The sequence below is a fragment of the Lolium rigidum genome, chromosome 4 (genome assembly GCF_022539505.1).
Source record: "Lolium rigidum isolate FL_2022 chromosome 4, APGP_CSIRO_Lrig_0.1, whole genome shotgun sequence".
NCBI classification, from domain to species: Eukaryota; Viridiplantae; Streptophyta; class Magnoliopsida; order Poales; family Poaceae; genus Lolium; species Lolium rigidum.
The window spans coordinates 150,535,480-150,598,594 of record NC_061511.1 but is presented as its reverse complement, the minus strand read 5'-3'; the positions used below and the strand labels follow the sequence as shown (position 1 = coordinate 150,598,594).

Below are 63,115 nucleotides of genomic sequence, written 5' to 3'. Positions count from 1 at the left end.
CGCGAGATCGGACCACACACGGGGTCTTAGACCTCATCAATGGCGGTGAAGAGTCCTCCGGGAGATGATTCCCCTCTCCGGCAGGGTGCCGGAGGCGATCTCCTGAATCCCCCGAGATGGGATTGGCGGCGGCGGCGTCTCTAGAAGGTTTTCCATATCGTGGTTCTCGGTACTGGGTGTTTCGCGACGAAGACTATATGTAGGCGGAAGGGCAGCCTCGGAGGGGTCACGGGGGCCCCACACGCTAGGGCCGCGCGGCCCCCCCTGGGCCGCGCCGCCCTAGTGTGGCGGCGCCCCGTGGCCCCACTTCGTCTTCTCTTCGGTCTTCGGAAGCTTCGTGGCAAAATAGGCCCACGGGCGTTGATTTCGTCCAATTCCGAGAATATTTCCTTACTAGGATTTCTGAAACCAAACACAGCAGAAAACAACAACTGGCTCTTCGGCATCTCGTTAATAGGTTAGTGCCGGAAAATGCATAAATACGACATAAAGTATGCATAAAACATGTAGATATCATCAATAATGTGGCATGAAACATAAGAAATTATCGATACGTCGGAGACGTATCAGTGGGAAGGGGGACTGTCGGGGGCTCCATGTGGCTAATCAAGCTCTGGTGTCCTTGCTTCCCAAGCGGGCGGATGCGGTGGAAGTGAAGGATTTGCGACCGATTCCATAATGATATCCGTTGTGAGTGACCCTTGCCTACTAATAAGAATAGGGTGGGAGTCTTTGCAAGCAATATGCTTGTTCTTTTCTTTTCTATCAGTAGAAGGAGTTACCAATCCGTGTCGATAATAAGTAATTTCGATCTAATCGCGTATATCTTTTAATCAGTACGGGATGGAGACAAACTCGAAGGGCGGGGCCCTATCAACCAAGCAATTCCCTTCTTTCTCGCTGACTTGAATCAACTTACGATTGAAGTGAGGATTGACAAGATGATTCGATTCTAAGGCTACTTTCTAAAGGTGATAATTTCTGATAGGCACCCTTAACGATAGATTACACGTCAGGCCTTCACCCAATTTAATAAATGATAAATTAGTAGTCTTTGGCTGAAAAGAGCATTCCTCGTTTCTTCGTGATCCGATCCGGTATCAGCGGATACTTGATTCCCTTCCGGCGAACAGAAAAGAGAGATACGAAAGAGTAATGATGAAAGGTTGATTGTTCGTATGTTCAGTGATAGCGAGCCTGGAACCAATCAAAAAACCTGAAAGAAGATGCGTAGGCCTTCAATCATGGGGCAATGAATATCGTAGATAGAGTGATTTTGATCTCATATAGCTAGCTGGAGTCTTTCCTTTCAAAGTGAAACGTTTTTCCTTTTACGTTGAGATATTTGAATTGGATTTTCTTTCACCACTACTATCGTAACGCACAGAAAACACTGACGTTTCCGCTCGCTTTCAACCACTGCCACAGTGTGGCTAAGCTCATGGCCAAGGTGCTGTCCTCTCGCCTTGCTCCCAGGATGGAGGAGTTGGTTGGTCCCCAGCAGAGCGCTTTCATACGTGGGAGATGCCTTCATGACAATTTCCAGTTGGTGCATCATAGGCCCGAAAGCTGCATGCGCTTAAGCGTGATGCCATCCTTTTGAAGCTTGACATCACCAAAGCTTTCGACACTGTGGATTGGGCTTTCCTCTTCGAGGTGATCTCCCGGTTAGGCTTCGGCCGTAAGTGGACCTCCATGGTGGGCGGGCTGCTTAGCTCGGCTTCTATCCACGTGTTGGTCAACGGTCAGGCCGAGGCGCTCACCTTAAACCGCCGTGGACTCCGCCAGGGTGACCCCCTCTCCCCTTTGCTCTTTGACACGGTGATGGATGTTCTCCATCTCATGTTTGAGAGGGAGGCGGATGTGGGCTTGCTCACGGAGCTTTCCCATAGTGGTTTCTGGCATCGCACTGATAACGCGTGAAGCACACGTCCGTTGGGAACCCCAAGAGGAAGGTGTGATGCGTACAGCAGCAAGTTTTCCCTCAGTAAGAAACCAAGGTTATCGAACCAGTAGGAGATGAAGGCCACGTGAAGGTTGTTGGTGGAGGAGTGTAGTGCGGCGCAACACCGGGGATTCCGGCGCCAACGTGGAACCTGCACAACACAACCAAAATACTTTGCCCCAACTTAACGAAGTGAGGTTGTCAATCTCACCGGCTTGCTGTAAACAAAGGATTAAACGTATGGTGTGGAGAATGATGTTTGCTTGTGAAGAACAACGAGAGAACGAGATTGCAGTTGATTGTATTTCAGATGTAAAAGAATGGACCGGGGTCCACAGTTTACTAGTGGTGTCTCTCCAATAAGATAAATAGCATGTTGGGTGAACAAATTACAGTTGGGCAATTGACAAATAGACAGGGCATAACAATGCACATACATATCATGATGACTACTATGAGATTTACTTAGGGCATTACGACAAAGTACATAGACCGCTATCCAGCATGCATCTATGCCTAAAAAGTCCACCTTCGGGTTAGCATCCGCACCCCTTCCAGTATTAAGTTGCAAACAACAGACAATTGCATTAAGTATGGTGCGTAATGTAATTAACACAAATATCCTTAGAGAAAGCATTGATGTTTTATCCCTAGTGGCAACTACACATCCACAACGTTAGAACTTTCGTCACATCGTCCTGCATTCAATGGAGGCATGAACCCACTATCGAGCATAAATACTCCCTCTTGGAGTTACAAGTATCAACTTGACCAGAGCCTCTACTAGCAACGGAGAGCATGCAAGATCATAAACAACACATATATGATAGATCAATAATCAACTTGACATAGTATTCCATATTCATCGGATCCCAACAAACACAACATGTAGCATTACAAATAGACGATATTGATCATGATAGGCAGCTCACAAGATCTAAACATGATAGCACAAGAGGAGAAGACAACCATCTAGCTACTGCTATGGACCCATAGTCCAAAGATGAACTAATCACGCATCAATCCGGAGGCGGGCATGATGATGTAGAGTCCTCCGGTGATGAATCCCCTCTCCGGCAGGGTGCCGGAGGTGATCTCCTGAATCCCCCGAGATGGGATTGGCGGCGACGGCGTCTCTGGAACTTTTTCCGTATCGTTGCTCTCGGTACTAGGGTTTTCGCGACGGAGTGAATAAAGAGGCGAAAGGGCAGAGTCAGGAGGCGGTCGAGGGGCCCACCCCACAGGCTGGCGCGCCCCCCTCCTTGGTCGCGCCGCCCTAGGGTGTGGGGCCATCTTGGCCCCTCTCCGTCTCTCCTTCGGTGTTCTAGAAAGATCCGTGGAAAATTAGACCCTGGGCTTTTGTTTCATCCAATTCCGAGAATATTTCCTGTGTAAGATTTCTGAAACCAAAAACAGCAGAAAACAGGAACTGGCGCTTCGGCATCTTGTTAATAGGTTAGTGCCGGAAAATGCATCAAAATGATGTAAAGTGTATGTAAAACATGTGAGTATTGTCATAAAACTAGCATAGAACATAAGAAATTATAGATACTTTTGAGACGTATCACGCACCTCGATGTATGCCGACGATGTGGTCACCTTCATCAGACCCACCAGGTTGGATCTCCTAACCTGCGCTCAGATCGTGGAGGACTTTGGGGTGGCATCGGACCTGCGCACGAACATGGCCAAGTGCTTGCTTCACCCCATTCGCTGCTCTCAGGAGCAAGTGGACCTGGCCAGCTCTATCCTAGGCTGAGAGGTGGCCTCTTTCCCTTTCAAGTACTTGGGACTCCCCCTTGGGCTTAGAAAGGTGACTACGGCACAGCTACAGCCCGTGGTGGATAGTGCGGCCAATAGGCTGCAGCCGTGGTGCGCCAACCGTCTCACCCGCGGAGGCAGGACCATTCTGGTCTACTCTCTCGGCGATCCCGGTTCACACCATGATGTCGCTGGACATCCCTCCGAAGGTCATTGAGGCGTTGTTGAAGATTTGTCGCGCCTTCCTTTCGAAAGGGCGTCGGGAGATCTCAGGCGGTCACTGCTTGGTCGCGTGGGACAAAGTGGCTTCCCCAAAGCAACTTGGGGGCCTAGGTATTCCAAACCTCCGCCTCCTCAACCTTGCTCTTTGTTGTCGGTGGGCGTGGCTTCAAAAGGTGGACCCGTCAAAGGCTTGGGCGGAGTTCAACATTCAACTCCCCAGCCTCTGCATGGCGATCTCGGATGCTGCTATCTGTTACACGGTGGGCAATGGTGACCGGGCGAGATTCTGGACGGATCGCTGGATTGATGGTGCCAAAGTGGCATGCTCGGTGAAGGAGGGCCTATCGGGCTAGTGGCTTCGCGATTGTGGCCCCGATATGAGCGCCGAGGCTCTCCCAGAGTTTTTCTTACTCTGGCAAAGGCTGGCCAACTTCCATTTGGACCCTGAGCGAGAGGATCTGCCCCCGTGGAGATGGTCGCCTGACGGTTGCTACACCACCAAGTCGGCCTACGGAGCCTTCTTTGCGGGACAGGTGAGGGCTCCTATCTCCGATGAGATCTGGCTTTCCCGGGCCCCCTACAGTTGCAAGTTCTTTGCGTGGCTCGCCGCGAAGAACCGTTGTTGGACGGCTGATAAACTTCAGAGACGTGGCCTGCCTCGCCCGCCGGCCTGTCCTCTGTGCGACCAGGAGCCGGAGTCCCTGCAGCATCTGCTCCTTGGTTGTGTGGTGTCGCGTCAGGTCTGGCTTTGGGCCCTTCGTTGTTGGGGCAAGGAAGACTGGCTCCCTACGGCGGACTCTGACCTTCTGGAGTGGTGGTCCTCGCGTACCTGCCCGGCAGCCCATAGGGGGGACATGTGGACCGCGATCATCCTAGTGTTCTGGTGTATTTGGAGACACCGAAACGATGTGGTCTTCAACGGAGTGGCGGCGGCGCACCTCACCATTAGAGACATGATTAGTACGGAGTTTGATAGGTGGCGGCTTGCCAAACTCTTCCGTGACACTCTTTTCGTTTTTCTTGATCCTAGTCTTCTCCCGTGGCAGCTAGGAGAGTAGGCGTGCGTGGGAGCTGCTCCCCCTTGTGGGCAGCATCAACTTTGCCTTCTTTAGCTTCCTTCTATGCGATTGATACACCTTTTCATGGTGTATCCTCGAAAAAAAAACTATTGCTTGAGTTTGTCTGCAGTCTGCATTACCATCTCCCCATCCAGCGCTAGTTTATAAGCACTCCGGACTAAAATGTTTCATTCTTTGCAAAGTGCCAGGAAACAAAATCTTCAGTCTCAGTATTAGGTAGCCAAATACTGAGGACTTCCTCCGCATCATGGGCCATGAAAATCTTACGAGCAGTATCCTCTTGCCAGCTTTTATTTTATCGTCATGATCTATAATGCCACTATGCCAGCCACCCACCTGATGCGCTAATATGTGAAGATCCTACTAACTTCACCTCTCAGAATCCAACTGTCGTCCCTCCATATACGAACTTTTTGGTCGTTACAACCTTGCCAAACAATTTCTTTCTTCGAAAGATCGAATCCATGTTCTTTGCCATCCGGAGATGCATTTTATATAGAAAATTCTGTCCTCCAACTCACCAACAGGATAGTTTCTCAAAAAAAAAGCAGTTAGTATTTAGCTTTTAGAATTCTAGCGCACAAATTGCCAGAGAAAGCGATTTATCTCCAAGCCTGTCAAGCTAGCAAATCTTGGTTGAACAACTAAAGATCTCTGAAACCCATTCCTCCTCAAAACCTACTTTTGGTTTCCATTATTGTCAGGGAAAGCGATCTCAGGTTTTTTTTAGATAGAATAACCACACTGTCGTTAATTCCTTTCAGCGTATGGCCTTTTGCAAGAAAATCTTAAATTTCTTTTATACTGTCATCTTTCAACGTACTCCAGTTCCTCTGAAAGAATTGTGCCAGAAAATCGACAACCCCTGGGGCTTTTAGTGGACTCTAGACCTGACAAATTATCTAGACAAGAGCAGTACTGGTATTGATGTGGGCTAAGCCACGGGCTTTGTCCCGATCATACGGATTGACCTTCGGAGGTGGAATTGAGGGTCGAGGGTGTGTGTGTGTGGGGAGGGGACACGATAAACACGGTGGGGAAATCGGGGGATACAACTCTCTCACACAAGGCGGGAAATACCAACTCGATAGAGTTTGCGGGGAACAGACCTTGCGTAGAATTCCCGACAAAGAGATCGTCAAACCAAGAATAGAATTCTAAAATGGAGAAAAGACAGTTGATAGAATTGCAGGCAAAAGACCCAAGATGGAGAATTGTAAACAAAAGATCAATCAAAGAAGTAGAGTTCTCCAAACAGAAAGATCTTACATAGGGAATAATCTAGGTAATATTTAACCAAAATTCATCAAGAAGAACTATCACATATGCAATATTGAGACAAACAGTTGCAACGGCATAAAAACTCTTACAACATGAACACAACTTTTGCTGCAAATACCCAGATTTGTTACAGCATATCGGCCATGTGTTCGTAGCAAGCGGAAAAGGAGGCTCCGGCACATCGGAAGGACACAAGCAACATAAAAAAATCACTAACCAATATTTTATACAATAGCATAGACGTCGCCCGATGGGCTCACGGCCACCGGATCCGGTGACCCTGGACCCATTCCCATTAGTCCCTTGGAGCTCGGCAGAATTGGGAGCCTCTCTAAGAGCATCTCCAGCCGCGTCCCCCAAAGCGGCCCCCAAACAGCGTCAGATCGAGTGTTTGGGACGCCTCCCCCTCCTCCTGGCCGTCATCGGCGATGGCCTCCCCCTCCTCCTCCTGGCCGTCCGTCGATAGGGAACTAGAGCTGCTAGGCGTGGCAGTTCTTTTCCACCAATGGTGCCATCCCGGCGGCTTCGCCTCGCTATCTGAGTCTGGTGGCAAAGAGAGGTTGCTCATGGTCAGAGAGGAGAGGTTGCTCAGTCGTAGAGATGCAGGGCGCCAGCCGATTGGAGATCTAAATGCGCATATGTAGGGGTCTTATTGAGCGGGGATGAATGGTAGCGCGCAGATATCAAAGAGGGTTACGGTTGCTCTTCCGCGGAGTTCGCGCTCCATTCCAGTGGTTCGCGCGTTGATTGACGTGGTTGCCACTCCGGCGGTTCCATTTCCCGACAACTGCATCGTCGTTGCGCGCCAATAATAATTCCGTCGCGAGGTAGGCGAACGGTTGGGCGTCGTTCGTGTGTCAATGACGTGTTGGGGCCGCCATTCCCAACCTGGTTTCTTGCTCTGTCCGACACGCTTCATGAAGCGTCCCCTGTGGAGCGGGGACGGCCTCGGGGCGTGATACGTCTCCAACATATCTATAATTTCTGATGTTCCATGCTTGTTTTATGACATTACCTACATGTTTTGCTCGCACTTTATAATGTTTTTATGCGTTTTCCGGAACTAACCTATTAACAAGATGCCGAAGTGCCAGTTCCTGTTTTCTGCTGTTTTTGGTTCCGTAAAGGCTGTTCGGGCAATATTCTCGGAATTCGACAAAACAAAGACCCAAGTATCTTATTTTCCCCGGAAGACCCCAGAACACCGAAGGAGAGTCGGAGGCGGGCCAGAGGGCCACCACACCATAAGGCGGCGCGGCCCCAGGCCTGGCCGCGCCAGCCTATAGTGAGGAGGCCCCAGGCACCTCCCTACGCCGCCTCTTCACCTATAAGACCCCTTTCGACCTAAAAACGCGATACGAATTGACGAAACTCCAGAAAGACTCCAGAGGCGCCGCCACCATCGCGAAACTCCGTTTCGGGGGACAGAAGTCTCTGTTCCGGCACCCTGCCGGGACGGGGAAGTGCCCCCGGAAGCCATCTCCATCAACGCCACCGCCTCCATCATGCTCCGTGAGTAGTTCCCCCATGGACTACGGGTTCTAGCTGTAGCTAGTTGGTATTCTCTCCCCATGTACTTCAATACAATGATCTCATGAGCCGCCTTACATGATTGAGATTCATCCGATGTAATCGGTGTTGTGTTTGTCGGGATCCGATGGATTGTTACATTATGATTAGTCTATCTATAAAGTTTGTGAAGTTATTGTTGCTTGCAATCTTGTTGTGTTTAATGCTTGTCACTAGGGCCCGAGTGGCATGATCTTAGATTTAAGCTCTATACTTATTGCTTAGATTGTATCTACAAGTTGTTTGCACATGTCTATGTCCGGAACCCGAGGCCCCGAGTGACAGAAGAATCGGGATAACTGGAGGGGAAGGCTTAGGTATGAGGATCACATGTTTTCACCAAGTGTTAATGCTTTGCTCCGGTGCTCTATTAAAAGGAGTACCTTAATTGCCAATAGATTCCCTTGAGGCCCGGTTGCCACCGGCTGGTAGGACAAAAGATGTTATACAAGTTTCTCATTGCGAGCACGTATGACTATATATGGAAAACATGCCTACATGATTAATAATCTTGATGTTCTGTCTTAATTCTATTTCAATCCTATCAATTGCCCAACTGTAATTTGTTCACCCAACACTTGTTATTATTACTATTGCTCTCATATCACTACTACTTTCACATCACCCATGTTACTAGTGCTTTTCCAGGTGCAGCTGAATTGACAACTCAGTTGTTAAGGCTTATAAGTATTCTTTACCTCCCCTTGTGTCGAATCAATAAATTTGGGTTTTACTTCCCTCGAAGACTCGTTGCGATCCCCTATACTTGTGGGTCATCAAGACTATTTTCACGGCGCCGTTGCCGGGAGGCATAGCTCTACTCATAAGTTCACCCGGGGAGTACACTCTACCTCTCTCTCTTGTTTTATTTTATTTTGTTTTGCTTAGTTTACTTTTGTCTAGTTTGTTTGTGCTTAGTTTATTTCTATCTAGTATTATTTTGCTTAGTTTACTTTTGCCTAGTTTGTTTTTGTCTTGTTTTATTTTCCCTATATATCCGAAAATCCATAAAATTTTGAAAAACCTAAAAATTAAAAACTGCTATTATGGGAGAACCTAAAACCTATATGGAGCTTATAGAATTATATAATAATTATAGAGAATCAAGAACGGGTAAAGTTATGAGTGCTGTGATAGAAAAATTGAATGCAATTGCTAAAATCTTGCTTAAACGCCATGATATAAACTGTTGCTCTAAACAGGATACTAAACATCTTAAATTTCAATGTGGCTTTAGTGAGGAAGTTTTAATTAAGAACTATAATTGGAATAGCTATATTCATTTTGGGTTCGAAGAAGTAGAACAGTTTTTTTTGTTTATGGGAGCTTCTGAGATCGAATCCTTCATTGCTAGAAATTATGAAACTTGTGCTGTTTGTAAGGACCTTAAAGATTATGTCTCTTCTATCCTTAATTTTTGCATAGAAAGCTACAGTGATAATCCTTATATCATTGATTATAAAGAGAGACTCATTAATGCACAAGAATGCACTCACAATTTGCAGGAACCAGTGGAAGAAGAGGAGGAGATTGATGAACCTGAAAGCTCATTGGATGAAAAAGAAGAGGAGAGTGATGAACAAAAGGAGGAAGAATGGATTAGCTACCCATGCCAACCTTCTAATGAGAGTAACTCTTTATCTCTTACACTATTTGATTGTCCTCCATGCTTACCAAAGAAGGATGAATGTTATGTTCATGTGGATTCTCTTGAAATATTCCCTATGAGTAAAATTTGTGAGAATAATTATGCTACTGTTATCTATGATAATGCATGATATTTTGATAAATCTTATGATAATGCTTTGTTTGTGCCTGATGTCGGAATGCATGGTACTAAAGAGTTTTGCTTGGCAAATGTTTATGATAAATCTCTAGATGATGGTCCTATGTTACTTGATACTATTAATTGTACTACTAATGAAAATGGGATTGGAGAGTTCTTGACTTTATCTATGAGTCCCATATCTTTTGAGAATGATCAATCATCTTGTTACATTATTGATAAAAGTGGGTTTGAAAGTATTGATCCTATTATTTCTGAGCTTGATAAAAATTATGTGTTTGTGAATCATGAAAAGCATGCTGTATGTGATAGTTATGTTGTTGAGTTTGTTCATGAAGCTACTGAAAATTATTATGAGAGAGAAAAATATGGTTGTAGAAATTTGCATGGCACTAAAACACCTATCTATATGCTTAAAATTTTGAAGTTACTCTTGTTTTACCTTCTTATGCTTGTCACTTTGTTCTTCATGAATTTATTTGTGTACAAGATTCCTATGCATAGAAAGTGGGTTAGACTTAAATGTGTTTTGAATTTGCTTCTTGATGCTCTCTTTTGCTTCAACTCTTATTTCTTGCGAGTGCATCATTAAAATTGATGAGCCCATCTTAATGGCTATAAAGAAAGCACTTCTTGAGAGATAACCCATGTCTTTATTTTGCTACTGTTTTGTTGTGTTTTGGAAGTTGTTACTACTGTAGCAACCTCTCCTTATCTTTATTTTATTGCAATGTTGTGCCAAGTGAAGTCTCTAATAGAAGATTGATGCTAGATTTGGATTTCTGCGCAGAAACAGATTTCTTGCTGTCACGAATCTAGGTATGATTCTCTGTAGGTAACTCAGAAAAATCTGCCAATTTACGTGAGTGATCCTCAGATATGTAAGCAACTTTCATTAGTTTTGAGTTTTCTGATTTGAGCAACGGAAGTACCTCTTACAAATTCGTGTTTACTGGCTGTTCTGTTTTGACAGACTCTGTCTCTGTTTTTTGTATTGTCTCTTGTGGACTTTAAGTGAGGCTTTCTAGACGTGGAGAGCTGTAGCTAATGTTTTATTGAGTTCTTGCAATGTGTCACTACAGGGCCAAGGTGGATTAAAGTTTTTTTTTTGAGTACTAACCCCTCTAATGAAGTTTACGAGAAGTTTGGTGTGGAGGAAGTTTTCAAGGGTCAAGAGAGGAGGAGGATATATGATTAAGAATAGTGAAAAGTCTAAGCTTGGGGATGCCCCCGTGGTTCATCCCTGCATATTTCAAGAAGACTCAAGAGTCTAAGCTTGGGGATGTCCAAGGCATCCCCTTCTTCATCAACTTATCAGGTTTCTTCTATTGAAACTATATTTTTATTCGGTCACATCTTATGTTCTTTACTTGGAGCGTCTGTGTGTTTTTATTTTTGTTTATGTTTGAATAAAATCGGATCCTAGCAATCCTTGTGTGGGAGAGATACACGCTCCGCTTTTTCATATGAACACCGGTGTTCTTCGTTTTACTTTTAATGTTCAATGACAAAAGTTGGAAGCTATTGCACTTATTGCTATTTGGTTGGAAACAGAAAATGCTTCATATTGTCTTGGATAATTTGATACTTGACAATTGTTTTGAGCTCTCAAGTAGATCATGATTAAGCTCTTGCATCATGTAGTTTAAACCTATTAGTGGAGAAATACCGTAGAGCTTGTTCAAATTGGTTTGCATGATTGGTCTCTCTAAGGTCTAGATATTTTCTGGTAATTGTGTTTGAGCAACAAGGAAGACAGTGTAGAGTTTTATAATGCTTGCAATATGTTCTTATGTAAGTTTCTGTTGTACCGGTTCATACTTGTGTTTGCTTCAAACAACCTTGCTAGCCAAAGCCTTGTACTCGAGAGGAAATGCTTCTCGTGCATCCAAAACCTTGAGCCAAAACCTATGCCATGTGTGTCCACCATACCTACCTACTATGTGGTATTTTCTCGCCATTCCAAGTAAATACTTCATGTGATACCTTTAAACAATTCAAAACTTTATTACTCCTTATTTGTGTCAATGTTTTATAGCTCATGAGGAAGTATGTGGTGTTTTATCTTTTAATCTTGTTAGGCAGCTTTCACCAATGGACTAGTGGCTTCATCCGCTTATCCAATAATTTTGCAAAAAGAGCTGGCAGCGGGGTTCCCAGCCCCAATTAATTGACTTTCATTAATAATTCTCTTCACATGTTTTGCCCTGATTCATCAGTAAGCAACTTAATTTTTCAAATAGACACTCCTTCATGGTATGTGAATGTTGGAAGGCACCCGAGGATTCGGTTAGTCATGGCTTGTGTAAGCAAAAGGTTGGGAGGAGTGTCAACCATAAATAAAACTAAAATACATGTGTAAACAAAAGAGAAGAGGGATGATCTACCTTGCTTGGTAGAGATAACATCCTTCATGGGAGCCGCTCTTTGAAAGTACTGTTTGGCAAGGGGGTTAGAGTGCCCACTACCATTCGTTGACAACAACAAACACCTCTCAAAACTTTACTTTTATGCTCTCTATATGATTTCAAAACTTAAAAAGCTCTAGCACATGATTTAATCCCTGCTTCCCTCTGCGAAGGGCCTTTCTTTTACTTTATGTTGAGTCAGTTTACCTACTTCCTTCCATCTTAAAAGCAACCACTTGTGTCAACTGTGCATTGATTCTTACATATTTGCTTATTGCACTTATTATTCTACTTTGTGTTGACAATTATCCATGAGATATGCATATTGAAAGTTGAAAGCAACTGCTGAAACTTATATCTTCCTTTGTGTTGCTTCGATGCTTTTACTTTGAATCTATTGCTTTATGAGTTAACTCTTATTCAAGACTTTTGATGCTTGTCTTGAAAGTACTATTCATGAAAAGTTTTGCTATATGTTATCTATTTGTTAGCAACTATAGATCATTGCCTTGAGTCACTGCATTCATCTCATATGCTTTACAATAGTATGATCAAGGTTATGTAAGTAGCATGTCACTACAGAAATTATTCTTTTTATCGTTTACCTACTCGAGAGCGAGTAGGAACTAAGCTTGGGGATGCTTGATACGTCTCCAACGTATCTATAATTTCTGATGTTCCATGCTTGTTTTATGACATTACCTACATGTTTTGCTCGCACTTTATAATGTTTTTATGCGTTTTCCGGAACTAACCTATTAACAAGATGCCGAAGTATCAGTTCCTGTTTTCTGCTGTTTTTGGTTCCAGAAAGGCTGTTCGAGCAATATTCTCGGAATTCGACGAAACAAAGACCCAGTATCTTATTTTTCCCGGAAGACCCCAGAACACCGAAGGAGAGTCGGAGGCGGGCCAGAGGGCCACCACACCATAAGGCGGCGCGGCCCCAGGCCTGGCCGCGCCAGCCTATGGTGAGGAGGCCCCAGGCACCTCCTAGCGCCGCCTCTTCGCCTATAAGACCCCTTTCGACCTAAAAACGCGATACGAATTGACGAAACTCCAGAAAGACTCCAGGGGCGCCGCCACCATCGCGAAACTCCGTTTCGGGGACAGAAGTCTCTGTTCCGGCACCCTGCCGGGACGGGGAAGTGCCCCCGGAAGCCATCTCCATCAACACCACCGCCTCCATCATGCTCCGTGAGTAGTTCCCCCATGGACTACGGGTTCTAGTTGTAGCTAGTTGGTATTCTCTCCCCCATGTACTTCAATACAATGATCTCATGAGCTGCCTTACATGATTGAGATTCATTTGATGTAATCGGTGTTGTGTTTGTCGGGATCCGATGGATTGTTACATTATGATTAGTCTATCTACAAAGTTTGTGAAGTTATTGTTGCTGCAATCTTGTTGTGTTTAATGCTTGTCACTAGGGCCCGAGTGGCATGATCTTAGATTTAAGCTCTATACTTATTGCTTAGATTGTATCTACAAGTTGTTTGCACATGTCTATGTCCGGAACCCGAGGCCCCGAGTGACAGAGCAATCTGGGATAACCTGGAGGGGAAGGCTTAGGTATGAGGATCACATGTTTTCACCAAGTGTTAATGCTTTGCTCCGGTGCTCTATTAAAAGGAGTACCTTAATTGCCAGTAGATTCCCTTGAGGCCCCGCTGCCACCGGCTGGTAGGACAAAAGATGTTATACAAGTTTCTCATTGCGAGCACGTATGACTATAAATGGAAAACATGCCTACATGATTAATAATCTTGATGTTATGTCTTAATGCTATTTCAATCCTATCAATTGCCCAACTGTAATTTGTTCACCCAACACTTGTTATTGGAGAGTTACCACTAGTGTAGATAGCTGGGAACCCCGGTCCATCTTTCATCATCATATACTCGTTCTATATGACATTGGAAGTAGTATCAACTATTTTCTGGTGCCATTGCTCTCATACTACTATTACTGCTGCTGTGTTACTATTACTATTGCTCTCATATCACTGCTACTTTCACATCACCCCTGTTACTAGTGCTTTTCCAGGTGCAGCTGAATTGACAACTCAGTTGTTAAGGCTTATAAGTATTCTTTACCTCCCCTTGTGTCGAATCAATAAATTTGGGTTTTACTTTCCTCGAAGACTGTTGCGATCCCCTATACTTGTGGGTCATCAGGGCGTTGGGCAGCGTATTGGGCCGCGCCGGCGGAAGGGGGCTTTGGGTCACGCGACTGGACCGAAAAAATGTTCGGCGCGCCCAAAAAAACCTTTGGGGGACGATGCTCTAAGCCTCTCTAACCAATATTTTGGAGAGGATGGTAGTTCACTCATAGGCTAAAGAGAAGATGATTGGGAGCCTCTCTAAGAGCATCTCCGCCGGCGCCTCCCAAATAATCGCCGCCAGGGCGCCAGCACTGTCGTATGGGGCACGTCGGCACATCATCCTCCATTTGGGGGAGCTGCTCCCACACCGGCGCGCCCCATACGACAACCTCAATAGATGATTTGAATTGAAAACTCAAACAAAAGCATAAAAATTCGAATAAGTTTACGAATTTAAAGTTTGAGCCAACACACAGCCAGCAAATCGCCGTCTCCAGCTAAAAAAAGGGCTTCCAAGCCAGCTGATCAGATGAACGAGGTCACGGGCGGCTCAACCTTGACGACTTCCTCATCGGCGGCGAGCCCCGGCGGCAGCTCCGTCGCTGCAACAGGATCCACGGTCACGGGAGGAGGCATGAACGTCGACAGTGCCGACGGAGAGATGAATGTGGAGGGTGCCGGCGGAGACATGAACGTGGAGGGTGCCGGGGGAGACGCCGACGCATCTCGCAGGCTGGAGAAATGAGCGGCGGAGGGGATAGGGTTTTGGGGGAGAAGATGTATATTTTGGAGATGTGTGGCTGACAAGCGGCTCCCACACCCAAAATTTCCAGCCTCGCGAGGCGCCGGCGCGCCCGATTCGGGCCCATGGCCAAGAGGCGGGCACGGGGTTGCCGGCGTTTCTATTGTGCTCGGAAAAGTGCCGGCACTATTTGGAGCGCGCCGGTGTGAGCCATTTTCGCTACCGGTCCGTTATGGGGGACATCGGTGGAGATGCTCTAAGGTTGGTTAATACACTTCTCAAGTTGTATGGAATTTTCAGTGACTTTGCCAGCCCACAAAGTCACTGACTTTGAGTCACTTACAAGTGGGGCCAGGTGGGGCCCACATAATGAAGAGTCCCACTTGAACCCACTTGTAAGAGCATCTCCAGTCGCGTCCCCCAAACCGTTCCCCAAACCGCGCCGGATTGAGCGTTTGGGGGACGTGTTTTGTTCGTGCCGCGTTTGGGGGACGTCGCTCCCCAGCCGCGTCCCCCAAACGCCGCCCCCAAACATTTAAAATAATTTTTTTAACACATAAACCATTTATATCAAATGTAGCATATGAAAAAAATGTTTTCAAGGATTGTTTTCAAATTAAATTACAATAAACAATAAAACAAGTAATCAAATATAATAAAAAGGGCTAAATGATCAGCAAATGCTCCCGCAGGTCGTCGTCGAACGCTTGCTCGTCCTCCAGCAGCAGGGCAACCATCTCATCGTCGCTGTCCATGGCTAAAGCAAAATCAATGGTTAAAATTGCGCCGAGGCGAGACGACGCAACAAACGAGCGACCAATCGCGCCTACACGGCAAGTCGTCGAGCACCTTACGTGCGCGGAGGTGGGGCGGATTTGACGGCGCGTTCGGGAGGCGCCGGCGACGCGGCGGCGGCGGCACGACCGGCGGGAGCCCCGGCCGCGACAACGGTGCTGACTCGCAGCACGGATCGGACGCCCAAACGGCCGGGAAATCCAGCGGCGGCGGTGGGGTGGGAGGCGCGGGAAGGAAGGAGCGACGAGAAAAGAGGCGCGAACCAACGGTTTATGCAAATAGTCGCCGACATGTGGGAGCCCGCCTCGCTTTTCGTTGTGTCCGGCGTCCCCGGAGCGTCCCCTGTGGGACGGGGACGGGCTCGGGGCGTCGGACACCGTATCGGAGCGCGCCGGACAAAAATGGGCTTTGGGGGACGCGGCTGGAACGCTTTTTTTGTCCAGCGCCCCAAATCGTTTTGGGGGACGGTTTGGGGGACACAACTGGAGATGCTCTAAGGGCATCTCCAACGCGGGGACGCAAAACGTCCATGTGCGTCCGTTTTGGTTAAAACCTGTCCCAACGCGCGGATCCAAATGCAAAACGGACGGTCCGTGAGGTCCGGCACGACCCAAAACTGACACAAATTTGGGAGGCTTTTGCGTCCTCCCGGACGACTGCGGGCAACTCCGGACATCCGTTTTATCCGCCCGACCCCACATCTTCTCTCTCCTCTCTCTCTTTTTCCCATGGAGATGGCCGAAATAGCCACCGGAGTTTGGCCGGCCGACCAACTGCCGCCGTTGCACGGGCATGGCGTACCCCGGCGCCGACTCCTCCACTTTTTTCACTCATGCCGGAAGTCGCCGCTCCCAAAAGAGCTCCGGCGACAAACCTCGCCGACGACGACGCGCAAGGCAACGACCAAGGGCGCGGTCATGGGCGGAGCTCGCCGCGAGCACGGGCGCGGGAACGGACGCCGGCCGCTTGCCACGCCGCCGTGGGCGGAGCTCGCCGCGACGGAGCGCGGGCACGGGCGCCGACCGCGCGAGCCACGGGCGAGGGCGGAGCTCGCCGCGACGGGCGCGAGCACGGGCGGGGCGGAGCTCGCCGCGACGAGCACGCGAGCGGGCGGGCACGGGCGGGGACGGCGCCGGCCCGCGTCGGCCACGGGCGGGCGGAGCTCGCCGCGACGGAGCACGGCGCGGCGCCGGCGCGGGCAAGGGCGGGGCCGAAGCTGGCCGTGCGCGCACGCGGCGGGGGCTCTCCGGCCGCGCGGGAGCTTGCGTCCCGGCCGCGCGGGAGCTCGCCGTCTTGGCCGCGCGGGCGCCTATCCGGCCGCACCTCTCGGGCCGCGGGCGAGGGCGCCTATCCGGCCGGTGGAGATGCCCGGGGCGGGGGCGGGCGCGAAGTCGCCGGGCCGGGCGAGCCACGGGCGTTGGCGTGCGCGCCTCGACGCCGGCCGCTCGTCACGCCGGTTGGAGCCGGCCGCCCCGCGCTGCGGCGGCTTCGCTCGCGTCGCTACGCAGCCGTGCGCCATTGCAGCTCCGCCGGGCGCCCTCCACCTCTCTTCCGGCGCACAAGCTCCAACCCGGCGGAGCGGACGGGCAGCAGCCTCCATCCGGCCATCCGGGCGACGGGGACCGAGGCGAGGACCGACGGAGCCGTGCTTGGCAACTAGTACTAGTTGGGAAGAAGAACAAGGAACAATAATTTGGGTCGCAACAGCGTTGGGGAATAAAATGCGTCATGACCATCCGTGCGTATCCGCGTGTCCGGGAGACGACCCAAACGGACGTCCAGATGCGTCCATTTGGGTCGCCCGGTTGGAGATGCCCTAAGTGACACTAGTGATTTTCCCAAGCACGATCCCTCCGGAACCTGTGAAACCCAAAAGGCCTAAAAAAACAGTTTGTTGCAATGATTCATCAAAAGAACATTATTATACTCCATTTGTTTTTTAACGATTTAGTCAATAGATCCATGTGATAACGATATGCTTAAGGAGCATAATCCTCACCGAAAAAACAAGGGAAAGAAACATTCCGAGATTTTGAATGCATAAAAATGCTGAAACGAGCCCCTAGTAGCTTGGGAGGAACCAACCACGGCGCGCCCATCCTGCCGACGGGGACCCTCGACGGCCGTCGTCGGGGTAGATGGTCTCCTCGCGGCGCGCCCACTGGCCGTCCATGTCCAGGACCCTGACGACCCCGTCGGGGTGGCCCTGCCTGTCCAGGAGGTAGACGCAGTTGACGCGGCACGCCGGGAACTCCGCCTTGGAGAGCGCGAACGCGCGGTTCCGGCCCAGGAACAGCGCGTGCCGGCCGAGGTCCTCCACTGGCACCAGCCGCACCGCGGCGTCCCCGACCAGCTCCACCCTGTGCAGCTCGACCACGCGCTTCCCGCCGCCGCTGTCGGTGCTGCTCCCGTCGCCGTCGACGGCCACGTCGTCGTCCGAGCTGTACCCCGCCTCGTCCCGCACCGACACGTGCAGCAGGTCGCCGTCGCACTCCACCAGATGCGTGTCGACGGCGACGCGCCTCCCGTCTCCCGGGCCATCCTCGTCGTCAGATCTGCCGGCGCCGTCGCCGTCGGCGTGCTCGAGGGGGATTACGGCGGGGGGCGCGCCGCAGCCGGGGTCGTGGAGGACGCAGATCCGGTTCCTGAAGGCGACGTAGAAGCGGCCCGCGTGGTGCTCGACGCCGGCGTACCCGGCCGCGCTGAAGCGGAGGGGCGTCCAGGCTCCCGCGGCGGAGCTGTAGTAGGCGAGGCAGTTGGTGGGGAACCCGGCGGCGAGCGCGGCCCAGGCGGCGCCCGCGGCGGGGTCGGCGGAGAGCACGAGGGTGGCGACGTCGTGCCAGCGCTTGAAGAAGGCGATGGGCGGGAGCGGGACGCGGCGGCCGGTGGCGGGGTTGAGGAGCGTGACGGCCTTGGGCGCGGCGGCGGGGTCGGAGAGCGCGAGGTAGCCGTGGGAGGCGGAGAGGTACTCGAGGCCGGGCGGCACGGCGGCGGCGGCGAACGGGACGAGGCCGCCGGCCTGGGAGAGCCAGAAGGAGGACATGGCGGCGCCCTGGCCGGAGCGGTCGGTGCGGGAGCCGACGAGCCACGGGCGCGGGCGCCAGGTGGCCGACGCGGCGGCCCAGCGCGCGCAGACGGCGCGGAAGCGGACGCGGTCGGCGTCGGAGGGGAGCAGCGCGAAGACGGTGAGCAGGAGGTCGGCGGGCAGCGAAGGCCACTCCTCGCCGCACGCCATGGTGGAACGAACGCGGCGGCGAGGAGGAGATGGAGAGACCATGTACGGTGGGCTGTTGAGCAAGTTTGGGATCGCCTGGCTTTGACGCTAAGAATGCAGAGGAAATTAAAGCGAAATCTCGCAAATTGGAATTGGGAGATTATTCAGGTCGGGTCAGTGTGTGAAGTGAACCCGATGCGGAAGTTTCCTAGGAAGCGGCGTACGTGTTCTCTGTGACGGCTAGTCCCACGGCTTTTTGGTGTTTTGTTGCGGTGCCGGCGAAGAGATCTGCACACGGTGGACGGGGGCGGAGCACGTTGACGGTGTCGGTACCGCGTGACTCGTCGTGCGAGCGACGAGCGAGTCGGGAGCCCACTGGACACGATCAAAAGTTTTAATTGTCGTTGTATCACGAGGGCATGACGCGATTTGCATTACATCACGAGGGTTCATAAACACTCTAGTATTTTATGATGATTCATCTACTCGCCTTGTGTAGCTCAGTGGAAGTATGTCTACAATGTATTATCGACATGTTTTGCATTATATCACGAGGGTGGGACGGTTCTACCAACTGCATGTTTTGTGCCGTTCATGAGAGCATAGATCACCGAAAACCCAGTTCTCAACCGAGTGCATATGCTTCCGGTTGAATAAAAAATTAAAAAATAGCAAATCAATTTTAAGAAATCTGAAATTTTTGTACAATGAACATGAACAAGTATTCTAGCTGCACACCAAAAATCTCCAAGAAAAGATATATGTTATGCTCTATGCAAAAAAGACAAAATACGGTGTTGTTTGAAACATCTAGATTTGTTGCTTACATCACTCTGATTTGTTCATGTTCATTGTAGAAAAAATTCAGAATTTTTTAAATTTATTTACTATTTTTTTTATTTTTTTATTCAACAACGAGCATATGACACTACTAGGAAAAAGCCTAGCCGTAAGATGGGTGTTAGTGGCGCACCAAGAGGGCAGTGCGCCACTACTACTTAGCAGTGGCGCACCGGAAAGTGGTGGGCCACTATTAAAAATGTAGTAGTGGCGCACCTCTCCGCGGTGCGCCACCACTAAGTTTGACCATGGGTTTGACCCAGCCTTATACATAGCAATGGCGCACCGTGTAGAGGTGCGCCACAGCTATTTTTTGTAGCAGTGGCGCACCTCTATATGGTGCGCCATTAGTATGTAAAGGGGAGGATGGAAATGTTTGGGCATCCCTTAGTAGTGCCCAAACATTTCCACACCCCCCCGTGGATCGCCTTTTGGAGTTTGCAAAAAATAAAAGAAATAGATAAAAAATTCAAAAAACTAAATCCTTTGAAATGCCCATGTAATATGTCATCTAGGTTTAGTGAAAATTGAAAAAAATGAATTTTGATATATTATGCAAAATGGCGTCATGTTTCGGTAAAACGGGATTTCTGGTTGCATACGACCTCCGATGAAAAACTTTTTTATATCAAAATCGATCTACTCGAAATTTCCTATTCGAATTCAACGGCCTACGGCCGTTTGGAGAAAAAATGGATTCGTCAAATTCAAAACAGAAACAGGACTTTTTTCAGTGTTTTAGATTTTGGGCAAAAAATAGAAAAAAAATAGCGGTGGCGCACCCATGCCTTGGTGCGCCACCGCTAAGCTTCCCGCCCACGAATTTCAAAATGGAGGAGCCGGCCACTTAACCCCCTCCTCCCTCCTCCCTCCTCCTCCTCGCTTTCATTCTCCTCTCCTCCTCCCGCCCTCCTCCTCTCCTCTCCTCCTTTCACTCCGGCGACCTCCTCCTCTCCTCTCCTCCTTTCACTCCGGCGACCTCCTCCTCTCCTCTCCTCCTTTCACTCCGGCGACCTCCTCCTCTCCTCTCCTCCTTTCACTCCGGCAACCTCCTCCACTATGTCGAGCTCCGGTGACCTTACTTTCCGGCGAGCTCCGGTGACCTTACTCTCCGACGACCCTCAGGCGACCCTCTAGCCTCCATTACCTCTGGCCTTCGTCCTCACCTACATCTCCTCACCTCTCTTCACCTCTCCTACGTCCCTCATCCATCACCACCGGCGGCTAGGCTAAGAAAAATGAGAATGAACATTGCAAAAATAATTCTAGCAACAAGAACGAGAAAAAATAACGAGGCAAAAAAATTCGAAACGAAATGTGCCAGATCCAGATCCAGATCCGATCCAGATCCAGATCCAGATCCAGATCTAGAAATTTCAAATTTTAGTAGTGGCGCACCTTTTTTCTATCCAGTGGCGCACCTCAGACGTTTAGGAGTGGCGCACCATGAAGCTAGTAGTGGCGCACTACCTGGTGCGCCACCGCTAAGCCAAATAGCAATGGCGCACCACTAGTGCGCCACTACTAAAAGTTAGCAGTGGCGTGATAACAGTGGCGCACCAGTAGTGCGCCACTGATGGGTAAAAGTGGTGCGCCACTGATTGCCCTTTTCCTAGTAGTGTGAGATCGGGTCACAAACGCCTTGTCCCATAGATCACCTTTTTTCAAGGCCCCGTTGTTAGATATAGTCTCGGTATGTTTTGTGCCGTTTATGAGAGCATAGATCGACATATTTGCATTATATTATGAGGGTAGTATGTTTTGTCAGTTTTTGAATGCGCTTTACACTCACCTAACCTAGATCGATGTCCGATTCGGGGCTTTGGGTGCTCAGTTTCCAAAGGCCTTGGAAAGTCTCGGTTAAGCTTTTTTTTAGCATCCATTTTCTTATCTATTTGGAAGACTGGGGCTTGTTTTGGTAACATTCTACCATCAGGTTGAATTGCAGATACCAAGAGTGCAAAAGGTGTAGCCTACCAACATATTCCCTCTCATTTTCCATCTCAATGGATCTGGAAGAGTAAGTGTACATCAAAGCATAAATTTTTTGCTTGGCTCATTGTGCATGATCGTATCAATACAAAGGATATGCTTAGAAGAAGACATTGGAATGTCACATCAGACCACAGTTGTGTGTTATGCAGTACCCACGCATTGGAGGATTGGTCACACTTATTTTTTGAGTGTATGTTCAGTGTGAGAATTTGGATATATCTACAAGTTAATTGGGTACATGGTTCTGGGCCAGAGATGTTAAAAGAGACTAAGAGAAGATTCAAAGGCCCCTGTTTTACAGAAGTAATAATTCTTGCATGCTGGAATATTTGGAAACAAAGAAATAATAAGATCTTTAAAGGCATACAGCCAACTTTCAGGAATTGGAAAACTGGCTTCATTACAGATGTTACCCTTCTTAAGCATAGGGTAAAGGAGAGCTCTATAGGTCTTTTGTCATCATGGATTGACAATTTGTTGTAATCAGTAGGTAGGTAGTTGTTTGTATATATTTTCTTAGTCTTTTGTACATACTTTATTTGTTTTTAAGCAATAAAAGGCTGTGGGGGGCTCCCCTACAGTAGTTAAGTTCAAAAAAAAAGAGTGCAAAAGGTGCTACTTCACCCCTACCCCTATGAGCACCTCCAGAAGACCGAGCCGGCGGATTGGATCTTGAAATTGACGAAGTCACCACAGACGCCTCGCTGTCGATGGGAACGTCGCCTCCCACTGAATGAATATTCCGTCTTTATAAGACATACAGATGTCAAACCTGGTATTTGAACTCTGGTGGGCTGGGGGTACAACCACCCTCCTAACCATCCAACCTCAGGTTGGTTCTCAGCTCGTGAAGATGTTGATCTAAGACATATTCAATTCCTCGAAAGGCGCGGCTCCGCTAACCCAAAGAATAGACGGTGGATAGAGTTTGTTAGGAATGTTTGTGTCTGGTCTTTGGTTAGACTAGGTACGGGTAAGGTTTGGGGCCTTGGTGTTTGTGTGACAGTTTGTAATTTGTGCTATTTGTTTCATACCTAGATCTTGCGTACATTGATTGGTTGGCAATGCATAAAAACAATGTGATGTAATAACATTGTAAAACCCTGCTATGTTTCGTTAATGAAATTGGAGGGATCTATTTCTTTCAGAAAAATATCACGATGGCATGACAATTCATAAAACACTGTATTTTATGATGATTCATCTACTCACCTTGCGCGTCTTAATGGATGCATTTATTTATAATTTATTATCGACATGTGTTAGACTCAACATGCATTGCAAAAATAATCTCGAATGTGGGAAAATTGTACATCCTCTCGTATGAGAATTAAATATATTAAAACACCAAGCGTAAAGACCTTACAAGTTACAAACCCACTCAATATAGTTGATGTAAATACATAGTATAAACTTCAGTCATAGCGGTGTTCTTTGGCTATGTTCAAGGTCCTCCTACCAACATGTTCTTACCTCCAATACTAGATCTAACCTGTTTGGTTATTTTTTTGTATATTTATTTTTGAAACACTGGATCTAACCTTTTTGGTAACCTAAATTTCCTTTGGAGTAGTCTAGTCCAACAAAGCACTATGTAAATTATATAAACATGTTGAATTGCAAAAAGGGTGTTTGTATCTCAATCGATCAAATATAAATCATAGATATGACACTATGTTATGTCTCATTAAAGTTGGGATAACTTTCCCAAGAGAGATTACATTTTTCATGGATGGTGTTGTCTAGATAATGTAGTTACAGTAACTAACGTTTTGTTAAATTTGGTTTCGAAAAATCCCTTTGTCCATCATAAAGTTCCACTAATCCGATTTTCAACGACCTTTATATGACATAGTGTGCAGTGGTGATAGTGTGCGTGTGATGTATCGTAGGTACATCCTCAGTTCCTCACGTATATTGGTGTTCCCAAAGAAATTGAGTTACTCCTCTCATTTGTCGCTGCAGTGACCTGAGCAAAGAAATTGTTTATCACAGAAAGAAAACCATTTCATAAGCATAAACAAATTCTAAAGATAGCAACAAACTGTTCGCAACCTCGAGCGGCCGGCCTCTAGCCCATAGCCCAAGAAAGAAAATATCAGGCACGGGAGGGACCGCGTCGCAAATGGTAGACAGCTAAAGCGGCACTCCTTCCATTCCTCCAATTTCCCCTGCCCCGCGCGTCTCACCGCCGACCACACCCCAAACCCTAGCCCTACCGCCGCCGCCGCCGCCGCCGACCCGCGGATGTTCCCACCGGGATCAAACGCCGAGGACGACCATGTCCCCGGCCGCCGGAAGTACAACCCCTACCAGGACCTCAACGTCCCCCACAACTACAAGAACCTCTACGATCTGCCCACGTCGCCGGAGTTCCTCTTCCAGGAGGAGTCCGCGGTGCAGCGCCGCTCCTGGGGCGAGAACCTCACCTACTACACGGGCATCGGGTACCTCTCGGGCGCCGTGGGCGGCGCCGCCCTCGGCCTCCGCCAGGCCGCCGCCGGCGCGGAGCCCGGGGACACCGCCAAGATCCGCGCCAACCGCTTGCTCAACGCCTGCGGCAGCTCCGGCCGCCGCTACGGCAACAGGGTCGGGGTCATCGGCCTGATGTACGCCGGGATGGAGAGCGGCATGGTCGAGGTGCGCGACCGCGACGACTGGATCAACAGCGTCGTCGCCGGGCTCGGCACCGGCGCGCTCTTCCGCGCCGCCAACGGGCCGCGATCCGCCGCCGTCGCGGGCGCCGTCGGCGGGGTCCTCGCTGCGGCCGCCTTGGCTGGCAAGCAGCTCGCCAAGCGATATGTACCGGCAATATGACTGCATCTCCGTATCTCTTCCTGTTCGCTCAGATCTGGTGATCAGATCAATCCGTCGCCAAGAATGAATCCTTGTTCGTTTGTAATTCTCAGGTGCTCATAATATCTATGCTATGTTAGTCATCGGAATGGAAATTTTTGACCCGTGTTGCAATGTAACATCATGCTGGACGCAAGAATAATATACGGTTTTTTTAGATGTTGCTGAACAAAGAGAGTTTATCCGAGAGTTTGCACTGTGGATTACTAAGTTTTCATGAATGCTCATGTCTCATGTGTTCATTTGTATCTCTTCTGATGTGGCTTTGTGAATCAAAAAAAATCTTAAGTTCCTCCGAGTTGATGTTGTGATGATCCTGTGATTTTAGCGATGACCCTGCTTTGTGCTCCCGTGGTCTTTTGCAACTCATGTTAATACAAGCTAAGATCATTTGGAATATCTGGAGTTTGGCTGATCATTTTGAATATCTGGCACTCACTTTGACCCTAACCCTAAGATCATGATGCTTTGCAGATACAGATTTCTGTATCTGTGTTATCATTTCTGGTTGTTTATAGCTCTGCTTCTGCCGATTTAGGAATACGATGAAAATATTCTAGCACTGGTAATTCTGCTTCTGCCACCAGTTGAGCTGTTTTGGTGGCCTGCTGATTGCTGTGCTCATGTTCCCTTGAAGGATGTAAGCCACTCCATTGAGATGGTTGCGTAATTGTAATCACTAGGTTGTAAGTAAAAATGGACTGCTAATCAGTACACATTTTACCGAGACTACAAAAGATAGGAGACAATCAGCAGAAACTCATCTTGCTACGGAGTAGTAGAATCCTTCACAAGCGTCCAGAATGTGGGACATGGTACAGGCTATAGCTTTCATCATGACTCAAGAGACATGTCGTATTTAATACAAATATGATCCTGTTAGCACGTATAAGAAAGGAAGGCGAGTACAGATTTGGTGCTATGACAAGCTCTACTGTGCCGTGTGTAGCTCAATACATGCTGTACCGTGTGCTCTATCCTGACAAAACTGAATACAGTGAGCACCTAACGAAGCAAACTACACAGGGTTTTGTTCCAGCATTCTGGTTCCATCTTATTCAGCGGCCCAGTGGAGAGCAGATGAAGTTGTAGACAGTTCAATGTCCGGTACACGCCCATCCTCTCTGGTGTACTCTAAGGGTTCAGTGGCTCATCTTCTGCTGTCATCTCTGTGGCTTCTGCAGGAGTTTGATCTTGTGGTTAGCAATTGAGTAAGACTGCATCTAATCCGAAGAAAGAAAATGACATTTGTTGGATATGAAAATTGAAATGAATGAAGATGACGTACTAGTACTAATTGATCTGTGAAGGTCAGATACAACCATCAGCCGCCTCTGCAAAATTGCTGCGATGAAAAGGAAAATAGAACACATGCCAAACATGACAGTGATTGGGAAGGCATTCACCTGCAGAGTAAAATTCATAGGAATAGCATTATTGGCATGAGTAATGACAGTTTAGCTTGTTCTACTGGAATCTTTCTCTCTTCATGTACTTGTTTGAAATGAAGTGCACATGGTCTTTTCTGTTATTGTACTAGACTAACAAAAAGGAACACTGAACTTGAAAGTAAGAAGGATTTGCTGCTTACATTGTAAAGCACCACACATACGAACAGGTTGAGTGGTATGCGGAAGAAATTCATGATAGTGCTTCTCGCCTCCTCGGGTATATATTGAGATCTCATCTTCATGATTGATGGCCAGAATATGCCAACACATGACTCGAATATACAGAAACCAAGGAGCTGTAGACAGCCTCCAAATGAGATGCTGCTACCTTTCTCTGAGGGAGGTACTATGAACTGTTGAGCACAAATAGATAACAGTAACATTTAGGTCATAGTATTAAAAAAAAGGAAACAACCAAAATGGTTATGAATAGCAGGCTTACATTGGTAACAACAGGGAGGAAAAGAGTGAAAGCTGATATTGAGAACACGATCTGCATATAGCCTTCAACCTTCATCTTCCGAGCTAATAGACGAGATGCAATTGAGCTCCCCAACATCGAGGAAAGCATGAATGTTGCAAATATGAAGCCATGAGGAATCTCTTCATCATTTGGGCTCAAAGCAGGAGTCCACAAGAAAACAAAAGTGTACATTGAACCCTCAAACAGTGACTGTATGGCCCCAAGCAATGCAATCTTTTCATCTGAAATATCATGACAAATCCCTCAATCCTCATTGTCAATTTCAAAATATTATTGACATTTCTAATAGCAGGACATGCTAAAGTTACCAGAAGCAATGGCTTTAGCTGCAACTTTGAACTGGGCCATCAAGTCCTTGCCCTCAGATGCATCTCCATAGTTCTCACCCCATGACGATAAGATAATTGCCATACCTATTGCTAGGAAGCAAGCAGCAGCATCAAATGGGGCGACAGGGCCAAAACCCAAGTTATCAGCCAGCAGATTAGCAAATAGTCCTGCGACAATGGCAACTAGGCCATTCCCAAGAAATATAGCCTTGGAGAATGTTATCGATAACCATTGCGGATCAAAACCTCTCTGCACAATCACAAGTTAGATTTACACACTATCAGCCAATAATCAAGGATGTATACAACAGAGGAGTTCCCAAAGGCATTCAGGAAATTGGGCGAGTTAATTAATCAATAAAAGCACAATGGTTTCATAAGCTAAATTGGACAGCTGATTGTACTGAACAAGGGAACATGACACAATAAACTACTAGTGATCTAGTACTCCCCCAGATCCAAAATAAGTGTCGGTGATTTAGTACAAAGCTTGTACTAAATCAGTACTAAAGCACCGACACTTATTATGGATAGGAGGGAGTACGTACAATCAATTTCTAAGGCTAATGGCTAACTCTCGGCAGGGTTGTCCTGAAAAACTTCAATTGAACATTGCCACAGTTCTACTTGCTGGTCATTTTTTATTATTTCTGATCATGTGACAGGAAAAGTGGAAGACAGTGTCTGCCCACACAAGGACTAAAATTCACATAAATATATAGAAAGAAACTTGGATTACTGCCAGGATGTGCGCAAGGAGGTTAAACCTGATAAGAATTCAACAAGCATACCTCAGATCTAGGTCCATTTAGCATGTTGAACTAATCTACTTCAGTGCATCACTATAAATGTGTTCCTATACAGATCTCTTCAGGTTTTTAATACTTCAAGGTCATACTGTATACAAGTTACCAGCAGCGAACTCTCCTTAATAATCCATTAAGATACGTAAGCTTCAGTGCGCAGCTTAGCTGATATACGTAGTCAATCAAAAGCAAGGTAATACCCAAACTTCCAAAGTGTATTTATTAAGGGGTGACACAAGGGCCATTTTCAGAACAAAGCTGAAGCAGAACAACACAATTGTTTGATGGGCACACAGATCTGGAGTGAGTTTCTTTTACCTTGTTGTGCTCTGCGACGAGCCACGACTCGAACGCTGAGAAGAGCAGCGATGTTGCAATGCCTCCAAGCACGCGGCCAATCATGAGAATCCTGTACTGCGGGGAGTGCTTGGTGATGCAGCTGAGAATGTAGGTGATGCAGTAGGTGATGCACGCCCTCTTCCTTCCCCTGCGAATCACCACCCAAAACCTCATCAGTCAGTCATCAGTGCCTACCGACGAAATCAACACAGCTCCGCCAAAGGAAGGGACGAGCAGACGCACTGCTTGTCCGCGAGTGATCCGACGATGGTGCCGAAGAGCATGGAGGAGCCGAAGCCGGCGATGAAGAGGCGGCCGATGTCGCCCTTGTCGAACCCGTACTGGCTGTAGAGGTAGTACACGTACGGCCCCTGGAGCCAGTCCCCAGCTACACCAGAGACGAACGCACGATTCAGTCACCGGAAAACCCAGAAACGTGCCGGCATTGCGCCGCCGCAGTTCAGATCTGGGCGAATTAGGAGGGGCAGGGGAGGGGAGGGGAGGGGTTAGGCGCGCGCGTACACATCATGAGGGAGTAGACGAGGACGTAGTTGTTCTTGAAGGAGTTGAAGGCCGTCGGGGTGGCGACGCGGTCCTTCCCGGACTTGCCGAGCTCCAGCGCCGCCACGACGGCGGCGAGGCCGCCGAAGACGAGGTAGTAGAACACCTCCATGGCGGGGCCGGTGCGGAGGGGATCGCGATTCGGGGAGTGGCGAATGCGATTGGGTCAGTTTGTTTAAGGGGACTGGATTTATTTTATACGCGCAACGGCGTGCGTCTCATTCGCTAGCTTGGTTCACGGGAAATGTCAAACTTGTTTTCAAAACTTATAAAATTGAAACTTTCTATACTCCACTGTTTTTTTCATAGACACTACAAGGGAAACGCATACATACATGTACAAATTACAACCGTAGAAACACGGTAACCATCTATTTAGATCAAATTCTAATAACAAATCTAGTTGGACCAGATTCCTACTAAAAAGGCACTCTCAAGCATGTGTAGATGTGAGCATCGGAGCCTATCATGTGAATTTTGTTACGAACAGATGATCAGAATTTCACCTCTGCTTCCTATCTCGAGCGTGAGCCCTTCCCGCTCCAGACCATGTGGTGCAAGGGAAACATCCGCAAGCTTTTCTTTTGGAACGTTGCTTCAGTTCCTCGACCGATTAGACTCGTAGAGGTACCTACCACACAACAAAAAGTTCGCATCCACATCGGAGTTGGTAAAACATGACAGAGTTGGTAAAACCCAGTAGCTAGCTTGTATTAGCTTGTGCTCTCAAAATATGTTTAAACTTAAAGTAGATGCTAATCAGTAGAACTGTTGAGTGCTTGAACTTGTGTTAAAATTAGCGACAATGAAAAAAGTGTAGATTGTACACTCACTGTTTTGCAGTATACCCTCTTTTTATGTGAAATTTAGTATAGCTACATGAGATGGACGAATAGTGTGCTCTCGGCTAGATGACAATGGGGGCAATCAATTTGTTCTTTTGCTGCAAGATAATTCAGAAATGTAGGCAGCTCACGGAGATGGATGAGAGTAGGTTGGACCTGGTTGTTAATTATGCAACTGTTGTAAGTTCTCAAGCATATGCTAAGCTTTTTTGTTTCGCGAAAAGGCCTAAGACCATATATTATCTGAAACCAGCCCTTGCAAGAACATCCTAACAAGAAAAGAAACATAACACGTGTCCATAGAAAGTTCAGCGCCATCTTCCTCCTGCATCTCTCGATGGCGTGTCGTGGGCAAAACTCGATGCCGCACCTAGGCCTCCGGCATAGCGAAGCTCGAGTCGTATAAAGCTTGAAAAAATCTAGATGTTTGTAGAAGCAGTGGCTAGGTAGACCGGAAGATGCCGGTGACCACGATCTTGGGAGATCACCGTCCCCGAGAATCTAGTACCAAGATGAGTCGGGAGATAATCCCAACTCCAGCAAGACAGAGATGGGAAACACAAAACTCACAAGTTCCCCGACGAAGCCGTACCCGAGCTTCATCGGAGGCAGAACTTGAGGACACCACTACTCTGTGACATCATCCCCTCCACAGAACGCCAAGCCGTAGACAGACAGTTACCACGCCCGACGATCGATTCCAAACTCCAACGCGTCAAGACAGAGATGGGAAACACAAAACTCACAAGTTCCCCGACGAAGCCGTACCCGAGCTTCATCGGAGGCAGAACTTGAGGAAACCACTACTCTGTGACATCATCCCCTCCACAGAACGCCAAGCCGTAGACAGACAGTTACCACGCCCGACGATCGATTCCAAACTCCAACGCGTCAATGGTCCTACAGAGAACATCGATCTAGAGCGGGTTGAAGGACTTCTATTCTCATTTCCGTCAATGTTCCTTGAGATGAAGAACTCGAAGACCCTACGAAACCGAACACCACATCCGAGGTTCCCCACCTCCTGCTGCCGCAGCGGCCGGCGGATGGCAGGGGAGCTAGCGGTGGGCCGGTGGCAACGCTCCGGAGAAGAAAAAAATCGTGTGCTTTAGCTGCAATTGGCAATCTAAGAATATATTAAGTTTTTTTCCGAATCATTAACTCATCAAACTAAACTTCGCGTGCATGACATGCCGGAGCAAGAACCCGGGTCTGCACTCCCGGGAGGGGCGACGACGCATCTCGTGGTATTTTCCTCTTAACTTCATCCATCCAATTGGAAGTTAGGGCATCTCCAACCGGGCGACCCAAACGGACGCGCTGGGCCGTCTGTTTTGGGCCGTTTGCGTGGCCGCCCGGACACGCGGACAGCGCCCCGCGTCCGCGTGTCCGTTTGGGTCGCACGCGGCGCCCAACGCGGCGACCCAAAGAGAGGCCACGTGGTTCGTCTTCGTTGCGCGGCGCTGCGCCATGGCAGGCCTCGACGGGACAGCCATGGTGGGCGGTGGAACGCGCGGGAAAGATCCCGCGCACACCAAGGTTCCCGCGCGCGAAAACGCCATTGGCGCGCGCTCGCGCCCAAGTTTCCCGCCAGACCGCCGACTATAAAAGACGGCGGCGGTCTCACCCAGAACGCATCACCGTTCTCTCCCCCTCCACCTTCTCCGGCGCCATGCCGCGCACCCTTCAGGCCACATGAGCCAAGCTCTCCCTCGCCGCCCGGGCCAGGTTCCCGCGGACGGACGAGGAGGAGCGCGCGGACTCGCGGTGGGTCGCCGACGACGAGGCGCTCCGCGTCGCTGCCGAGGCGGCGGCAAAGAAGGCCGGTGACGCGGAGATGGGGGAAGCGGCCGCGGAGGGCTGGCACGAGACCGCGGATGGCTGGTACGAGGCCGCGGAGGAGGGGGCGGCCGCCGCGGAGGAGCCCGTCGCCGCGGAGGACCTCGCGCTGGCGAACATCAACGCCGCCATCGAGGAGCGTCTCGCCGACCTCACGCGCGTGACGAAGGAGCACGAGGGCATCTGGCGGGCCGGCCGCCGCCGCTAGGCGACCTCCTCGGCCGGAAGAACGAGCTGCTCGCTATGCGAGCAGCCCGTCACCTCATCCGGATGTCGTCGCCCGAGCGGCGCGCCCGGGAGGATGCTTGCGTCGGCGGAGCGTGGCCGGCAAGAGCGCATGCGCCGGCGGCAGGAGATCCACGAGGGCCGGGCACCCGCCCGCGTCCGCCCGGAGGCGCGCACCGCCGTGGAACGCGCCGCTCTGCGGGGAGGTGGAGCTATGCGGGAAGCGGATGATTCCGCCGCGAGGAGGCGGAGCGCGAGCGCGCCCGAGGTGCGCGGACGGAAAGGAGGAGGATGATGGCCTCCGTCCAAGCTGCCGAGGCCCGCGCCGCCGCCGACGCGCCACCCAGCCCGTAGTAAGCTGGAGTGGAATCCTCACGCGTACAGGCCGCCCGCGTCGAGTGAAATCCACGGCCCCGACGGCGAGCCGGCGAGGAGTCGCCGGCGAGGCCACCGGCCCCTTACGTATTTAGGATAGAAGTAGTAGCTAAAAAAAAATTGTAATGAGTTCTATTTAATGAAAAATATTATTTATGCCTATGACACGCGGGCCAGAGGCGGACAAGGGGCGGACGCGAGCGACCAGCCTTTCGCGTCCGCGGCCACGCAAACCCGGCCAAGATTTGGGCCGGGTTTGCGTCGATCCGGACGCCGCGGGCGGGCATCCGTTTTAGGGATGGATCCGCGCGCTGGGCCGGGTTTTTGTCCGGCTGGACCCATCCGGACGCGCGGGCGCGGGATGGGTCGCCCGGTTGGAGATGCCCTTACATCATCATCTTCATTTTTCAGGCTTGTCCATGCTAGCCAGGCAGCTAGCGGAGTCTCGAGATGATGAACGCGATGACAATGGTAATGTCATCTTGCTTCTCGGAACAAGCATCAGCTGCAGTTTCAATGACAGCAGAAAAAACAAATACCAAAAATAGTTCAAGTAAACTAGTATTTGATTAAAACTATACTGACAACATGAATAGGCCCGGAAACAAAAATACATGTGATGTATATAAAAAGCTTGTCACAATATCTTTGTAGCAAGATTCACCTCATGTAGGTTATGCATGTTCTTGTATGATAGTTACCTGAACTTCCCTTATGCACATCTTCTGCATTTTTATGTGTCCATATAAAAGACAGTTAAATGGGCTGCAGATGAGAGGGATTTATATTTGGGAGAAGCAAAACACAAAAGCAAAAATAAGATATCGATCTGGAGGCAAATGTAACATTGCCTTGTTAGAATTGTATTTGTATACGTATTCGTATACGTATTGTAACAGTACTTTATACACTATAAATATATCAAGACCCCTACCCGATGAGGTACATCGGGGTAGGCTTCTCCACATACGGTTTTCCTGGTTTCGTTACATGGTACCAGAGCCGCGCGTATCCTTGATCTAGGGTTGCGCCGCCGTCTTCCGCTGCCGCCGGCGTCCTCCACGCCGTCCTCTCCTCTGCCGCGATGGCAACCTCAACCGAGTCAAGCACTCTGCCGGTGGTCTCTGATTCCACCGCGACTTTGACTCAGGGCGTGTCTCCGCCGATCCCTGCGTCGCCTGTGGACATGAGCGCGTCCCTGCCTACGGACCTGGGCGCGTCGCCGGGCGCGTCGTCGCTGCCGGGCGCGTCGCTGCCTACGGGCCTGGGCGCGCGGCTGCCGCAGCCTGCGACCCTTCCGCCGCCTGCGACCTTTCCGCCGCCGGCCTTCTCTGTGTTTCCCGCAGGGCCGCCGGGGCCTGCCCTCTACACCGACGCGGCGTTGGTCGCCGCCTCTCTCGGTCAAGGCGCCGGTGGCCAGGGACACTTCCCAGCATACCCTGGGTATTACCCGGGCGGATACCCTGGATACTATGTGCCTCCTTCCATGGCACCACCTGCCTCAGGGTTTGGCACACCGGGGCCGACCACAGCACTAGCCTTGCCGTCGTATGGCTCTACTCCACCATTGCCGTCGGGCCCTGCTGTTCCTCCATCGCCCATGCAAGTGCCTCCGTTTCAGCAAGGTTTCCATCATCAACCGTTCCCAGCACATGGCCTGCCACCGGTTGTTACTATCGCCTCGTCGATCACCATCAAGTTGACAAGCGAGAATTATCTGTTCTGCGTGCTCAAGTTGGGCCGCTTCTTCGCGAGTCACATGCTCATGGGATATGTTGATGGCTCTCTTCCGTGCCCTAGTCCTCATGTTGTTGTTTCTCATGCCGGTGCTATGCATCATGCGCCAAATCCGGCTCACCAACACCGGACTCAGCGAGGATCAAGCTATTCTCTGCGGGTTTGTCTCCTCGATGACCGAAGGCGTCCTAGGCATGATCATGTTTTCGGGTACCTCTCGCGAGGCTTGGGAGACCCTAAGTGGAGCTTTTGCCTCCACTTCTATTGCTCGGTCCTCCGCGATTCGACGGAGATGGCTGAACTGAAGAAAGGAAACAAGACCGTCAACACTTATTTTCATCAGATGAAGGCCCTCTCAGATTCCCTCACCAGCATTGGCGAGCCCCTGCGCGATGCGGAGTTTGTCTCCTATATACTTGCTGGACTTGATGAAGAGTATGATGCACTCTACCAAGTGGTGACGAATCGTCCCACTCCTATAGCAATTCGTGACCTGTTCTCTCAACTTCAGGCTACAGAACAACGCAAATTCGCTCAGCGTCGCTCCAGTGGCTCCTCACAGTACCCTGCTGCACACCTTGCTGCACCTCCTGCACCTGCCGCTGCCTATGGGGCCGGTCGTGGTGGACCTCGGCCCCCGGCGCCCTCCGCCAAGACCACGCCTGCAGCCACCGCGCCCAAGCAAAATGGTGGGCGTACACCTGTCGTCTGTCAGCTGTGTGGGACTCCGCGTCATGTGGCCTCTCGATGTTACAAGAGGTTCAACCGTGATTTTCTGGGGCTTGGCAATGACGGGAGCGTTACAGAAAAGCAGCTTGCTATGGCGATGTCTGCCTCTCATGGCTCTCAGGGTGCTTCTCAGTCCGTAGACCCGGCGTGGTATGCGGACTCCGGTGCCACTCACCACATTACTAGTGAGCTTGACAAGCTTACGTCGCGCGAGCCCTACCACGGCACCGATCAGGTCCATACAGCTAATGGAACAGGTATGCACATTCATAATGTTGGTCAAGCTATTTTATCCACTCCGTCTTCTAGGTCTCTAGCTCTAAATAATGTCCTTCATGTTCCTAAAGCCACTCGAAATTTGTTATCTATGAGTAAGCTTTCCCATGATAATAATGTGTTCATTGAACTTCATCCTCATGATCTTTTTGTAAAGGACCTGGACACGAGAGCACCCATCCTTAGAGGTCGTTGCAGTGGAGGTCTCTATGAGATTAAAGCGCCTGTCATCAAGCAAGCCCTTTCCAGTGTCAAGGTGTCGCGTGATACGTGGCATCATCGTCTAGGACATCCAGCATTACAAGTTGTTCAACATGTTCTTCGTAGTCATGAGTTACCATCTACACATGAGTCCAATAAAATTGAGTCTGTTTGTGATGCATGTTAGCAAGGGAAGAGCCATCAGTTTCCCTTCTCTTTGTCTACCCGTGTAACACAGTTTCCATTAGAGATTATTTATTCTGATGTGTGGGGTCCTGCCCAAACCTCTGTTAGTGGACATCGCTTTTATGTGAGTTTTGTTGATTCTTACAGTCGATTCACTTGGCTCTATTTACTCAAACATAAATCTGATGTCTATGATGTGTTTCTTCACTTCCAAAAACATGTTGAACGTCTCTTAAATCGCATGATTATTCATGTACAAACTGATTGGGGTGGGGAGTATGAAAAACTCCATCCTTTCTTTCACAACTTGGGTGTCTCACATCGTGTGTCTTGTCCTCACACACACCAACAAAACGGCACTGTTGAGCGTAAGCACCGTCACATAGTTGAAACCGGTCTTACTTTATTAGCACATGCATCTGTTCCCTTGTGTTATTGGAGTGATGCTTTCGCTACTGCTTGTTTTCTTATTAGCAGGCTTCCGAGTCGCACCATTGCGATGAAAACACCTCTTCAGAGACTTCTTAATGAAACACCTGACTATACCTTTTTTAAGGTGTTTGGGTGTGCTTGCTGGCCACACCTTCGACCCTATAATAATCATAAGCTTGATTTCCGTTCGAAGAAGTGTGTGTTCCTGGGCTATAGTTCCCTTCACAAGGGATATAAATGTCTCCATGTTCCGTCTAATCGTGTCTACATATCTAGGGATGTTGTTTTCGACGAAAACGTTTTTCCTTTTGCGAACATGCCAAACTCTCATGATCTACCACCTGTTTCGGAGTCATCTTTACTTTCAGCTGACCACTTTATGGATGCTGCACATGCCTTGCCTTTGCTTGCTGACCATGGTGCAGGTATCGGACGCGGGAGTCGCCTCGACGTGTTCACTCCAGCACCAACTGCTCACGTTGACCTTGGCTTGCATGGCATTGCACCGGGCTTCGTGCAGCCATGCACAGCAGGACTGCCTCCTGGACTCGGCTCCGTCTCGGGCTGCAGGCCAGCCGAGCCTAGCTCCACTTCAGGGTCCCGCCTAGTCCCGCCAGGAGAGGCCGCACTACTGCAGCCGACAGCACCAGATCCCTGCCCCGTCTCGTCCACTGGCGTGGCGCGCCTTTCCGCGCTGCCTGAGCAGCCGCGTGCATGCGCACGCTCCGTGTCCGCCACGCCTGATGCAGCAGCAGAGGCCGCGTCTTCGCCTGATGTTGATACGCACGCGCCTGACGACGACACTTCTCCTGCAGCAGCACTGTTTTGTCCGGCTGTGGATCTTCTCGCAACGCAACCTCGCCTGTCTTGCCCGTACATGACGCTCGCTGATTCTTCTATCGAGTACAGGTGCAATTCCTGTCTCTACACCCGCGGATACGACAGCGCCTGTGGTGACATCATCGACTCCTCCGCCGACTGGACCTATGACACGTCGGCGTCACGGCATTCATCAGCCTAAAAAGCGCACTGATGGGACTATTGCCTGGAATTGTGTGCTTGCAGCTCATGCAGCACTGAAGCATAATCATGAGCCCCGTGATTACAAAGAAGCTCTTCGCATTTCTCACTGGCGTGCTGCTATGGAGACTGAGTTCTCTGCTTGTTCTATTGAGAGATACAAGGCACGTCTCGTTGCAAAAGGGTACAAGCAGCGTTATGGCCTAGATTATGATGAGACTTTCAGTCCTGTAGTCAAGCCAGCTACTATTCGTCTGTTGCTCGCCATGGCTCTTTCTCACAAATGGCACCTTCGTCGGCTTGATATTCGAACGCCTTTCTCAATGGTTATTTGGATGAAGAGGTCTATATGCGCCAACCGCCTGGTTTTGTTGATTCTGACAAACCTGCTCATTACTGCAAGCTCATCAGATCATTATATGGACTGAAGCAAGCACCCCGTGCATGGCATGCTCGTCTCAGCTCTGTTCTTGGGTCATTGGGATTCTCTCCTTCTGTGACTGATACCTCGCTGTTTGTTCTTCGACGTTCTGGTATTACAATCTATCTGTTGATTTATGTTGATGATATTATCGTTCTCAGTTCTACAGCTGCTGCTATTCCTAAGTTGATCAGTCAGCTTCGCTCTGAGTTCTCTGTCAAGGATCTTGGTGTCCTGCATTATTTTCTGGGCATTGAGGTGTCCTCGCCCTCATCTGGCAGTCTTCTTCTTCGACAGCGTAAGTATGCACTTGAGCTTCTTGCTCGTGCCGGCATGTTGAAGTGCACTCCTGTGACTACACCCATGGCATCTTCTGAGCGCCTTTGCAGTACTGATGGTGATTTGCTCTCTTCTGAGGAGGCTACTCAGTACCGCAGTCTTGTTGGTGGCCTCCAGTACCTGACTATGACTCGACCTGATTTGTCTTTTGTGGTGAACAAGGTGTGTCAATATCTTCATGAACCTCGCACACCACATTGGTCAGCAGTTAAGCGTATTCTCCGCTATGTTCGTTACACAGTTGACACTGGTCTGTTGTTTCGATCATCCTCCTCTACACTGCTTTCAGCCTTCTCAGATGCAGATTGGGCTGGCAATGTGGATGACAGGCGATCCACGGGAGGGTATGCTATCTTCTATGGAGGTAATTTGATCGCCTGGAGTGCTCGCAAGCAGTCTACTGTCTCTCGGTCTAGTACAGAGTCAGAATACAAGGCTCTTGGTAATGCCACAGCTGAGCTTATCTGGGTACAGTCATTACTGAAGGAGCTTGGTGTTGCTCAAATTCGGCCTCCGATACTCTGGTGTGACAATATTGGTGCTACCTATTTGTCATCTAATCCAGTTTTTCATGCAAGGACAAAGCATATTGAAGTTGATTTTCACTTTGTCCGCGAGCGCGTGTCTCGGAAGCAACTGCAGATTCGGTTCATCTCATCGAAGGATCAAGTTGCTGATATTTTTACTAAGCCTCTCCCTTTACCTTTGTATGATCGTTGTAAGCGCAATCTCAATCTTTCCCTAGTTGAGATTGAGGGAGGGTGTTAGAATTGTATTTGTATACGTATTCGTATACGTATTGTAACAGTACTTTATACACTATAAATATATCAAGACCCCTACCCGATGAGGTAGTTTCGTTACATGCCTCCGTGATTAAATAGCACTACATTTCTCCAGTTTACAGCAGAACTAGTAGGGTTTTTTTTTTTTTGATGAAAAGGGGGCAATGGACACATTCCTTCAGACGGTATATGTCACAAACAGTGAAACAGGACCCAATATACTCGAGCCGTGATCAGAAGGACATATTAGGGCACAAACTCTCACCTGAAAGCATCACAAACAACAACAAATATATTCTAAAAACAGTTCCTAAAAGAGCACCATAAACAATCAGATTATAAAAAGTAGCTTGTGTGAGATTTTAAGAGAACCAATAGAGAAAACCCAGCTGAAGAATTCTATTAAGAAAGAGTGGTGGTTTCGGTCTTGTTACATGTACAAACGATAAATATGTCCTAAGGGATGAAGAGTGGCCGAGCTTCTCTGTAACGACTTTCTTCATGATTTATATTTTCTACAATAAAATTAACTTACCACAAAGCAAGATCCTTACAACGATTATGAACCTTTGCTTCCATCTTACCTATTCTTCAGCCAACAACCAAGAACAGCCACTATAGTTTTGCCTTCTACTAGAACAAGCAAACTGTTAATCTGGGGAAATTGTGCAATCTATGGTTCTAACATTTGGCAACATATTTTCCTAGTGTGCAGCGACAGAAATAGTTTTATTTTCTATGTTGGGAATATATTTGAATTTAGCATGATATACTGCGAGGAGCAGAAGCACATGACAGCTCTTTTTAGTTGTTATAACTCACAGAAATAATAGTTGAGCCTATTCCAAAGAAAACATTGCCAGGAGAAGCAAACTTTTGATGACCATAACTCATAACTTACACCCAGAATTCCAGAGTACTCAGACATACATACTATGTATTCCAGACAGGCAGGCCAAACAACTGGTTCCTAACTACATCCAGAATGCTACAGGAGAAAATGACAAATGCTTAGACACTTGATAGGATTTAGTGGTGCGGTCGATGGTGGTTTGCAGCTCTCCCTCACGATTATACTTGAGGCCGAAAATGGTGATATGGAGATTGAATCCATCACGGACGCCACGGGCGTCCTCAAGCTCCAGACCCTCACGTAGTGCAGATTCCACAATGCAAAACTTGGTGTCGCCCATGTACGTGAGGGTGGCAGTGCTTCGCCGGTCATTGCGGAACATCTTCTCCTTGACCATCCTCCAATCCAGCTGCGTGGTACTTGTGCTGCTGCTGCTGAAGGACGGGACTTGGCAGGAGCAAATGTAGCCATCCTTGTGAAGCCCAACCCATGCATCCAGCTCGCCGTCGAAGTAGGCTTGGCCTTCGAAAGGCAGCACCCATTCCCCATGGCACCTCCACTCAGACTGTGTGGTGTCAAAGGAGAAAGTACGAAATTTGCTCCTGCTGCCGGCTGTCATGAAGATGGTGCTTCCATCCGGGTGCAAGGCATAGCCGGTGACCCTCTCATTGTCAGCAAACGGCAGCGGCGACGGGACGCTTTTCCAGGACCAGTCCATGGTTGGAGTCGACATGTGCGGCGGATTAGGGCCGCCAACTGTGGACATCACCTCGAAGGAATGCTCCCGTTCCAGGATGTTATTCTTCAACGCGTACAGCTGCATGTTGGGAGTAGCCAGGAAGATGTGAGCGCCGGGCATCATGGAGTCCGAGAGGTTCGGGCCGATGGCCACGCCCTCCGTCTCTGTATCGTAGACGAAGGTTCCAGTGTGTTTTCTGGCGGCGATGAAGATGTTGCTGCCCAGGGCGGTGAAGTCCATGCCATGGCCCCGCACAGGTGCTCTTAGCCGGAGGACGCTCGGCTCCAGATCCAGGTCGGTGCTGGTTTCCAAGCTGTCGTCGGCATCGATCTTGTGGATGGTGAAGCCCCACTTCCAGTCATCTACCACCAGATACAGAAATTTCTGCCTCTGCTGCACAGGACGCAACCTCTTGCCGGGGTGGATGCCGCAGTAGTTTTCCTGCACCTGCCGCCGCTTAGACATCCCTCCTTCCCCAATCCGCTCCTCCGAGTTGATTTTCTGATCCATCATCGAGGTCGAGTTCGTCTAAAAGGATTGCTCTTGAGGTCCCTGCCAGTGCAACCGGGGAGATCTGGAATTAGTAGGGTCGCGATGGATTTGCCGATGCAGTCAGTTTATAGAGCTTGCCTGCCCGCATTGGGCTAGGTTTCCAATCAGTTCGCAAGAAGGGGTCACGTACCTCCGCAGAATCCGAGCCGGGCGCGGTCGAACCGGAGAATGCGACGGCGAGCGGCACAGGCGATTTGGATGATGATGCCATGGCACCTCTTCTGTCGGAGTCGCGCCGCCGCCTTCCCCACTGGCCTACTCTCGGTCTCTCTCAGTTTCTCTCTTAGGGCGGCCCGAGTAGCTGGGCTCTGATGGGCTAACTATTCAAAGCCCGTGAAGTTTAGCCACTCTCTCTTTGTTATCAGGTTTTAGGGTTCGGATGGGCACTGATGGGCTAACTATATCACCCAATAGCATCAGGCCCCATGGCGCAACAAGCTGAAGAGCTTTTTTCTCCCAAACATATAGTGAACGAAGACGGTTACATATATGTACATGCACTTGCTCCTATAACGTACCGTATGCACAACCTATCGTTTTGGGCACCTCTAAAAAACTAAGTCTAAAAACTGATTTGGCAGGTTTTGAGATTGATGAAGTCATCACAGATGAGAAGTAGGCGCGACAGATACATGCAAGCCCCGATCCGTAGTACGCGTGTTGTATTGGACGTGCGCACGTTCGGCTAACGAAACTATAGGACACCCTCCTCCTTTGTAGATCGGACGGAGGGAGATGATCGATCATTGTGTTTTGCGAGACCGCTAGGGTGTCAAAGCTCCCTTGGCCTTTGGTTCGGTCGCGCGCGGTTACGCGCGAACCTGGCCAACGGGTCGGCATGGCACAAGCCCAACACAGTGCTTCACTTGTCTGGCACGAATCGACATAAACATGCTCGTTAACTGACAGGTCGTGCCATGCCTGCCCACGTGCCTCGCCCTCAGGCCTGATCACGGCATGGAAGGTAGTTGGGTCAGCCCGTTAGGCATGAGGGGCCCGAAAATCTTTAACAAGGCTTATAAAAAAACCTTTAACCAGATCCAAGATCTTAATACATTTTTTAGCAGACCGAGATTTTAATACATGACTAAGGATTTGCTAGTCTGAATATTATTCAATTTGCTGGCGTGCTTCATGGGCTAACCGGGTGCCCTTGCAAGCTTCCACCTAACGGGCCGTGCTGGGCTGGCACGCATCCCAGATTCCCTCGCCGTGACCATCTGGTTTTGATTAGATTCAAGGGAGCGAGGTTGACTCCTTTATATACTTGCGGTCCGGTTATCATCACTAAAAACTCCTTACTCTGTAGAAGGAAAGAATGAAGAAGCGACGAAAGCCCATTCAAAAAAGATCCTAGAATGCCCCGACTAAAACGGAACTAAGCACTACATTTGTCTTTCATTGGGATGACCCTGAGCTGCTGAGCTCTCGGCTGACTTCTATGGAGATTAACCATCTTCTTAATATTCGTCGATATCAAGTTGTTGTCGCTCGGGAAGCTAGGAGTGTAAGGGACCTCCTAGAGAAGATGTTCATGTGTGAACGGTTTGTATGCTGGAGGCGCGAAGACCGTTCTCCCCGGTCTGCGAAAGCGTGCTCAATGTCGCGGCCCAGGCCCAGGCCCGACATGTCATGGGCCGGTCTGTAATCGCATATTACGGGCCGACCCATTAAAAGCACAGCCCGTTGGCTAGGTATGGTTGCGTGGTTTGATTCGGTCGCGTCGGTTGGTTGGGAGCTGCTATATGCCGACCGGGTCGGTAGGTACGGGGCGCCGCACACCCCTCCGACCCGGCGGCTGTAACTGGGCCGCGGCCCATTAGGTAACCTCCTTTTCTTTTTCGTTTTTTTATTTTTTTTCCTTTTCTGTTTATAGTTTTATTTTAAAAACTAACATTTTACAGGGTTTTTTTTCTGTCTACAGATTTAAAAAATGTTCCATTTTAAATTCGTTCAAATTTGAAAATCGTCCAAAATGTAAAAATTCGAAAAATGTTCAAAATTTAAATTTGTTCAAATTTCGAAATTCATCCAAAATTTGGAAATTCGTTCAATATTAAAATTTTGTTCCAATATCGAAGTTTGTTCAAATTTAAAATTAGTTCAAAATTTAAAATTTATTCAAATTTTAAATTCGTTCAAGAATGAAAATTTGTTCAAAGTTCAAAATTCGTTCAAATTTTGTCAAACTTGAACAATTTTCGAATTTAAAATTTTTCGAAAATTATTTTTAAGCATAAAAATAAAACGAGAGAAAAAAGAAAACAGAAAAGAGAACAGAAAAGGGAAAAAAGAAAACAGAAAACGGAAAAGAAAAGGAAAAGGAAAAGGAAAAAAAAAAGAGAAATAGAGAAAATCGCCTAACCGGGCCGGCCCACACCGCGCGCGGGGGTGTGCGGCGCGGTGTAGGCGCCGACCTGGTCGGCATATAGGAAACGCCCGGTTGGTTTCGTTCGTTTCGGTACAAACTGCTCGCGGAAAAAGAAAGAGGAGCGGAAAGGTAAAAACCCTAGTATCCTCGACCGCCTTCATCAATCCCCAAGTCCCCAACACACTGCCGAAATCCAAAACTCGGATGGCGTCCGGATCGACGGCCTCGGCGGCCAATTTCACCGGCGGCGCCTTCCCCTTGCCGGCGTCCATTCTCCTCGCCCAGGAGGCGCACGTCGGCGTCAGCAGCAGGAACGACACCACGGCCACAGCCAAATCGAGCGCCAACCATACCGTGGAGGTCACCTTCTGGATCGCCGACCCACCGGCGGTGTCCTTCTTCACGTTCCACTGCTTCAAGCCCCCACCCATCTCCGACTACGACTCCGAGGACGCCGATGACTCTGAAGTTCAGCCACACGTGGACGTGGTCGGCGCGGAGGGCCGATTCGTTCTTGTGTGCACCATATGTTTGCTCCAGGCGACTACGAGAGTACGAGTACGAGTACTTCATCTACAAGGGCGACCCCAAGTCCCCGTCTCTTGAGAGCGTCCCGCTTCCCCACGACGATGCCATTCCTTCGGAATTGTGCCCCGCGGCGATGACGACGACGGGGAATCGTTGCTCTCTGTTACGCGGTGACCTCAAAGGATTACCGGCTTCACATCTACTCGTCTGAGGACAGAACATGGAGGACCAAGGAGTTGGCCCGGGGTCTTCACGATTGCGCCCTGCAAGGCGATGCTGGCCCGAGATGGCTTGCTGGTGTGGGTTGATCTCCTGCGAGGCATGCTGGACTGCGACGTGCTTCGAGCACTATGGGAAAGACGGCGCCGACGGCCCCGCACCGTCGGCTTCCACTGTCGGCACAGGCTGAATGGCACCGTGACATCCTAATGGCTGGGCCCGCCTGTCAGTCCGTGTGCCGACGGTGGCCTTCGGGCTCCACCTTGCTGTGCCGACGGCCACGTTTGCGCCGAGGGTGACCGTCGGTGTACCCTGCAGTGTGCTGACGGCCGGCCTGTGCCGACGGTCAGCTCCGTCACCGGTAGCTGGAGGCCTCTGTGCCCATGGCCCCGACATTTAGCCGTCGGCACATCGTCTGGCCGTCGGCACACACCGTCTCTCCCGTAGTGGAGAGGAACCCCTTCCTGTGTGCTACATCCCATTGCCCGAGCCACTGCCTGGAAACAGAGAAGAAGTCCTGAAGCAGTCCTTCCCGGGAAGGAGCGTAATGGGTTATCGGGATGTCGCCTGCATCAATGGCCTGATAACTTTGTTGAGATGGAACGCCGTGTGACTGTAACAGAGATTGTGGATGTTCCTCCTGAAAAGCCGTCCGATCCCAGGAACAAGGACGTGCTCTACGACTCCGACTTGATCAAGCTCTACAGCCGCAAACATCCGACCGTTGGCTCACAGAGAAGCATTGTTGATGCTGATGACATCTTGGTCGATGACTCGGCGCTATCAGCGTTACAAATGAATGAATCCGCAGCTGGGAGATTGACATTGAGAAGCATGTACTCGGCTTGCCCCATCCTGAGCACAGATGGCAATGACGTCCTTTCCCTCAAGTCATCCATGAAACTGGTTGATCCGTATGGATGTGCAGTTGCTGTTGACCTTGCGGAGAAGACACTGAAAGTGGAAGCACCTGAGGCGCTCCCTTTTGGAAGAAATTATCCTTCGCGTCAATGATTCCTTCCCTGTGAATTGGTGAACCCTGAAAAAGACTCCAGGTAACTGTGGCTCACCTTTTCTTGTTATCAACATGCTTTTGTCCCTTTCAGTAGCTATGTGCAATGCGGTTGGCAAGTTATCTTGTTGCTACTTAGACCCTTGTACGCTCCACACCGCGCACATCTTTGTTAGGGTGTTTAAAGCTACATATGACACTTTGTGGTTTCTGCTGTGAGAAATAGGGATATCTGTTTTTTTCTTACCTTGTCTTTATGGCTATATCTTAATCTTGTATAAATTGTTTATTTTGCAATACATACAAGACGCGTAAGGGTCTACCCTATGCTGGTTCATACTTACACCGTAGAATCCAATCCTAATTTTGCTGGGCAGCTAGATTTTTGTGAACTTAATTCAGATAAAAATTAATGCTGCACTTATGCTTATCAAACAGTTCAAATGGTTCTGTACTTCTGTGCATTGGCCGATGGGCGTGCAGATATTTACAAGCTGTGTGCTATTTTGCAATCATCTGAGCCCTCAAAAATAAAATAGCTTGAGCAGTACTGAATCCCTGTTTATCTGTCTTTGTAGGCATTAAAGTCTCAGCAATTCAAATGAGCCAAATAATACAGCTGTAAGTATTTTCAATCTTGTGCTGCTTTTCATATTTCGAAGAATTCTACCAGCCAAAGTTTCATTCCTTGTGTCCATAGATCTGTGTCAGTGAGCCTGATTCTTACAAATCTGAGAACAAACGTCCAAGGCATGTTTCTTACTCTGTTACGAGAACTCTGTTCTTTGAAAATCTGTGAAATTATGTTGTTTTGAAGGGCAAACCATTGAATATTCTGAAAGCTGTCGCTAATTATTTTTTGCTCATATTGGAGCTCTTCCTTGGTTTTGCTGTTCCTCAGGCTATTGAAGCAAGATGGAGCTCAGAGTACCGTACAGAATGCTCTTAGCTCACATGCCCGTCCTGATCAAAACAATATGGTATGTTGAATCCAGTATGTCTTGTTTCATATATGTCATAGACCAAGATTAATTTTGATGCATCATTTTCAGCCTCCACAACTATGCTTCAATAGGTGGGAGGACCCCGGCTACGTTGGGCACTTATCATGTCCCCTCAAAACAATTCGGTATGCTGTATTTCATATGCCCTGTTCCATGTGTCTTTTTTTAATCATCATACAGCAAAATTAATTAGACTATGCCACACTGCAGTCGCTGCCACAATGTTTCAAGAAATCGACTGGACCCTCCAACCATGTGTATGCACCGCTGGCCCCTGCCCCTGACTTAGGCTGGTGCCAACGCAGGCTATAGCGCGGGCGATACCGCCCGCAGCAAGGCGGTAGCGGGGCGGTAGGCGGGCGAGACGGTAGCGGCGGGCGGTGGTTCCACCGCCCGGCGGTAGGGGCGGTACCGCCCGCCTATAGCCCGCGTTGAAGGCGAGAGCGGGGCGAGAGGGAGGCGATAGCGGTGCTAGTGGGGGCGGTAGGGAGGCGGTAGGGAGCGGGGCGAGAGGGAGGCGATAGTGAGAGCTGGCACTATAGCCCGTGCACTGGCACCGTGGGGTGAGAGTGGGGTGAGAGTGAAGGTAAAAGCTGACGTGACGGGTGAGAGTGGGGTGATGCATTGGCACCAGCCTTACGTAGCTACGACAACTTTCAATCGTTGTGGCAGCAGCCACTACTGCCGGAGCAGCAGACGGCACCTAGCAGGGCATATGGAAATATGGAATTCATGTGGTATTTTTTTTTGAAGCTTACGAACATGTCATTTTTAGTCACCATACAACAACATTAATTAGCGTATGCCACTGCAGCCACAACCACAATGTTTCAACAAGTTGCTGGACCCTGCAATCCTGTGTATGAACCGTCGGCCTCTGCCCCCAACATACGTAGCTACAACAATTATCAATCACTGTGCCAGCAGCCACTACCTCGAGCGCAGCAGACGACATCTAGCAGGACATTTGGACCTCATGTGGTAATTTGTTTGAAGCTTATGATACGATCTCATGTCCTCATCTGACCTGCAGCTGTAGAAAAGGCAATCCCCATGCGTTTGTGTGATTACAAGGTTCATGAAATCATGGACACCATGTTTTTTCAATATGCTAAGAATTCCAGAAGAAACTAAAATATTCAAATAAGTTTTCATTTAATTCATTGTCATATAAAAGGTTACAAAGATGGAATTATTTATGTCTGTTATGCTGTACCGCTTTTGTGTTGTTACCTAGAGTTAAATTAATTAGAAGTTGCTATTGCAGGCACCCCATCCATATTTCAACAACTGATTGGGAACCACACACCAAGGGAATTCACAACAACACCCTGCCGGTAACTCATATTCCTATTGCGTGCACTCAGGCCGTGGCAACCAAGGATTTGGTTACCGACCGATTTACCACCGTGTTTTACTGATTTTAACCGTGATTTACTGTCTCCTCCGGGCTCTGGTAAGCCTCTTGTCTGAAAATTCCATGATTTAATTTAAATCAGATGTATTAACTACTCTCTCTGTTTCACAATTTTTGTTGTTGTTTCAAATTTAAATTTAAACTAAAATCACGACAAGAACTATGGAACGGAGGGAGTATATAATTAACTACTATGTTTAGTATATATCACTCAGTTGGCTCTTATGCATTATTTCGGGAGGCTTGAGTTTGCCTTCAGATTGCGGTTTTGACTCCTAGAAGCGTCACTTTCAGTGTTTTCTTAAATTTCTCCAGTTCATGTAAAATGATGAAGTTGGGGATCGAACATGCTACTAGAGAAGCAGCGATGGAAGTGCGATCCTTCCCACTTCTAGCTGACTTGGAGCTTTTCAGTTCAAAAATATGGTCTCAAAACTTGAACTAAAAATCTTTGAATGAACTATAAGTGAGATTTGGATGGCGTCCTACTTGACACCTTACCCACGAACCACATGCACTGTTGTAAAGTGCGCCTACCATCACGCTACTGCAGTCGGTGTGTTAGTGTATAGGTTCCGTTTCTATCTATTTTATTATTAGAAAGAAGTCCACATAACCCCCACAAGTTTCATGAAACAGACACAACACCCCCTCAAGTTTAAAACCGGATACTTAACCCCCTCAAGTTTAAAACCGGATACTTAACCCCCTCAAGTTTGGAAAATCAGGCAAAATACCCCCTCGTACAGTTTTAAGCGGTATCTTCGTCTAGTATTGCGGACGTGGCTGTGTTGTACTCAAAGAAATACTAGGAAATTGCCACGTCATACTAGGAAAGAGTAAAAGACTAAATTTCTTCATCCTTTGCCTGGTCTAGTGCCGCCTGGTGCCGCACTAGCCACTCTCCCGGTGTTGCCGCTTCTGCATTCAGCAGGCCGTCCACCACCAGGCGTGAAGGCGAGCGAGGGCGGAGCCACGAGGACGCCTTGGGTGCGAAATACGCGCGATGGGAAGCTCGGTTGTGAGGACGTCGTGGGTGCGAAATACGGCGACAACTTCCCTAGAGAAATAGAGGGCCCATCAGTGGTTGGCGGTGACATCTTGGGCAACCTCATGGACATGTAGAAGCTGAGATACGAGGCTACGGGAAGAACTTAGTTCCTTGCTCGGCTCTGCGCGATGTCGTGCGCCCTGCCCCGGACTCATCCTGCTTGGAGAACATCTGTAGCTGTTGATGCAAACAGACATGTCCGCCCTAACATTCTGATTCCCTTTGATTGCCTAAAGACCATGAACTCCAGTGGAGCCGGAGAAGAATGTGGGGTGGGAGATATTGGGGACGCGGAATTGTTGCCCGGGAGCAAATCAGAACGGCGGCGGCTCACATGGTTGTCAGTGTGAGTGCTCTAGGCTCCAACCCCTCGAAGGCCGACGTAGGGGACACGCGGGCATGTTCGGCCTTGACATCCGGCGGCTCGGGGGACCCTTTGGTGGTGGCGCCGTGGCGGATGGCCTGCAATAGCGGCAACGCGCCGCTACAGGAGGGAGGCGGCGGCGCTGGACGAGGTCGATCTTGGCGAAGGGGCCACGCTCAGGAAGACGACGACCATGGTGTGTACGTGTTCCTCCCGCGGCGGCAAAGGCTATGGAGCGGGCCATGTCGGGGGTAGCATTGGGGCGGTGATTCCGAGCAGTCGTTTAAGGTGGCGATGAGGTGGAGCTATTTCTCTTCTATTGTGATCGTTGCGCGGTTTTCACTGACTATTCCGCTGCCACGTAGACAATACCATTCAGAAATCACTTAGATTTGGACAAAGGGGTGTTTTGCCCGGTTTTATAAACTTGAGGGGGTGCTGGGTCCGCTTCATGAAACTTGTGGGGGTTATATAGACTTCTTTCTATTTTATTATTTAAAACATTCCCTAGGGTAAACAGGAGAGCTCGTTAGATAAATCCTTGGTGGAAACTACCATCAATGGTGATAGCAGAACACAACATGACAAATTGACAACATAAAAAGTCCATATAGTTGTGCGGTTAAAATGTCCACATAGTGTAGGGAGTGGTGTTTTGGCTCCTGGGTGCATATGCTCCCTTTAGTTTGAACTGCAACTTTGATACATTTTAAAATGTTAAAAAATTTCAAACGAAAAATTCACATGTACATCTTGACATACTAAGTATGCACAAAGTCTTTCCATGAAAAATCAACTTGTAGTTTGAGCTGTGTAAAAACACAAAATTTTGTGTTAAAAATAAGGCTTTTTGTGAGCCTTATTTTGTCTTTTTTACATCGACCACAAAAAATATCGGTTTTTCACCAAAATGCACAAACGAACATAGATTGTCGAGATGTACATGCTAATTTTTTTTTGACAATTAGAAATATGTTTTTTTTGGGTGGAGGGAGCATATGCTCTCAGGAGCCGAAATGAATTTCCGACATAGTGTAATCGTTCAAAAATATTGGTATCGACACCATAGGAAAGAAGATTGCCCTCTTTGTCCCTATAGGAATCATCATCATCCTCGAACACCACCAATAATCATTTGCAACGTGGTCTTCTTTCATATCTGGCAGGTGACAACAGCCCACAGGGAGGTGTGGCGGCAACCACAGTTGTGACCATGTGCACCTCCAGCATGACTAGATAGGTCGCCCCCTTTGTTGTAGCGAGGATCGGCGGGTATGCTTAGTCCTTGTATTTGATCCTCATAGATTAGTTCCCCTACCTGTATTTTTCTTTACCTCAATGTTGTCTGTGCACAAACCGACACACTCGTCTATTGTAGTTACATATTACAATAGAGAACCAAATCGTTTGCATCAATCATCGGAATATGAAAATCAATCATCAGAAGGTACAGTTTCACATAGTCACTTTATTAGACAATATGTAGTTCAAGATTGTTGAAAAATTCAATTGGCACCGCATGTCCAATTTGTATATTAAAGGAACGCATATAGTTGCAGAGTATTAATATGAGATGCAAATATGATTACTGCAAACTTTACCTCCATTTGGAGATATTGCCAGAATTTGGTTTCACATGATCGCCGTGGCGCGGCGTGTCCAGTACTTGCATCGTCGGCAACTATTATGTGCTCGGAGATGTATCACCGGCGTCTCTGTGTTCGAAGTTGTTCCGGTCGCCGGTGTCGAGAGATGTGACTTAAGGTGAGAGGGAAATATGGGGAACATGAGGGCTCATGCTTCTTTTCGGTGGCCTCCGTGATAACCACCACGAGCCCCACGATCCGCTGTTGCCGCGCATGGAACTGACCGACAGTTGCCATGGTCGTGGAAGGCGGGACGGAGGGATCGGGGGAGGTGCCCCCAGGGGATTGGGAAGGTGACGGTGCAAGGAAGGGCCGTGGTGTCTTGGCGGGGGATGAGGGATGTGGCGCGGGTCGATGGGTGGTGGCGTGTCGGTGCTGCGGCAACTACGGTGGCGATGATCCATGGAGGTAACTAGATGGAGTTTTCAGGCTGCTGACGTAAGAATATGGTGTTCTTCTACCTCGCGTGCAAGCCTATGGTGACACGCTGCCTAAATAATATAGAGACCCACGAAATAGCAAGCTTAGGTATTTCAGCTAGCTAGTCTGTTAAATTCATAACCATATTATTCTCTCTTGGTGTAACTATTTGATCTTGTAGAATACCGTTTATCATTAGTTCTTTTAACCAGTGTACGGAGTAATAAAATTACAGTCAGAATTTTTAATTCCACATATTTTGAAAAAGTATTTGATCACGACATTTCTTATCGCAAATTATTTTGTAACTTAATTAGTTCCATTGCTCCACGCTATAGAAAAACCTGAACCATAGATTGTTCACTTTTTCTTTTGATCCGATGCGTTCTTTTATTCTCAATCACATTTCGTGTACACTAAACCAGTTTGTACTATAGAAATACCACACCGGCGTAATTGAAGCCACAATTATTGGGGAATACACATATTGAGAGGTAACAACATACAATAATTCTAACTAGCTTTCCAGATCGTCCTCTACTGAGTGTCGACCGAGGGATGCACATCTCTCCATCTCGCGCAACTGTTGTTCCGCCTCTTATTCTGCTGGAAAAAAATCGAGATTGCATTTATCTTAACTAAAATCATAAGTACGAAGACAAAAAAGATTAGATCTTTTTTTAATTAAAATGGGAACAAAACTGACCTATTGTGCATCTAGGCGGTGCGATACCGCCTAACCCGGACAGCCATCGTATTTGACCAACAGTTAGGTGCTCATGGATAAATGTGCCAATGACAAAACGCAGCTCGTCACCTTGCTTAATGTTATAAATGCTAATGAACATCTCCCATTCACCTTCGACATAGTATTTTACACCCTACTTCCGGATATCAAATTCATACCACTCGGGTGTTGGCTCCACCTCCAATTTCCATTCGCTTCTGAAACGGCCAATGAAGTGCTCCCCTAGCATGCAAGGTAACACCTACACATTTATAATTGATATCTGATAAAAATATTTGTGGACAATAAATGTTACGGCTTACCATGGGAGTCTTAAGCTCTCATAATATTGGGAGTTCATTGATGTAGTCCAGTGAAAAGTGCTCAGCACATACACCATTTGGATAGTTACAAACATTGCATCTTGAATCATGATTTGTTGCCTGCCATTATGAATGATATGAACAAGCCTGTGTCAAACTTCTATTTATATCAATATGTTTGAAATCCTTTTCATTTCTAACCACGTAAATCCTAAGTATGATCCATGCTTTCTGATTCACCATGACCGAAAAACTCATATCGGCGCGTTCGAAACCACACGTAAAGATGATTTGGTCTTGTACACGATAAGGATAGTCTCTCTATAATTAGCTCACATAATTTTGGCCATTCATAAATGATATCCTAAAAATAGATTTTCTTTTGTGCCGACTCAACTTTTTTACACATTCGTTGCCAATTAAAATATAGCTAAATATTTGTTCCTACTATAATTACACCGATTGAGTATGAAAAATAAGTTTTCTTATAGTTCTTTTGCGTAGGTTTAATTTTTGTTTTTGCATCACATGCACATTAATTTCAACCTGTGGATGCAATTTGATTGCAAAAAATTTAAATCCACTAGTATATGGACATAACTTAATTTGAGAAAAGTTACGTCACCCATAACTTAATTACGTCGCGGTTATATTGGGTCAGAGATGCGCTATTTGGCTCCCGGGGCAGAATATTATTCATGTGCACCCGGGGGCAGAATATTATATTGGGTCAAATTGCATCCACACGTTGAAATTAATGTGCATGTGATGTAAAAATAAATAAACCTAGGGAAGAGAACTATAAGAAAACTTATTCTTCAGAATCAATCGGGGTAATTATAGTAGGAACAATTTTTTAGCTATTTTTTAATTGACAACGAATGTGTAAAAAAGTTGAGTCAACACAAAAGAAAATCCATTTTTAGGATATCATTTATGAATGGCCAGAATCATGAAATCTAATTATAGAGAGACTACCTTTATCGTGTATAAGACCAAATCATCTTTACGAGTGGTTTAGAACGCGTCAGCATGAGTTTTCTGTCATAGTGAATCAGAAAACACGGATCATAGGTAGGATTTACGTGGTTAGAAATGCAAAGGATTTCAAACATATTGATATAAATAGAAGTTTGAGACATGCTTATTCATATCATTCATAATGGCAAGCAACAATCCTGATTCAAGATGCACTGTTTGTAACTATCTAAATGGTGTATGTGCTGAGGACTTTTCACTGACTACATCAATGAACTCCTAATATTAGGAGAGTTTTCAAGACTCGCATGGTAAGCCGTAACATTTATTGTCCACAAATGTTTGTAGGTTTTACCTTGCATGGTAGGGAAGCCCTTCATTCGCTGTTTCATAAGCGAATGGAAATTGGAGGTGCAGCCAACACGCGAGTGGTATGAATTTGATATCCGGAAGGAGGGTGGAAAATACTATGTTGAAGGTGAATTGGAGATGTTCATTAGCATTTACAACATTAAGAAAGGTGACGAGCTGCGTTTTGTCATTGCCACATTTATCCATGAGCACCTGACTGTTGGAAAAATACGACGGCTATCCGGGTCAGCCGGTATCACACTTCCTAGATGCATAATAGGTCAGTTTTGTTCTCATTTTAATTAAAAATATCTAATATTTTTTGTCTTCGTACTTATGATTTTAGTTAAAATAATACAATCTTGATTTTTTTTTCTTCAGCAGAATATGAGGCGGAACAACAGCTGCGCGAGATGGACTAATGTGCATCCTCAGTCGACACTCAGTAGAGGACGATCTGGAAAGCTAGTTAGAATTATTGTATGTTGTTACCTCTCAATATGTCTATTCCCCAATAATTGAGAATAAAAGAACACATCGGATCAAAAGAAAAAATGTACAATTTATGGTTCAACTTTTCTATAGCGTGGAGCATGGAACTAATTAAGTTACAAAATAATTTGCGATAGAAATGCCGTGATCAAATACTGCTTCAAAATATGTGGAATTAAAAATTCTGACTGTAATTTTATTACACTGGTTAAAGGAACTAATGATAAACGGTATTCTACATGATCAAATAGTTACATCGAGAGAGAATATGGTCATGAATTTAGCAGACTGGCTGAAATAATTCTAAGCTTGCTAGTCATGGGTCCCTGTGTTATTCAAGCAGCGTGTCACCATAGGCTTGCATAGGAGGTAAAAGAACACCATATCCTTACAGCAGCAACCTGAAAACTGCATCTAGTTACCTCCATGGAGCATTGCCACCGCAGTTGCCGCAGCACCGGTGCGCCACCACCTGTCGACCCCCGCGTCGCATCCCTCACCCCCACCACGACACCCCGGCCCTTCCCTGCACTGTCACCTTCCCAATCCCCCGGGGGCCACCTCCCGCGATCCCTCCGTCTTGCCTTCCACGACCATCGCAACTGCCGGTCAGTTCCATGCGTGGCAACAATGGATCGTGGGGCTTGTGGTGGATATCACGGATGCCAGCGAAAAGAAGTACGAGCCCTCACGTCCCCTATATTCCCCTCACCTTAAGTCACATCTCTCGACACCGGCGATCGGAACAGCTTCAAACGCAGAGACGCCAGCGGTACATCTCCGAGCGCATAATATTTGCCGATGACACAGGTACCGGACACACCGCGCGCCGCAGCGATCAGCTGAAACCAAATTCCGGCAATATCTCCAAACGGAGGTAAAGTTTTCACTAATCATATTTGCATCTCATATTAATACTCTGCAACTATATGCGTTTCTTTGATATACAAATTGGACATGCGGTGGCAATTGTATTCTCCAAGAATCTTGAACTACCTATTGTCTAATAAAGTGACTATGTGAAACAGTGCCTTCTGATTGATTTTCATATTCTGATGATTGATGCAAGTGATTTGGTTCTCTACTGTAATATATAACTACAACAGCCGAGTGTGTCGGTTTGTGCACAGACAACATTCAGGTAAAAAATACAGGTAGGGGAACTAGTCTATGAGGTTCAAATATGAGGACTAAGCATACCTGCCGATCAGGTAGAGAGATTTGGCAAGTCTTGCTACTCACTAAGCACTGTTGCTTTTTTCGAAATGAAACTATATCGTAAAAATACTAATCACTTCCAATTAATATATGTCCTAGTTTGTTTCTTCGTCTATGTTTAATTTGGCATGTGGAATATGATTGGACATCATAGGCTCGTAAATGAGGTGTCCAAAATAGTAAATGTTTAATTACGAACATCAACAACATGCTGAGATGGTTTCTCCATGATAGAAACTATATAAAAGAGAAAGTAACCATGTTTCAATTCTTATGAGACAGTGTAGATTAATCTTTGTGGCCAGCAATCTTATGTTTTAATCGAAAATGAATTGCAGTATACTATCATGGACTCCTCTCCAAGCTTCCACCGGCGAGCACCTCATGACACATAAGATTCTCCGGAGAACATGGTTGTGCCTGACCATGCACTTCCACATATATCCTTCCGCACTCCAAGCCATGGCACCGGAACTTCAAGCGCCAGCTGCTCAACTAGATCGATGGCCGGTGAGAACCCAACAACGCTTCATCCAGCAATGCATTTGTCCACAATAACGCCGCCACAGCCGGTTGAACCACACGAAATGATGACACCAGATCCCAACGCAAGATATATACATGTAGGCTACCTCTCTAGTTATTGTGGAAAACATAAATATTATGGCAGTATTTTTCACTTGTTTATGTTTACAATCGATGTCCAGGGTGATCAAGTTCATTAGGATTATATCCCAAAGGAAAATATGGTTTTTGGTATAGAATAGGAAGGCTACGCATTTTATATGCAATATGCAAGTGCATCATTGTTTCGAAGTAAGAAACACAAGAACAAGGCGATGTCACACGTGTATGCGTGCTCTAGGCAAGGTTCTTCTGAATTTTACAAGGAAGGCGAGAAGCGCAAACGAGCAAAGATGTCAAAGAGGACTGGCTGCATGGCATCGGTCAAGCTCAAGCCGAGATGAAAAGAATGGTTCTATGAGAGAGTAGAGTTGGAGCACAACCATACTCTTAACCCTGATCCATGTGAGGTGAATCACATGCGTTCGCACAAGAACAAGCACCATGTTGGCTGTTATGATGGATTATGTTGATGATCGTGGAGTCACCCCCAACGCAACCGTGAATGTGTTGACTAAATTGCATGGAGACTATGAGCACATGCTAATGAATGCACGTGACCTAGAAACAGGTAAAGTCCGACTCACCTGTGACTCCATTCTTTTCCCCTGTTGGGTGTTGTATCTGAAACTTCATCACTCTGCAATAACATAAACTGATCTATGAAATGCAGAAGAGCGGCTAATTTACAAAAGGAGCAAGTCGATGATGTAAAAAAGCTCGTGACCTTCTTCAATGAATGTAGAGCATAGAACCCAAAATTTTATTCTGATATTGATTATGACTCGGAGGGTGTAGTGAAGAATATTTTTACGGAGTCGTGCTAGCTGCCAAGCCAACTATGCTGAGTTTAAAGATGTGGTCATGTTTGACACCACATACAGGAGCAATTTTTACCACATGCCGTTGGGGATGTTTGTCGGAAGCAGCCACCATCTACAGAACGCCATTTTTGGGTTTGCCCTCGTCGGTGAGAAGACAGAGGAAACTTTTGAATGGGTTTTCCGGACTTTCCAAAGATGCATGGAAGGCAAAGATTCTATTTGCATACTTACCGGTATACTTGCCCTTTTTGTGCCAACACACATTCTCAACCAATCAGTTTGGTGCAAATCTGTTTGCTGACAAATACTTTGTAGATCAAGACCAAGCTCTGGCAAATGCTATTGGACGTGTGTTTCTAGAAACGATTCATAGGCTTTGCAGATGGCATATGTTGAACAAGCACACAGCAGAGTTAAATAAACTTTATTACTTGCATAAAGGATTGGAAGAAAAGATACTCATAGCGGTGAATCACCCACTGACCCCTCTGGCGTTGAGAATGCATGGCAGGAGATGGTGAGTGAGCATGGACTCCAGAATGATCCACATTGCATGGTCTGTATGAGCACCGTTCAAGTTGGATTGTTGCATACTTCAAAGGCATTTTCTGCGGGACAATGACATCGACTCAACGTTGTGAGAGCACCAACAGAATGGTGAAAAGATATCACGTCGATAAGTCAACACCTCTGCATATGTTTGCCAGAAGAATGTACCAAATGTTGCAAAGGAGAAAATATGATGAAGGCCTAGAAACAGTTTATTCGCAGGTATGAGATCTTGTATGACGACAACTTCTTTCATGGTGTGGTTATGTAAACAGATCAACAATTTATTGTATTGTTTATCGTTGTAATATCACGTAGCAAAACAATGGTAAGTTTAGAAGAATATAAGTTTATCTTGTAGCATTCATTGAATGAAAGTACATGCCCTGTACAAAGCTACGTAAAATGTCTAGTTTAACCTTCTAAATGACCTAGCGAAAATAATTATTTATAATTTGTGATAGTCGGTTGTTTGCACTCTATAGCATATTCTTGTGGCGAACAAATCTGGATCTTTTTCTTCTTCAAAGGTACATCAATGGTAAATGAGGCAGTAAGGATATGTGATAAGGCTTTGATCTTCATATCTATAACTCTGCTCTACTTTTGCAAGTATGTTAATTCTTCCCATCATTAAGCTTGGTAATTTTCAAATATTGTTGGCATCCTATTAAATGAACCACAATAGCATCTCACTAATTCAGTCATCTTTTTGGTTGTAGGACCCTCCTGATACAAAAACAAACTACCCTCTAGAACATCTACTAGGCAGAATCTATACCCGTGCAGTATTCAGAAAATACCAAGACACCTATTTTGCTGCAACATACTCCCTCCGTCCCAAAATGTAAGGCGTCTAAGGATTAGTTAAAAGTTAACGTTTTTTTAAGTTTGACCAAGTTTATACACAAAATATAAACATTTACATTACTGAATCAACATGAATAGATTCACTATAAAATATATTTCTTAATATGTCCATTCGATATTGTGGATGTAAATATATTTTTCTAAATATTTGGTCAAAGTTAGTAAAGTTTAACTTTTGACCAGTCCTTAGATGCCTTACATTTTGGGACGGAGGGAGTATTTCCGTACAAAAAAGGTTGACACATGTAATTTTCTTGTGTACTATGGTAGAGAGGGACCTACCTTTTCATGGTCATAGCATGAGTTTAAAGTAGTTTGCAATGAAGAGGAAGAAAAGTACACATGTGAGTGCAGAGGGTGGGAGCAAGGTAAGCAAAATATGGATCTCCAAAATTTTACACATGGAAAATAGCATGATTGGAACTACATTTATATTAATTATGCGTGTCATTGTGCAGGACTGCTATGCCCACACATCATCATACTATTGATAAATGAGCAGATTCAGAAGATCCCTAGCCAGTACGTGCTAAGAAGATACTCGAGGAATGCACATATTGACCTGCCCTATGGCAGGAACGATAAACCGGACCCGATGGCAGCTCATTGAGTGGTTGGAATTCCAACTTGATCTCGGAAGCTTTTGCAACTGTTCAAGTAGGGAGGAGATCAACTGTATCCTATAAAAGATCCATGACAGTCCTCAAAGAACTTAGGAAGCAACTGGAAGAAATTCCTGCGGACGAGATGCCGGTGCGTGTGGTGAGCCAGCCACTCATGATCAAGATGGCCATTTGGGAACCGTTCTTAAGGCCCCAGCAAAGTCTAAAACAAAGGGTTCTAGAACTGAAGCTGGAGCAGAACAAATCATCGGCGCACGGGGGGGGGGGGGGTAGGGCAAAGTTATGCACAAGGGCATGTGGCAATTGTGGCCTTTTTGAAGGTCACAATAAGGCTTCATGCACCCATCCACAACAAACGTTTGCGGTCGGCGGCTCCAGCGCTGGCAGAGGAAGGGGCAGGGGCAGAGGAAGGGGAAGGGGAAGGAATGAGAAAGGCAAATGAGTCATGAGATCTCGACGCCGTCTGCTAGATGATGTGGAGGAAGAAGATGAAGATGAACAGGAGAAACATTATGAAGTAGCTAGTGAAACATCATGTGAATCTGACGATACTGATTCATGATATGATTTGTACATCTTGCAAAGTAGACATAATAAGTGTGACTTGTTATGGCTGTTAAATGATCCCAAGAACTTAAGTATAAGAAAAAACTGTGAAGTTTGTGTGCTTTGAAGAGTCAATCATCTTTTGATGATAAATCACCAACATAAGAAATTTGGGTAGCTGATGGTTTGTTCATGTGACGTCTAATAAGTGAATAAAACAAGCAGCATTTTTTACAAATTGACATACTATTTAAATGAAAGGGCATATATACCAACCGAACATGTATATATATATCCATAAACGCATGTACTCCTTGTAACCACTACGTTAGCTATAGGTAGGAACCTCCAGTTTGGAAAAAAAATCCTTTGTAACCAGTAAGATAGATATAGGTAGAAGCCAAGCCTCCAGTTTCAAAAAAACCTTTGATGATGAATCACTACAACTATCTTAACCCATATTATACACTGACATAAGAAATCTGTCTACTGATGGTCAGTTCATGTGACATCTATCAAGCCGTGTGGTATGTATTTTTATGGGAGCGATGCATTGCGGCATCAAGAAATATAATGTGTCGTACAAGTATTTGAAACATAGACTGAATCAATTACAGTATCTAAACCTATACAGTACCAACATCTGGCAAATAGTAAGATCGTTGATAATACATTCTCTAGAATATGTTTGAATACAACGTGGTTCAGTATTTAGTACTTGTTCGCAACCTAGCTACTACTATTACATCCCGTAGGAGTAGGATAGCCTTGCAAGCTTCTAGTTGCTTAATTACGCCGCATGTAAAGCGCAATCAAGAAAGGATCTACAGGTATAATTTCCGTGGAGACAAGAGTATACTTGGAGTGGTTCTCGCATTCGCCGACCTAAATCTCTACACTGCTGTTGCTTATGAAAGAAACTCTTCTTCAGTTTATTCGAAGCGTGTGTCGCAATCCAGTATTGAAGATGTGGATGGGTGATGTGTGAAGCATGCGCTCTAGTCTCGTATACACCGATTATTGAATACAAATCTGCATCTTGGCCGCGACTCGGCAGCTTTCAGGTCGAAAATGATGACCAGCTCGCCGTCATCACCAGAGGCGCCTGCGGAGGAGGTGTTCCGGGACTAGACGGGCTGCACATAGGTTGCTGTCAATCGAGCTCTCGAGGTCGAGGACATGAATATGCATGGGATTTCAGTTTTGATACTCTCGCAATTATTTATTTTACGACGGAATTAAGAGAGGGTCTTTCCTGGCTCCTGACCCCCTACAACAATCAATCGACGCACACATGATTTGCACTACGGGAAAAATATGCGTCGCCGTGCAGCATTTCTTTGCCATGTGTCCCCGCACGGCAAAGAAATCTTTGTCGTCTTGCACAGATAAAAACGCACGGCAAAGACCTTGGTCACGGGAAAGATAGACACAAGCGCACGGCAAAGATACGACTCACGGCAAAGATGGAAGAGGCCGCACGGCAAAGAAAGGTGCACGGCAATGGTCCAACACACCGCACGGCAAAGACTTGGTGCACGGCAAAGGCGTTGGGCATTGCCGTGCCTCATCCTTTGCCGTGCGCGCGTAGCTGAGTTGCACGGCAAAGCAGCCTTTGCCTAGTGTTTTTGAAAAACGCACGGCAAAGAAGCCTTTGCCTAGTGTAAGCGCACGGCAAAGACGCAGAAGCTGGATTTTTTCTCATCTCAAAAGGCATGGCATGGTATAGTTATCAACAAACGAACACATAGCTCGGTGGCAAGGTTGCACGCTTTCCCTACTCTGTGTCCTAGGTTCGATTCCCAGACCAGCCAGTTTGGGGCCTTTTTTTAGATAAAACATGTTAGGCACACGGCAAAGAAGCGACCTTTGCCGTGCGGCGTCACACGGCAAAGCTTTTGCCGTGCAACGTTGGCGAGTCACACGGCAAAGAAGCCTTTGCCGTCGATAACATTGCCGTGCGATCTTTGCCGTGCGGGGTCGCACGGCAAAGCCTTTGCCGTGCAAATAGGGCTCTTTGCCGTGCAAATAGGGCTCTTTGCCGTGCAAATAGTTGCACGGCAAAGCCTGTTTTTCCCGTAGTGTTGGCATCCATTTTATTCACTGCTGGTTTAAAATCGACAGATAAGTAATGCCTGTGTGAAGAACAATCTTCAACATAGGCACTTACGCACACATGCTATAGTCGTGTTGACGTTGAGTGTTCAGCATCTGTGCGACTGTGCGAGAGCATGTCATGCGCCATTGCTTTCGCTTCAAAAAGCGAAATTTGAATCTTGCATGTTAACAAAATCAACAGGTCTGAAATTCTCATCTGTGGATAGCCAAGAAATATTGGCCATGGTGACCTACTGACTAATACAAGCAGACTACAAACCCTTCCCAGCGATGTGCTACAGCGAAGGCACACCAACACAATCTCAGCTGTTACTATCAGGGCACAGAAAATAGCACACATTTTTTTTTCTTCCATTGAAGCCTTTGACAGGAAGATTACGACATATACTTTCTCTAAAAAAGGGTTCCACTCAAAAGTAAATAACAAGGATACTGATCAACTAGCACAGGAAGGTGGAGTCATTGGAATTTCGAGACAGGGAAGTGGCGAAGGCACTCACCCATAAGCCAATCTGCCTGCCATGAGCAAAATATTTTGTCAGGATAACCACAGTGTGATGGGTTACAAAGATAGTCGTCGAAAAAGGTCGCAGTAATACCAAGTTAGATTATATGTTTTGTGATGCTGATGCGACAGAGGTCGTCGTTACTTTTTGCAAACAGTTTTTATGTGTTAGTGTTGGCTAATGTTACGTCGTTACCTTAGTCTTATCTACATACATACTTTTAGAGAGATACTTGTATATTGTATTATCACCAGTAGTTAGGGTTTTTTGCATATTCCACCCTGTACATGTATTATATATTGTGGAATTTTGCCCCGTGGAATATAACAAGCATATTCCCTAACATGGTATCGGAGCAAGGTTAGTGTTAGCTTTTTCTTCGTCGTCGGGACAACCAGCTGCCAGTCATCTTCTTCCTCACCAGCCGCCACCTCATCGCCGGCCGCCGCCGGTCGCCACGCCTCACCGGCCGTCCGCCGCCCCCGTCCCCGGCCACCGCCCCGTCCCCAGCCATCTCTTTGCTCGCGTGCTCGCGATTCTCGTCGCATCGGTTGGTTCGGGACTTCGGGGAATCGAGAAAAAAATGTTTGTCTCTTCGGGTTATGTTGCGATTCCTCCCTGCCCTGTGATCTTTGATGGCGTGAATTACCCTGATTTCGCTGCCTTTATGCGCATTCATATGTGTGGTCTTCGTTTGTGTGGTGTGCTCTCCGGTGTTGTCTCTTGTCCGTCGTGCCCCGTTGTTCTCCTCCTCCGCCGTTGCCACCAGTCCTTGCTCCTGACGCTACTCAGGCTGACAAGGATGCCGCCTAGCGTGCGGATGATGAGGCCATTGTTGCGCATGATAAGAAGGCCTGGGAGTATTCTTCTGATCTTGAGACCTACCGGCTGGATCTGATTGCTTAGACCCAGTGGATGGATGATGATGCTCGTGCTGCGGCTGTCCTCGCCTCCAGCTGTTGCAGTTTGCTTCTAAGTTTATGAGCCTTAGTATTATCGCCGACATGTGGACCCACCTTCGTCAGCGTTATCAACCGTCCGGGGATGCTCTCTATCTGTCTGTGGTTCGTTAGGAGCATGAACTTCGTCAGGGCGACTCTACTATTGATCAGTTCTACACGTATAGTGTTGCGATCTAGCGTCAGCTCGACTCTCTTCGTACTACTCTTCGTGGCACATGCCCATGTTGTCAGACTGTGCGCTCTGACTTGGAGTTTCAGCGCGTCTACGAGTTCTTGTCTCGGCTCCGCAAGGAGTTTGAGCCCCGTAGTGCCCAGCTGCTTGCCTGTGGTCGTGTTCCGATTTTAGAGGTGATGTCTGAGCTTCGTGCTGATGTGACTCGCCTACGCGGCGCTGGATTGCTAGATGTTCCTTTTGTGCTTGCTACTCGTGCCCCTCCGTTGTCGCCTGGTCCATCGACTCCATAGCGGCCCGCTGCTCTGCCACTTTTACCCACTCCTCAGGGTCAGAGCCAGAGTCGTGGCCAGGGTAGCCAGGGCCGTGGCTCTCGCCCCCGTCCTCAGTGCACCTACTGTGACCTGTATGGTCATACTGAGTCTTGTTGCTACACGATGGACCGTGATCTACGTCAGCAGAGGTCGTCTTCTCCTCCTGAGATGCATACTCCTTCTAGCTCATCAGTGTCTTCTCCAGCTGGCTTCACCGAGCAGAACGTTGTGCGGCTTAGGCGACTGCGTCCGCATCAGTTATTATTGACTTCAGTTTCTGTTGACACATTGCTTTCAGGAAAGTTTCAAGCAACCAACCATATGTATGTTCACTCTCGTCTATAAGATGGCACATCCAAATACTGTAGTTTTACGATGATTGTTCAGACCCACAAACGGAACGAAAGACACGCCATATCGATTCATCTTATAAGTGCTATCAAACACCACCACGTCACCATAATCCCCATAGTCTTGACGTGATTGAGAATCACGCCAAAATAAACTCTTCAAACAGCCTTTGTCATCAAGCTTCTTGTCAAAATAAAACTCAGGTTACCTTTCTTTTCTGCTCTCCATCATGCCGATGGCTGTAGTTGCATCGCCGTCCGCTAGCAACTTCCTCTTCTCCCTGCAACAATTGTTGTACAAATCTTTCCTTGTAAATTCAACTTTGCCGAACCCACCATATTTGCTCATGAACGTTGTCATAATCATGTGCATCCTAACCCCATGCGGCAGCATATGCTAATATCTCAGCTCTC

The 63,115-nt window shown here is 47.6% G+C and overlaps 4 protein-coding genes across 4 annotated transcripts; 1 reads left to right on the top strand and 3 right to left on the bottom strand.

Moving 5' to 3' along the window:
* Positions 1 to 17,643: 17,643 nt before the first annotated feature.
* LOC124647635 lies at positions 17,644 to 18,928 on the bottom strand. Its single transcript, XM_047187545.1, has one exon. The coding sequence runs from the start codon at positions 18,926 to 18,928 to the stop codon at positions 17,756 to 17,758; it is 1,173 nt and encodes a 390-aa protein (XP_047043501.1). The 3' UTR covers positions 17,644 to 17,755.
* A 2,825-nt stretch (positions 18,929 to 21,753) lies between these two features.
* LOC124647634 (mitochondrial import inner membrane translocase subunit TIM23-1-like) lies at positions 21,754 to 24,645 on the top strand. Its single transcript, XM_047187544.1, has 2 exons — positions 21,754 to 21,767; positions 23,845 to 24,645. The coding sequence occupies exons 1-2, from the start codon at positions 21,754 to 21,756 to the stop codon at positions 24,557 to 24,559; spliced, it is 729 nt and encodes a 242-aa protein (XP_047043500.1). The 3' UTR covers positions 24,560 to 24,645.
* Positions 24,646 to 25,490: 845 nt separating this feature from the next.
* LOC124708650 (molybdate-anion transporter-like) lies at positions 25,491 to 28,680 on the bottom strand. The gene is made up of 8 exons (XM_047240325.1): positions 28,530 to 28,680; positions 28,251 to 28,395; positions 27,987 to 28,155; positions 26,842 to 27,112; positions 26,492 to 26,754; positions 26,190 to 26,402; positions 25,887 to 26,004; positions 25,491 to 25,776 (listed from the first exon to the last, which is right to left on the bottom strand). Exons 1-8 carry the CDS (start codon positions 28,678 to 28,680, stop codon positions 25,733 to 25,735), a joined length of 1,374 nt encoding a protein of 457 aa, XP_047096281.1. The 3' UTR covers positions 25,491 to 25,732.
* A 10,154-nt stretch (positions 28,681 to 38,834) lies between these two features.
* LOC124708910 lies at positions 38,835 to 40,307 on the bottom strand. The gene has a single exon (XM_047240547.1). It carries the CDS (start codon positions 40,081 to 40,083, stop codon positions 38,953 to 38,955), a length of 1,131 nt encoding a protein of 376 aa, XP_047096503.1. The 5' UTR covers positions 40,084 to 40,307; the 3' UTR covers positions 38,835 to 38,952.
* Between the last annotated feature and the right edge of the window lie 22,808 nt (positions 40,308 to 63,115).

Bases quoted from the DNA above. Each gene is read 5' to 3' on its own strand.
- LOC124647635 (XM_047187545.1), bottom strand. From the start codon at position 18,928: ATGGCGTGCGGCGAGGAGTGGCCTTCGCTGCCCGCCGACCTCCTGCTC.
- LOC124708650 (XM_047240325.1), bottom strand. From the start codon at position 28,680: ATGGAGGTGTTCTACTACCTCGTCTTCGGCGGCCTCGCCGCCGTCGTG. The intron at 26,403-26,491 runs GTAAGCCTGCTA...TGTGCTCAACAG, and splicing joins TCCTCCCTGTTGTTACCAAT to TTCATAGTACCTCCCTCAGA. The intron at 26,005-26,189 runs GTAAGCAGCAAA...TTTACTCTGCAG, and splicing joins TATGTGTGGTGCTTTACAAT to GTGAATGCCTTCCCAATCAC.
- LOC124708910 (XM_047240547.1), bottom strand. From the start codon at position 40,083: ATGATGGATCAGAAAATCAACTCGGAGGAGCGGATTGGGGAAGGAGGG.